The sequence below is a fragment of the Gymnogyps californianus genome, chromosome 5 (assembly GCF_018139145.2).
Source record: "Gymnogyps californianus isolate 813 chromosome 5, ASM1813914v2, whole genome shotgun sequence".
Taxonomy (NCBI): domain Eukaryota; kingdom Metazoa; phylum Chordata; class Aves; order Accipitriformes; family Cathartidae; genus Gymnogyps; species Gymnogyps californianus.
In genome coordinates, this window is record NC_059475.1 from 65,143,305 (window position 1) to 65,210,146 (window position 66,842).

At 40.4% G+C, this 66,842-nt stretch overlaps 1 protein-coding gene across 2 annotated transcripts; it reads right to left on the reverse strand.

Moving 5' to 3' along the window:
• Nucleotides 1-19,275: 19,275 nt before the first annotated feature.
• PPM1A (protein phosphatase, Mg2+/Mn2+ dependent 1A) lies at nt 19,276-48,998 on the reverse strand. Of its 2 annotated transcripts, none has more exons than XM_050898453.1 (6): nt 48,894-48,998; nt 33,433-34,284; nt 31,496-31,613; nt 26,349-26,457; nt 23,678-23,735; nt 19,276-21,276 (listed from the first exon to the last, which is right to left on the reverse strand). In XM_050898453.1, the coding sequence occupies exons 2-6, from the start codon at nt 34,264-34,266 to the stop codon at nt 21,247-21,249; spliced, it is 1,149 nt and encodes a 382-aa protein (XP_050754410.1). In that variant the 5' UTR covers nt 34,267-34,284; nt 48,894-48,998; the 3' UTR covers nt 19,276-21,246. The 2 variants fall into 2 exon arrangements, with proteins under 2 accessions (XP_050754410.1, XP_050754411.1); XM_050898454.1 differs by lacking the exon at nt 48,894-48,998 and adding an exon at nt 37,150-37,203.
• Between the last annotated feature and the right edge of the window lie 17,844 nt (nt 48,999-66,842).

The window sequence follows — 66,842 nt, forward strand, 5'->3', positions numbered from 1 at the left end:
CTCCAAGGGAGTCCCATGTTCAGTCATCCCCCATCTAACATTAGATTTGATGGAGGCCTCGGGACAGTCAGAACGAGAGGAACTGTTCAGACAAAACTTCCTTGGTTTGTGTGCAGAAGATGTCATGCAGATACAGATGCTCCCAGTAACTCTGCACTGCCTGCCTGGGATGATGAAAGGAACTTCTGTCGCTTGCTAAATGGATTCTGCCAGCACTTCTGAAGCCCTAACACTACTCGCATTTAAAGGAAGTTAAAAGTATTACGTGTTACCTCTTTGGGAAACTTTTTGTAGATTAACTTCTGGGAACAGCCACCTTAATCCCCTGTCCGGTCACTAGAGACACGAGACCTGTGATTGCCACTGCTACTGCTGAGGATGACACCTTGAAGAGAACGGCCAAGGCAAGAGGGATGGACTACCATTGAGGTAGACACTAGATCTCAGAAACAGGTGGGATTTTGCTTGCAGGTTACAGGATGCCAGCTCTGAGCACACCACGTAAAACCAGCTTTTTAAGAGAATGCATGAAGGACCTTTAGACTCTCTTCTCTCCAGATTTCCGGACATGTATTTGTACTGGCCTAAAATAAATGTAACACAGAGGAAGGGAGAACGGCTTGCTGCATATGCCATAATACAGATCAAGTCAAGCGAAAAAGCCAGTGTTGGTGGCACATGAAAAATTAGCTCCCTGAAGCAAAGTAGGCAATGACTTATTTATGCTGGCTGGAAAAACTGCTTGTTCTATACACTTGTTCTTCTCCTACCTATAGCTCTTCCCAAGTAAGGCTAACTAGCCTGGTGATTTTGTATATCAGATCTTTTTATTAGACACAACAATGTCTGTAGATGCTGGCTAATGTAACGTGTGAATTAAAGCACTTGGCAGTGAATGATGGGTTAAGACATGTAACTCCATCCCCAATTATCCTCATTCTGATAAAGGGAGGAAAAGCAGTGATGAAATAATTGTGTACGTAAAGAAAGGTTGTAAGGTCATGTTCTGATCCATATTTAGCAGTGTTAAATTGCGAAATAGCACAATGAAGTCTGCTTACATTCAACAGAAAACTGGAGAAAAGTGTTTGCCCTCATGTCCAACCTCAGGGACCTGAGATGGGTTGTATAGAAGAAGATAAAGAACTCGGTTCTTGTGTCTGTATCAATACCAGGAGCTGGCCCAGCAGTGAGTTGAGACTGAGATTAAAACAGCTGAACTGCTTTTAGCATACTCAGTGAGTCTGGTTAGGACCCCTGCCGCTGTCTCTGCTTTGCCTTCTCCATGGCTGAAGACTGTCCAACAGGCAGACACGTGTGTGACCCCCACCAAATGCTTCATGGCATCACGGTGCGCAAAGACCCCATTCGAGACCCAAGGGCTGTGCAGAGGCAGGCGCAGTCCTTGCTGTGAAGACCAACTGGTTGGTTTGAAACCTGCAGAAAGGAAGCGTAGGGTAACGGGAGCGGGTGGGAAGGTGAGTGCCGTTGGATGTGCAATCTCTGTGTCCCACTAAGGGAAAGCTAGCTGAATATTGCTAAAAATCACAGCTGGAAAAATGAATTTTAAACATCTTTACGTGAACTCACCAAACTAGTGCACTGTTTGCCTTATTGGTTGGAACATCTCGCTGCTAACCAAATAATTTCTTGAGCTATTTTCTTGCTAACGTGTATAATTACTCCCAGTTCAGATAAGCCCAAAGGTAACAAAATAACATCCTTTCCACATTTTTTTAAATTTAGATTCTCCAAAGACAAGGTCTTTTAAAGGTCATATCTTGACAGAATTCCTTTTTTACCCCCTGTTGTGCTAAAATAGATCATTATTATTGACCTTGACAACAATGCCTGAAAGGTTTAGTGACAATCTATTCTGTATCAATGAGCACATAAAACTGCTTTTATGGGCTGGGTTGCTCTCCGTGCATTTGATAGCAGGCAGATCGGCTTTTCTTGACAAGGCATCGGGTGAAAAGATTTAATGTATCCATCTCAATGTGAATTGGATCGTACCCTCCTGACATGAGATCCCCAGCCGCAGGGAGAGCCGTGCTCAGTGCTGTGTTGCTGCATTAGTCACTTGTAATGGCTACACGAAGAAACAGAGCATGACAAGAGCTAAATAATATTGTGAGTGTGGAAATGTCCAGGTCTCACCAGAGTCTCTGCTTTCCCAGACTTTTTAAACATGAAAAGCAATAAAATGCTTTTAAAGGGGGCTTATTTTTCTTTTGAAACCACTCTTTTTTGAAGTATGCTTTGTAAAGGTAGATGTTGCACGATGAATAAGGCAGCCACGGGTTCTGTTAAGGATCAGACAAGAACTCTGCATTGGCTCTTTCAAGTGGCTTCAGATTTGTGGTGGTAAAGCAGCTGATCCGCTAACGTTTAACTGCTCTCCTGTTGCTGACTCTGGTTTCAAAGGGGCCAGTCCTCAGCCTGGGTATGCTCTTACACCTGCTCTGGGGCAATAGGTCCCTCTTAATTGAGTTTTTCTTTCCCTCTGAATTCTTTTCTTCACTGATGCCACGCTCCAAAATAATCAACAGAAATACAGTTTAAAGTCTGTATTTGGTGAAATTCTGGCCCAAATGAAGGCAAGGCGTATGTGCCAGTGGTGTCAGTGGGGGCAGGATTTCACTTGTTTAGTTAGAAACAGGTTTTGCCAGAATCCTGACTCTTTCCCCTTGAGTTACGGTGATTACTGGGGGAGAGGGGAAGGGGGAAGGGAGAGGGAAGAACTATAATAGATAAATAGATGAATAAAAAATCACACAGTGGGAAAATGTGCAATGACTATTGTTATTCTGGTGTTTTATATTAAAATTTGAAAAACAAGGCACATAAAGAAAAGAAGACAAGAAAGAAATTAAGAGCTTTGTTTCAGAATTTACATATCTCTGGTTTCAGGGGTTATAAATAATCTTTCCTAATGGGCTGAGTTACCTGCCATCATTAGTCTTATCTCCACCATGCCTGTTCTATCATGTTGCTCATTTCAGGGTCAAAAAATTCACCTGGAAAAGCAGCAACACACAGCAGATTTCCCCGAACCCAAGGAGGGAGACTTATTAACCAGCCCTTTCACTACTCCACCACTTGGAAGTCAACCAAAGCTTTGTGTATTTGGCCTCAGGGTGTCCTCCCTTGTATTACCATGTCTAGAAGTGGCATGAAAACATCATAACAACTCTTCATGATCTCTTCTGGAGGTGCAGGATTGTTGTCCAAGGATCAACAGCTTCTGTATCAGTCCAAAGGCAACCGGTATAGTTGAAAACAACATTTGGAAAGAAAAGGTGTAGCTCATTGCGGCACAACCCCCAGGACCGGAGAAACACTGAGTACAGGCACATCATTCTTCCCACCTGTGTGGGGGTGAGGGATGGAACTGGGATGAATGTTTGCCTGTGTGCACACACATTACTGAACACCAGGGTTTATGCAGAGACTCCTAAAAATCCCATTCTCCTGTCCTTCTCAAAAGTACAGCGTTACTCCCCCAAGAAAGGATGTTTCTGTATTTCATATTTCACCCATATGAGCTTGTTTGATTCCTGCAGTGGCAGAAGGCACAGAGAATTGCCAAAAAAAAGCTTTGATCATGGTAAGCTCAGCTGCATTATACATCTCTGTGCATGTCAAGGACCACCACCATCGCTTACAACATTAGTTTAGCGCAGCATAGTTGCTTCAGGTCTAAGAAATCCAGCTCAGATGGCTGGTAAAGCAAAGTCACTGGCGTTCAGATTCCTGCTTCAATCATTTAAAGGGTAGTTTGCAGATCAAAGGGGTCTTGGAAAAAACGAAGACACAGGTTATTTGAAATACAATCTTGGTTGGAATAAGCCACCATGGGGTTCCTTTCCTAAGGCAGCCCCTACCTCCAGGTGTTGCTCTGGGAATGAGAACAAAAGGGGGAGGTAGCAGAGGATGAACAAAACCCCCCAAAAGTCAAGGAAAGAATGAGGAGGAAAAGAGAAAAGATTAATCGTTCCATCACCAGCAGACTCCTGAGCAGGGCATTTGTTCTTCCCGCATGAAAAGTCCTTCCTTTGCCATCCAAAACAATCACCTGGCATTTAGCTTGCCTTCAGCCCTTTTCCCCCATTTCAAGCATGTAATTATTTACACCAGGTGCATTGCTTCAACCCATCTCTTATGACATCCCCATTCACAAGTAAAGGATTGTAATTTGCCAGCCTTCACTGAAGTTTCTTTGTACAAGTCTCCTACCCTGGGTGTAACGTTACATTGACAAGCGGCACGGCACAATGGAAAGGGAAATAGAATTTACCCGGTGAACAAAGGGTATTAGTGCTCCCTGCCTCTAACCCCAGGTGACTGTACAGAGCTGACTGCAGGGTCTCTGGTGACAGAAGGCTTGGGTCACATAAAAACCACGAGCAAGGCAGCAGTGCTGGCAGACAGCTACACCTGCAGCAGCCCACGGCTGCGTGCAACCACGCTGCTTTGTGCTGTTACTTCGCGTAAATGCTGCCGGTCCTACTTAAAGTTTAAATTAATGAAAGATTTTAGCTGGCAGGGTCCTCGGTGCTGATGGAGGGTATTCAACTCAAGCAGCGTTCACCCCCTTCCTTCCCAGCCGCTAACAGAAGATTGCCCCATTGCTGCTTGATTCACACTGCGTGGTCTGGCCTTTTGTGCACGGAGTTGCCCTGGACATTGCTGACGGCTGCATTCAGGATCAGGTGCGGTAATAGAAATGCTGTGAAAACTCAGGTCTCGTGGCACCCGTGACGCTGCCTCTTTGTTTCACTGAAGCTCCTGGAATTTGCCTGTTGCACCCACACAGGGCAGGACCTGCCCCTTTGTGTGCGGCCAGGAACTCTCCCCAGGCAGGGCTGACCCATGAGAGATGCCCCTGGGCTCTGCTGTAAAACAAATAAACAGCGACAACAATAATGAGGGGAAAGTGAGGAGTGGGATTATTTCGGTTTGCAGCTCCTGTCCTTTGATTTGGTTTGATGTAGCGAGTCCAGGCATGGATGAACCGGGGGATGAAGGGAGTCTGAGTGCTCCCCCCTTAGCCCTGGCTATGTAGCACACATGCCACTGCATGCGAGGCTGCTTGCAAGCACAATCCCTTTTCACCCATCTAAATCAAAGGTGTTTCCTGTCTTTCCCTCCCAGAAAAATCCCAAGGTCACGGACCACACAGAGATGCAAATAAAACTACTGAGACAATGATGCCAGGTAAACACTGTCTCTCCCATCGCTTCTGATTGCTTCTCTTCCCTGAAAAGTGGCTGAAATAAGCTAGACGAGTCCGGGATGCTAGAGGGGAGAAATTCCTGCTTGTTCAACTTCAGCCTACATCCCCCAGCCTCTGTTGTCTCATCTAGACCTACAGAGTGGAGGCAGTGGGAGCCCCGGTCGCTTCTTTTCAGAAGCAATTCTGGTTCCCAATGAATATGCAGTATACTCTGGCCATGCCTTCCTTCTTGTGATCCTGCCCCAAATTTGCCCTTTTAAAAATGGCAGTCCACTGCTCCTAGTCTGACCTCCAACCAGGAGGCCAGAGGCCAGAGAAAGGTGCACCAGGGAAGGGTCACCACACCATGACTCACACATCACACCTGAAAAAGTGGTGTACCCCAGGGGTCAATATAGGGGCTAATACTGTTTAACATCTTCATTACTGACCTGGGTGACGGAAAAGAGTGCACCCTCACCAAGTTTGCAAGTGGTATAAAATTTGGAGGAGTGGTTGAAACACCAGAGGATTGTGCTGCCGTTCAGAGGGAACCTCGACAGGATGGAGAAGCAGGTCAACAGCAGTCTCATGAAGTTCAAGGAAAGGCAATGCAAAGTCCTGCACAGGGGAGAAATAACCCTGTGCATCAGCACAGGCTGGGGGCCGACCAGCTGGAACGCAGCTTTGCACAGAAGTACCTGTGGGTCCTGTTGGACACCAAGTTGACCATGGGCCAGGACCGTGCCCTCATGGCACAGAAGGCCAACAGCCTCCTGGGCTGCCTTAGGCAGAGCATTGCTGGCAGGTCAAGGGAGGTGCCATCCATGAAAGCCCCATTAGAGTACGGGGAAATCTGTCTTGGACAGGTAGCCTTGCTGGGACATTTGCAGCAGTGGTAGCCCTGCCTCAGCAGAGCGCTCTCGGCTCTGCTGCTGTACACACTGTACAGACGCTTGAAGATTTCCAGTCCTACCACAAAACCTCAGCCCTGCTGACAGCTGCATGGCCATTAAACCAGAGGTTACAGGCAGCACTGTAGGAGAGATTCCCAGCGGGGAAAGGAAGGGTTGGGTGTGCTCCTGCACATATAAAAATTCCTTTTTTATAATTTTTCCATTTCTTTCGCTTTCTAATCCATTGCCAGACGCACAAAGAAAATTCAGGGGAGGGCAGGAGTACAGAAGTCGCTTCCTCTGAACATCCCTAAAGCAGCAGCTTACAACAGACTTGGAGAACAACGTGCTGCTGGCTGCACTGGCAGACAGCTTTGCTGAACTCAGCACAACCTTCTGCTAAAGCCCCTTCTGCTGTCTGACTTACCCTGCTAGAGCACTGCTCCTTCTGACATGAGCGTGCCCGTTGCTTGCTGTGAAATACGCTACAGAGGCACCTTTCTGCTCTTCCTGCAGATGCTTCTGACTCATGCTGATCTACCAAAGATTAGGGAATCCAGCTTTTGAAGTGCTCTGGAACATGTGCTTTAAAAGAAAATAAATTAATTGAAGCAACATTGGTCCGAGCCCTATCAAGGCAGAAATCAGACAGAGGCAGGAAGAATGTCCTTGAGCCTTTTTTTCATGGCTTCCTCTGACCCGCAGGCTGGAGGAGGAAGTGGGCAGATGTTTCAAATGGAGACATTACATCACTGGGTTGTTATATCCTCCATCTGTATGAACTGTAAGACATAAGTGGGGCCAAGCATAATCATTCCTAAAGAAATTAAGGTATGAGCAAGGCACGTGCACAGCCCCAAGGTGTAGCTTGCAATATGGGAGAAGTTTGACTTCCCTCTGGGGCAAGTGAAGATCCGTCCCTCCTTCCTATCACCTCCACCTTCTCCCTATAAACCTGCAGTTACCTGTAGAGCTCCCAGGACACCTGGCCATGCCCAGGACCATCTGTGCACTCACTGAGACTGGTGTTAGTGAGTTAAAACCAGGAGCACTGGAAAATAATTTTCTTGAGGGACACTTCTCTTCTAGGGCATTTGAAATAACAGCCTCAGCCTTGCTGTTTGACGCAGTAGGTATTTCTCCCATGGACAAGTTATTTTAAATTGGAAAGAAATAGCACAAAAAAGTAATAAAATCTGCCTATCTCCAAATTGGACTTGATCCCAAGCAGTGCAGGAAATGGCCCACCAGTGGGATGAAGATCCTATTCAATATGCAAGCCCTCACCAGGCTTTTGCTTGCCTGTTTCTCCATGGCTTCCTCAGGTCATCCCACAAGTACCCTTTGAGGTTTTCCTCAGCTACTTGTCATGGTTTAACCCCAGCCAGCAACTAAGCACCACGCAGCCGCCTCCCCCTCCCAGTGGGACTGGGAGGAGGATCAGAAAAAAAGGTAAAACTTGTGGGTTGAGATAAGAACAGTTTGATAACTAAAGTAAAATAAAATACTAACTAACAATAATAATAATATAATAATAATTGTAATGAAAAGGAATATAACAAAGAGAAATAAAACCCAAGAAAAGACAAGTGATGCACAATGCAATTGCTCACCACCCGCTGACCGATGCCCCAGCAGTGATCTGCCCCTCCCTGCCAACTCCCCCCAGTTTATATACTGGGCATGACATTCTATGGTATGGAATATCCCTTTGGCTAGTTCAGGTCAGCTGCCCCGGCTGTGCTCCCTCCCAGCTTCTTGCACACCTGCTTGCTGGCAGAGCATGGGAAACTGAAAAATCCTTAACTTAAGATAAGTGCTACTTAGCAACAACTAAAACATCAGATGTTATCAACATTATTCTCACACTAAATCCAAAACCCAGCGCTGTACCAGCTACTAAGAAGAAAATTAACTCTATCCCAGCTGAAAACAAGACACTGCTGAAAAGAAGAGCACAGAAATGGGTAAGAGGCTGCACTGCAGCGTTCTTGGAGTTTTCAGGTTCACTTGGGTCCCAGACAGGACAACAGCATGTCTGTTTTTCCCACCCCACCACCTCTCACTGCCTGACTCTCCCAGAAGAGGAAGCGCTGTTTTACAGCCGAAGAGCAGAATCAGAGATATCCTCCCCGCGGAAAAGCTTTGAGAACCCTAGGGGAAGGCTTTTGCTCAGTAAGAAGCATCGCAGACCGCAGGTGTAGGTTTAGCATATTGCAACATCCTGATTTTTGGAGCACACTGCAAACGCAAGTTTTTTATCAGAGACTACAGATTTAGCCTGTAGATAAATAGGAGACCACCAGCTTTTGATTTTCTATTAACTTTTTATTAGTTCTATTTGATTTTCTATAAACTTTCTATTAATTTTTCTATTTTGATTTTCTATTCCATTTCCTCTCCTATTTTTTCATCATTCTGCATTATAATCAGTTGAGATGAATAGACAGTTCTGGCCTCTTCCCATTCGTTACATGGGATTGTTTTGTTTTTCATTAACTTGTTTCTCTCTTTGCTGCTTTTTGTTCTGGAAAGCATACCCTGTCTGCAAACAGAAAGAGAAGGCAAGTGCAGCATTTTGACCCTCAAATTTTTGTCCAGATTTCTACTGCTGAGATGTCTGGACCTTGTCTTCATACCGGCCGCATTTTCTACTGCTCAGTTCTGCAGCAGCCAGACTTAGGGGCGACAGCCCAGATCCAGCATTCACCACTAACCAGGAGAAAGAGGCCATCCTATTCTAGGACGTCTCCCTGAGAACAGGCAGACAATTATTTGAAGCACAGGAGGAAAGAGGGTGAGAAAACTTCACTAGCAACAGCCTATTTTACAAGCATTTACAAGTCTCATTTATAAAAAGGAGATTACTGCAGGAAAATTCAGTGTTCACAGCTGGCTGGAAAAATCCCTCAAATATAGTTTCCTTTGACTCTCCCTTCTGCAACAGTTGGGACTCGGTCTGAAATTCAAATTAACTTTCATACCCAGCCTACAATTCCATTTTGTGCCCCAAAGCAAAATTTCCTGCATAATTGTGTGTATTTAGGTCAGTTCTCCATTGTTTGCTTCTGCAAAGAAAATCGCTGATTTGCTAGTGGAGAAAATTCCTAATACAGTTTTCAAAAGCACTTTTGCAATTAGAGATTGTGCTTCTAAATGAGCCTGGAACATAGGCATGTATTTGCTTGGATAATGTCTTGAGACTTTTTATGTCTGTTTTTGACAGCAGGGTGACTCCATTTAAACACAGACCATATTTGACATTTATACAGGAATAAGCTGGTTTGCCAAACTATATTTTAAAAAGTACTTTTCATACTATTTTCATACTTCTATTAAATATTAACCATAAATATGCAATATGTGCAAATATTAATCTAAGTAATTAACATTTACTTTAGAGAAATAACACTTATCATCTTTTCCTGTTCTAAGGTTCTTTTCACTGCAAATTTTCCCTACACTTCATCTGTGTGAATTTCTTTCGTTTCTAAATTTCTGCTGTGAGAAGTACTCCGTTAGTATCTTCTGTTTATGTTTGACTGTAAAGCACCAGCCACATGCATGGACAGATCTGTATAAACATTTTAACTCATGCAGGTATCAAATTAAAACAAAACATTCTGAGTGTAATGAATAAGAAAGCTCTTTTGAATGCTCAGTTAATTGGCTTAGACCAGGGATCTACGCAAAGTGATGCCTTTATCTCCGTATCTTGCAACGAAGCAAGGAGCACGACTCAAAACGTATGTTTTCTCTACGTCTTAGAGACCCACGGTCTGGTCTTGTGGCTTCATAAATATTTTTGTGAATGTGCTGCCAGAACAGCTCCAAACAGTTTGAACACATCATGCAAAGGCCCCATCAGGGCTGTAATTCAGGGCAATGACACCAAAGGTTGGACGGTGGAAAGCCAAAAGCTGATGCTACATGTAGATTTCTAGGCATTAATTAAAAAATCAAATCAAATCTCTACCACCCCATCCCCCCAGACGCTTGCGAGGGACAACAAAGCATGGCAGATCTACCTCAGGATGCTGGGAAAGAGGGGAAAAAAGAATCAGGTCAAAGCACATAATATACAAATCCTTGGGATGCCGTAGGGCACAGTATGCAATGACCTCAGACTGTTTTGAAAATCGATTACAGAAGGCCTTCAGCTGAATGGAGTCAATGACCCTATCTATGCATGGCAAAAGGAAAACAGCTACATCTTCTCTGAGCTCATATGCACGAGGGTTCCTGGCCCAAGATCCTCACGGTGGCTAGCAAAAGGAGACCTATGGAAACCGCCCCTCCCAGCTGTTCTCCTTCAGACCAGGAGAGGAAAACATTGGCTTTCTTTTCATAAAGATTTGATTTCCATGAGACCAAAATAGACAAACCCCAGTTTTCCTCCTCCCCTTTGAAAAAACATCACCAGCTGTGCTAGGGGTCATGATGTAATAGACAAAGAACGTGTGTAATTCAGGAACTACAACTGCCTAATGAAATATATGTCAAAAGAGACAGCTGGCCTGAAGGCTTCGGCTGCCCAGTGTCTTTGTCTTAAGGTTTTCTCTAGCTAGAAGTACAGGAGAATTAGGACTGGTGAAATGGGGTGAGCTTTATCTGGAATATCCTATTGCCAATGTCTCCTTTTTTGCACTTAAGCTTGCACCCTTCAGGATTTGTAACTACTGCCCAGTTAAAGCTGTTCTGCTTAGACAGTGTAAGCCATAACCAACGCATGAGAACAAAGGGTTTTGCTCCCAGGGAGCAGAGCATTCAAACACAGGAGAGAAACATTGAGCATGATTTGGGTAGCAAAGAAGTGGCAACATTAAGACTCATGATGCTCCAACAGACATAGAAAAATGAGTTGTCTTGTGTTACTACTTGGGAGAGACTCTGCTTCTGATAGCTGTTTCCATCATCCTCATTAGAGCAGGAGAACTAGTAAAGTTCTTGGCTCAGTGACATGCATCGAGTCTGCTCTCTCCATCAGTGCTTAAAGCACAAAAGATATTTATGCTAACCATATAAAAACATTTTTAAACCGATAAAGATGAAGGAATTGTATCAGAAATAGTGTGGCCAGCAGGACTAGGGAAGCGATCATCCCCCTGTACTTGGCACTGATGAGGCTGCACCTTGAATACTGTGTTCATTTTTGGGCCCCTCACTACAAGAAGGACATTGAGGTGCTGGAGTGCGTCCAAAGAAGAGCAGCAAAGCGGGTGAAGGGTCTAGAGAAGAAGAAGTCTTCTGAGGAGCGGCTGAGGGAACTGGGGTTGTTTAGCCTGGAGAACAGGAGGCTGAGGGGAACCTTCTTGCTCTCTACAACTACCTGAAAGGAGGTCATGGTGAGGTGGGTGACGGTCTCTTTTCGCAGGTCACAAGTGATAGGACGAGAGGGAACGGCCTCAAGTCACACCAGGGGAGGTTTAGCTTGGATATTAGGAAAAAATTCTTCATTGAAAGGGTTGTCAAGCATTGGAACAGGCTGCCCAGGGAAGTGGTGGAGTCACCATCCCTGGACGTATTTAAAAGATGTGTAGACGTGGTGCTTCGGGACATGGTTTAGTGGTGGAGTTGGCAGTGCTAGGTTAACAGTTGGACTTGATGATCTTAAAGGTCTTTTCCAACCTAAATGATTCTATGATTCTATGAATTGGGAATAAGGGTGGAGACCACTACTTCTAAAAAACTTGTAAATTGGAGCATGGGGATTACATCGCTTAAAAACATACACTTTTCAAACATGGAGAACGGGATACACCAGCACCAGTTCACTAGACTAAACACACTTTCCAGGCAACAGTGCAAAAACCTTTTGAAGTCAAGCAATACTGAAGTCAAAAAAATAAAAAAAGGGTCAAAACTAGCTCCATTCATTTTCTTTGCCTTAGCTAACGTAGTCGGTATAATTGTGTCTTCCTTTGTTTCTCTTTCTTCTTCCAGAAAAACCCATAGCAACGGTACAGGAAATGAATTGCGGGTTCAGTGCCACAAAAACATATGAATGGGCTTACTTTTAAGCACGCAAGCAGCTCACTGGCTTCAGCTGGGACTGAATGTTCAGCATATGCTGCAGGGCTCTGCCAACACGGGACCTACCGAGTGGAAATGGACTAAACGTCTACGTGCGGTCAGATAGGCTGAGACAAGGTATTCACACTACAGCATGAATTAGCTGCCTGTAGAGATGGTAGAAAGAGTTTAGCTTTTTAGCAGTGCACCTAAAAGCCTCAAACCCTATTAGACCCATAGCTCTGATGACATCCAAATTTATTATTACACGTCAAGATTAAAAAAACCATTTACATTAACCAACAATGCTATTCAGAGGTATATTATTCTTTGGCTTTGAGAAAAAATACACTAAAATGTAAATTTCCAAATAGATGGGATAAACCATTCTTTTTATAAACTTTGAGCTAGAAAACAAAGGGATATACTTTGTCTCCCATGTTTGCTCCATTAATGTGAACAAAGGCTAACAGTCAATCATATCGTAGCAATTTCAGTTTTTTAATCCACAGAAAATATTCCCTCGTTTTGCTAGACAACTCAGTAGTTCCGATTTTTAATCCTTAAAGGGATGGGGCTGAATCTTTAGAAAAGAAAGTTTGCTCCAGGTCACAGGTGATAGCAGAATACCCTCCTGCCCTCTCCCCTTGTTTAATTTGTATAGTCCATGTCAGAATCCTACCAGCTCTCTGTCTATAAAGATTTCCAGGGAAGATAAATGTGAACCGATAACATATAGGCTCATTTTCCCTCCAAATCATACAGGCTAAAACCAGTGTAAAGAGTTATTGTAGCCTTTAGCATCCTTAAATTCTTAGAAATTATATTACAAAAGTCTATCCTGTATTTTACAGTACTGAATCAGGGCAGAAGATACAAATATATGTTGCTCCTGTGTGACTTGGTTTTCCAAAAGTTGGGCATCCTAATCAATCCCTAGCTCTCTTGAAAACCCCAGTCCAGGCAGCCTCTGGGGAACACCATGGCTGGAGCCAAGTGCACGCTACTTTATCTTGGAATTTCAACGTGCAAGGGGAAAAACAGTGAAAAGGGGGATTTTTATTACTGTAACTAATCAAAATAAGCACTCAATATTCCATTTTAATATAACTAGCTTGAATCAGAAAACTGAAGGAGGCCTGGTAAGTTTGTAAATTAGCGACAATGAAACAGATGTGAAAACGGTTTATAGCATACCACTCAAATACACACACACGATGTAATTGCCTGTTTTATTTAGTGGAATCACTTGTAGATTAGAAATATTTCCAATTCCCATTTACTCCAATGCAAGCCTCCACCATCGACAGGCATAATGCAGTTTGTTCAACTGATTCCAAACCAAAAAAAAAAAAAAAGAAAAGAAAAAAAAAAGAAAAAAAAGTACAATCTCAAAAGTTAAGTTAGAAACTAAGTTCACACATTTTCTTTGGGACCAGGAATCTGTACATAGTACAAAATATACATTTATTGAACTTTCTGTAAACACACAGTTTGAATTGTGTAAAACTGTAAATAGTGGGTGAACTACGTGGAGAATAATTTATTATATATTGTTATACATTCTACTTAAGGAAAATAGTTATGCTCTTGTATATTACTCTGTTAAATTTATAAATTCCATAATGAAGCTGTGTAATCTGCAAACATGCTTTTCAAGCTTAAATCTCTCCATTCGTAACACACATTTATACAGGTCATCAATGAAAAAAGTTACACTTTCCACAAAATAGATATAAAGAGGTCATGAATTTTCTAAAAAGACAGGCACAGCATGTCACTACAAACGAGACTCTTATGATACGATGTGGAGTCAATTCTGTGAGAAGACAGGTGAAAACTCTCTAATTCAGCATGTTTGTACGTGGTCTTAGTAACAAGACAGATGCTAGAAACCAAAATCTCTGCTTTGAAAGATTTATAAAGCAGCCAGTTCTGGAAATCAAACCTCATACTTTTCAAATATCCAGTATTCCCTGGCTAGGAGAATCTAGGCTTTTGCCTCGTATTAACCCTTCGTCACTAGTAATTTAGTTTTCCGAGGAGTGAACTACGCGGCACAATTTGCCAAGAACATTTGCATAATTCAGCACTTACTCCAAAAACTAGATTCCTGGCACCAAAGAGTTAGATCTGGTTAATAAATACAACTTAACTCTTGGCACTCAAGGTCATTGTGAATCACACCATCAGCAATAAAACGTATGCTAGGAAATCCCAACTTCCAGCATCAAACGGTTGCACGGCATTAACCTGCAGGACGCGTGGTAACAGGTACTGCAGCGTCTCACGTACTGGGGACTCTGTTGTATAATGCCCAATTTCCAATTTAAGAGTCTGGAAATTTCAAATTGCAGCAGACTTGCCAGTCTAGCATCAAACACTCAGCAAGAATAAAACGCTCCCCTAAAAACACTGACAAAGATCCTTTAAGTAGGTCCATCTCTGGACATGGAAATAATGCTATGTAAATTCTGCACGTTTATTCCTAGATTTTTAGGTTCTCATTGTTTTTCCATCCCAGGTAACTCATTTTGGGTTTCATCTTTTTATTTGTTCTTTACAGCTAAAAGCACTACATCAAAGACCGAACCTCTTAAACTGTGCCCTTCTGAAGTTCTGAAAGAAAAAAATGCTGACTTACATGTTTAAAGAATTATGAAATTATCTCCAATTAATCTAACATTTTGCTTTAACGTTACCACCTTCTTCCCTTTGGCTTTGAAAAGCTTTTCCAAAACCAAAACTGAATAAAGATTACATTTCTTTTTCATTCCGCGAAAAGTGGGACAGTTAAGGCTCCAACAATACATGTGCAAACTCTCTATATTGTGAGTGAAGCTCCATCAACGTCAGCAGGATGTAAAGTTAAGTACGTGCCTGATTTTCCCAAGACTATCTTAATTTAATTTTCCCCTGTAGTTTGAACAAAAATACTGTGCTTCAGCCTGAAATCCCAACAGTGAAAATGAAATCAGCTACTCAGTACTTCCATTGCTCAGACTGGGTTGAATTCGGTAGTGCAAGTGAAATTAAACTCTGGACCTTAGTCTATAGGCATTGATGGAAGCAAAAGTATATAATGTTTTATGACCCGCCAGTCTCAGTTTTCTCATTTTTCTTCTCAAAGATATTTCTCAAAAGAAACAACAATGGCACCTCCTTCAACTCGGGAGGCTTACTCACAATACGTATGGAGAGCCCTGTCTACTTTAGCTGTAAAAAAACCACGCTCCCACCAGCTCTTCAGAGCCATACAGTTAATGGAAGCAAAAAAGAATTTCAGTTTTGGCTCAATGTTATTGAGCGAGCTGAGAAGTGCAGATGTAGTGCTCTTAAAGGAAAATGTTACTATCTGACACCGCAGCCACCCTTGCAAATAAATGGCTGGTTACACAGTAGTAAGGACCATTGGTTTTATTTTTCTTTTTTGGGGGGGGAAAAAAAGATGATGTCTAGTGATATTTTAAAAAGCATTTGGGCAGGAATCAGTACAAGTTAAGTGTAAAAACCTGGCTAGGCATAAAACAATATATACTCTAGAAACCCGATCTGTCATCCCACCTCTACTGAAGTTTGGACACTTTCAGAATAGAACTACTTCATTAATTCTGTAAGAGGCATTTTTAAAGTTAAGCCCACTTTCCCAAATTTTGTGGTAGCAAAAGTTAGGGATTTTGTTGTTGTTGTTGCATTTAAAGCAAGCCTCCCTCAAAACCCTTTCCTAAGACGCCGTTAGCACTCCTGTTCTCTTATCTTGGAAGCAAAGACTTTAGAAGAGTGCCTGCATGAGGGAGGGAAAAAAAATCTGGTTTACTGCTACTCAAAAAGAACATCAAATAAGAACACAGATAAAGCAAGGAATATGCATAGAGCCTAGGTCACTATAGGTCAACAACTCTGACACAATCAGGAGATTCGAGCTCCAGACATTTTTTTTCATGTATTAAGTCAATAGTAGAAATATTTGTAGACTTTTCTGGAAACACATTTTCAGTGGGAGATAATGTAAACTCAGCTTTTAGCATATGGTATATTCTTTTTTCCTACTTGAAAGCATTTAGTGGTCCACGAGAATAAAGACAAGCTTTAAGTTTTCCTACAGCTTCCTGAACTTCTGCGAACAAATACCACGGCTCAGGTCACTGCTACCTCATTTACAAAGCAACATTATTAAGCAAAATAAGGCTACAGAGTGCTTCAGAAGGTGCACACCTGGGTCTGCAGAGACCTGCAGACCGTGCAAGCACTCCACAGAGAGCTCAGAAAGAGCTCACCAAAAGATGGGATTCTCTGATCAGTATTTCACAGACAGGTCAGTCAAAAGTACTTAGCCCCAGATGGTTACTTTTAAATTTTGCTCCATTTTTACAGCTTATAGCAGGAATCACATTCATTTTATGCACTACAGCATCCTAGAAATTCACATGTGGAGCCTCTTTTTGCCACTTAAAGAGTTAAAAAACCTATCCAGCCAAGTAAAGACTTTACACCCTGTATTGGTATGTAAAGGCTCGGGTTATGATCATCTCAGACACACGTAGCGGTAGGAACACAGAGCTATACTAGTTATCTAGGAGACATTTTCACACCTCATGAAGCTTGGCACAGCGTAACAATTCCATTTTCTATAGAAAAATGTCAGGTACAGCTCTACACAGGTTTGCTGTTTCTGAACCTACGCAAGGTACATCAGGTTTGTATTAAAATACTGTATTTGCCGAACGATGAGGAAAAGGGTAACATTTTACTAAATATTAGCCTGTTTCAGACACCGTGAAGTTTAAATATTAAGAAATTTAAATATACCAAGTCACTTGCGCAATTCAAGAAGGTGCAGGTAGAGATGAAGGTGAACATCTCAGCATGATGAAATCCTGATGTACACTGAAATAAGGTAAACAATCATATCATTAACCTAATTGTGGCAGGCATGCTGTCTATCCCACAGGAGAGAGCGACACATGTCTAGAGAAAGCGAACAGGAAATAAGTTTGTCAGCATGGAACTCATACACAAGGCGACATTAAAACCAAAGTCTCATGATTCCAGTTTTAAGGAAAAGAGTATTTACCAAAGCAGAATGTTTGTCTTAAGTATAGAGTGGAGAAAGATCTGCAAAGGCTTCGATACTCCCTACCCAGGTCAATCATTTATCTGCGTTCAGGGTGTGGTTTCCCAAATTGTGGCAGAAGGAGTGGTGCAACCATTCCTTTGCTCTCAGTCCTGTCTCCCCACTCTGCATCTTGCCCTAGTACCAGCATCCCATAGCTGGATTATCAACCTACCCAGCTGAAAAGTACAGATTTTTCTTTCTCCTAACTGCACGGCCACATAAGCATGATTGCCGCCACAAAAAGGGCAGTAGGGGCAAACTTACAGCAATAGTTTAGTCTTGATATAAGTTGATCATGAAACTATATTCTTAGTTCATAAATTACTAAAAAATGAAATGCAATAGGAAGTCTATCCTATCCCAGTGCATCAAATTAAGATGGGATTCTTATCAGGGAATCAATTGAAGTGAAAACTGTTCCCTAATTTTGTTAAATCACCTTTTTAAGTTTCCAATTCTTGAACTGAGCAGAACGGCTTAGATTTTAACCTACGTAGTTGAGACAGTACCAGCTTTGCAATAAACAATTTAATGGACGCTGAAGTCAGTTTATCATAAGTACATGTTAAAATCATTAGCTTTGGCACCTGCATGAACTATCAAGGTAAGTGCTACCCTTACTCATCTGCTGCTTAATATTCATCAGGCACCTTGCTACTATGACACAATTACCGCAATTACAGCAATTCAGCGTAGTTTAATGACAAGCAGATGAAATGTCTCTCTCCGACTCTGACTTCTGCCGGAAGATTAAGATGAATGATGGCCATGCATCAAGGTCTTTGTGGTGCTGCTTCCTGGCTAGGTAAGAGCAAGCCAGCTGAAAGGCCCTGGCTTCATAACTTACACAGGACCTGCAGATTTCCGCCCCACCATGCGTACCTGGGACTCTACCGATACAACGGATTTACAAAGCCTTGCAAATCTAGGACCCTACTTGATGTAATTGCATTTAGTTAATCCAACACTGGTTTTAAAACACATTTTAGAAGCCTCTGTCTTGAACATATTTCAATGCTGAATTAGTGAGAATTATTTGAAACAGTTGTCTATAAAGCAGTACAGGTATTCTCCCAGAACGATCAGTGAAACATTTAATCTGACTATAACAAAACTCACAGAAACTGAAGCCAGTGAAGCTGTCAAATGTAGAAGGAAAACAAAGTTGCATGGCATACGAAGCAAAGTAGCTTTACAAATGTAATTTCCTTTTAAAAACAAGCAAATTGGGACCATCCTATTTGAACATGTATTTAAAAATACATCTTTTAACATCACACAATTTTCATTTTTGTCACACAGGAATCTTCTTCCAAGAGGGAAATAAATAACCACACAATACTTCAAAAAAAAAAAAAATTGCTGCCTTGCCCCTGAGGTGCTAATGTTTTTAGCATTTAAAAAAAGTTTCTGGTGCAAGAAGGAGATGCACAAAGGTGCAAAAGTGCCTTTTTCTTTTCAGAGCAGTGAAAAGTACAGCTTGCCTCTTTTCTAGGATGCTTTATATACTTCATATATTTTGTAATCAAAATCTGTATCTAAAATGGCAGTGTTTATGCATACGTAATAGATTCAGTGCTCTGACCTCATCAAAACGCTGAACATAGGCAGGAGAGAGAAAGGCCTGAAACGGGCTTTCTTCCACTACCCTCAAACCTAGTTACATCGCCTGTAGCAATAGCAGAATTATTTTCTTTCTAACCTTTAGGAGACCTCATAAGAAGAGGCTTCAAATATATCATTTGTCACTGAGACAGTTAGATTATGGTCTGAAGTATGGCTTTTCACACCACGGTTTTGCTTCTGATTTTTAAAGTTTAAAACTCAAAGGTTCCACAGTCCAGTTCAAGGTTTTGCAGTTTCCAAAACTAAACTTTAGTCTCTATGAAAAAGTACAGAACTTTATCTGCCTAGTCCTAAATTAAGTTTAGCTTTTTGCACTAATACGCCATGTATTATTAAATATGCTTGTTAATTAGGTGCCTGTGAAGCTATAACTTAACATTATTATAGTTTTGCACTCTACAACAAAATTCGACATTTTAAGCATTTATTCATAGGTAGGTAAGGAACTGGTTCTTTAAGCAAAAATTGCTATAAATTTATAAATACAAATAGTGCTTATGTTTTCTTCATTCATGCTTGAACAGATTACAAACTGAATACAATGAAGTTACGTTTAAGCACCCCACATAGACAAGAGGGATAAAAGAAAAGTTTGCTGGTATATACTATACTTAGTTCCAAGACACTATAAGTTACTTTTTCACTGTTCAGTGTTCCCTAACTCTGCATTAGTTTTAAGGCTATATATACAAATATGTATATTTCAAAGTTAGGGAAAGACAAATATAGCAAAATGCATTGTACTACACTTTCCTATCAAAAAGTAATTATACATCAAGTTTTGATTCTGTTTAACTGCAGTAAATGTTACAATCTACTTGTTTTACTGATTTTCCTTTTGGGGAATCTGCCTACTAAATGAGTAAACTACATATTAAATACAATATTCTCAACCAAAAAGACAATACAAGGTGCACAAAACAGCAGTTTTGCAAACACGACTGACTTGAAAACTTAATTTTTGTATGCTCAGTGGGAGAAAGCTAAGCTTAAATCAAATTAGTTTATTATCTTATAAAATTTTAAATGAGAATTTTAAACAACGAACAGTTAAATATTGTCAACATGCTATATCTCAAATCACAAGTACTGTTTAACCACTAGTCTCTCATTCTAAGTAAGTGGGTCAATTAAAAACACACACCATAAAATGTTAAAGATTGTCAGGCTTTGACAAATGTATTTTTATCAAACAGTAGGCAAATTCAAACCAATGCACATCTTCAGTGGGGAGAAAAAAAAAAACACCACCAAAAAGCCTGAAAAACCCCACACTCGTAAAAAATAGGGTAATGGATTAATCCCACATCATCCTCTAGCATATGGCTATGTCTTGGGCAATAATCAAAATCCTTCCCATTTTAAAAATGGGCTACCAATTAATAAAAATATTCTTCCACATGTAAAATATCATTTACAATGGCACTGACATTTTAAAAGGCAGGAAAAAAGGAATTACACATTTATGGATAAATTTCTTGTTTGTTAAATCAAGCTTTATTGATAAAATGGAATTCAAAGTATTTTACTTGGAACAGCAGCAGACCCAGCCAATCAGGATTGTAAAAATGCTGCAGACTCCTACTGTATGTAGAAAGCTGCCTGTTCGTGCTCAGTGATTAGTAGTTTCAGGTAAGGGTTAATGAAAAAAGAGGTGCAAAGAATCAAGGCATTCTAATCCCAAGGTTTGTACGCGTATGAACACGATACTATTAATAGGGCATGATTTAACTCCCACTGAAGTCAAAATCAGAACTCCCTTTAACTCAATGTGAGAGCAGGAGTGCATCCAAGAAAACGATATACGTTTGTTGAAGAATGTGCACTACTTAGTTATTTTTCCATTGCCAAGCAAATTCACACACTGTGATCTCTGGTAAGTTGCCCACAAGTTCAGCTTTCATATAATACAAAAAGTTATCTTTACAGTTTTGTGCACCTCTTGAGCACCTAGCTGGCTAGGCTGCTGCTCCTTGCAATCCAAAACCACAACATGAATTTCAAGGGATATATATTGTTGCATCACACAAGCCAAACATTTCTTCTAACCTTTATAGTGATTTAAAGCAGTTCATAATTAAATATGAGCATTTTGTACAAAGACAATTGCACTTTACAAAAACAAAATCATACAACATAAATTGCTGGAGTCTGATTTACAACATGAATTATGGTTTGAAATCACGTTTACAGAAGTCTGTTTTACAAAAAAGATCAGTTCCTGGGCTAGATGTCGTACTGCTGTAGTCACTCTCACCAACACATCATATTCCCTTCGTTAATTAAGGTTGAGGATGGATGTTAAGAAGGGTCACTGAGGTTGGGCTGCACTTTCATTTGAAGGATGAAACGTGAACTCCACAGCTAGATGAGCAGCTTTACCACATATCATCAGTTGAGGCAGAATCCTTAAAGAAAAAAGAAGGAACCCTTTAAAGTCTGGAGTGCCCATAGTTACAGTAGTTTCTGGATAATCCAGACTGAAAAGGGTAAAGACTTAAATCATTTTAGGAGTCTGTTTTCTCTCCCCTTTCAGAAATAGCATTTAAGAAGTTATCTAAAACCCACATATGCTTAATTAATGAAGCATTAGTACCAAGACATTTCAAAATCTGACCAAGTGTTTTATAACAGCCTTATCGATCTTCCAAATAATATTCTAGGAACATTATTCAAAAGCATTCTCAGAGTAGTTAGAAGCAATACAAAATGGATACACTTACTACACAGGTACATTAAAAGAGCAGGATGTGCCTTATGCCATTTGTTATTATCATTACCATCTTTTGTGTTTTCAGCCCTCCCTCGCTGCATAGGAAGGTACGGTCATCAACTGACACCCTGTTATAATTCAGATCAATTTTAACACTTATAATTTAAGGTTAGAGAAGCGTAGTTTGGGCAGCTGCAGGAAACCCTAATTTTGGATGGTAATAAAACCGCAAGGAGAAAAAAATGTATATAAGAAAAAAATTGGAAGCAGAGACATGCCGTGCTTTAAATCATAACCGCATGGCCACGCTACATGGCATTACAACCATGCATCCAATACCTGAGTATCCCTAAAATTCGGTCCATTTACACCCACAGGCAACGGTGGATTTTGTGTAACTACCACACCCCTGAAAAATGTTTAACCGATTCCTGCTATCAGTTAAAAAAAAATCCTAGTACAAGTTGAATATTTGATTCTAGTAAGTGTTTTTTAATCCATTTGCCTTTGCATCACGTCTGTTTCCTTCTCCCTTGCTTAGATTGTTCTATATTCAGCTTTCTCTAACTGCCTCATCAGTTGGGTACATAGGTTAACACCACGACTAAGAAGTGGGACCACAGCTCGGTAGCTGAAGCAACAGCTAAGTCAGCAGCAGAGGCATCAGAGCAAACTGCTTCTGTACAGCAATCTTCGGTTGTTTCAGCATTACCTGCTACCTTCCCCTAAGTAATTAAGGGCCATGATGGGCTTTAACAACAGTGTATGCTGGTGCTTCCACAGCTACACTTCCCTATCATTACTAAGACTGCAGGAGGTAGAAATATTACTCCTCTTTAAAAGCACTGCCTTACTGATTCGTTTGAGAGAAAAGAGGCTAATTAAGTCTCCAGCAATGCCACATATGCCAATTTCTTAGCACTAAAAGTTCTGCACCCTTCATTCAAACTTGCACACAGAATTCATTACAAACCATAAAGAAGAACAGTTGGCACGGAGGTGTTGTTAAAAAAAAAAAACAAAATCACTAAAATTACCCTTTGCAAAAGTACCACCTCCAGTTTTTTCTTCAAGACCAGAAGTAGCAAAGGAGAGCAATTATATGAAAGACCAAAATGGTTGTGTTTGTTTCAAGTGCAAGGATGAAGAATAAAAGCAGTAGTGAGTAAAAAAGTAGGAGCTGCATGCCAACTATTTAGTATGCAAATTTCTGTATCCAAGTTGCCAACATAATCACAAAACAATGAAGTTTGTGTACTGTACATTTGTAGAACAGTAACATACTATAGAATGTATTTTGAAGGTAAAGCAACCTCTTTCAGCCACCATTTAGGAATTTATATGCTAAAGATATAATGAGAACTGCCAAATAAACTAGCACCCAGTTGTAAAGCCAACGCACTATTCTTTATGTCTGGATGCATTTCACTTACGTCACATCTAAGCATGTAAGTAATTTTTGCTGATAGGTAAAGGATCAATGTAACTACTTTATGAAGTACAGCACTTTTGGTGACAGAATGTTGTTTCCAGTGATGTAACTACAATTGGGATCACTGTTCATAGAGTTTCAGGGTTTTTTCCCCCACTGACAGTGGATTCATGTCACTCTGATCACTGACATGTAAGAACCTAAACTGTATGCTTGCTGTAAGATGCTCTATGCTTAAGAATAAAAGTGCTTATGCAGTCCATTTGGAAAATTAATATATCCTTAAAGCTGACAGTTACAAATCTGTTTAACCTACAAGTATAGCCTTTTTCTTCTTGGTATTTGGGGGAAAACGTCTCCCACAAGAGGGAAAAAAAATATACATGACTCTCTACCATGTGGCAGGAAAGCATTTGGAAAACCAGGCCCAAGTCAAATAATGAAATTCCAGAGGACAAACGAATCAACCATACTGGAGTTTTGAGACTATGATCAGCAGAAGGCAGCAGAAAACAATTACAAAACATAGTCCAAAGAGCACAACATTGCCGTTGTTTCTTTGGGGGAAGGGGTCTTTTAACAAGAACTAGCAGTATGTTTCTTCACAAAACTGCTAAAATAATTGGGGTGGGGGGAAAGATAATGTAAGAGAAAGGATACTTACAGTATCATCATTCCTGTAGGGGTTCAGTCTGTTATAAACGGCTTCAATCACACTCCGTCTAGAGCAAAAAAAACCCACAAGATTTTAAGGTTGTGTCTTTTTTTTAAAATTCAAATTCCCTAAGTACAATTTTAAATTAAAATGAAAACTTTAAAAGGTTTTAAATACACAGAACCAAGTTTACCGCAAGTTAGCACTAAGTGTTATTAAACATTGAACACAGCTACTGTATCCTTTAAAACCTTTAGGTTCAAGAAAAACAAGGCTGAATACCACTCAGAGTTCAGCAGGAGAAGAGCACAATCTGACTTTCAGAAGAGGCTGAGATGCTACTTGGTGCTATGTCTCTTGACTTTGAAAAAGGGTATCAGAAAACTTGATGGACATTGAATGCCCTGGTCATTTGTGTGTCTGATGAACACTGCAGTAGTATTTCTGCATATTTCTAGTAGTATTTCTAATACACTTCATGTATTAGGGCATTTTCATGGGGAGTAGTGTTTATTTTCTGGATGCAGAAAAATTGCATTCTGAAGTACATTTTTGTTCGTGTTACATTCTGAAATGTACTTTCCACGTGCAAACCTGGAAAAATTATTTCTGAAGCAATACTCTTTTACAGTATATGTCCAATACTCTCTTGCAACTTTTCTCAAAAAAATTTAAACTGCAAATAGCAGTTCTATGTATCCTATCTTCAGACTGAGAAGAATTTTATCTGGTAAAAAAATGTTTAAAAATTAACTCAAGCATCTTGACAGTTTCCTCCTTTGAAAAAAAATTTGCTTAGCATATTTAAGGTAGCTTGTAATTAACTGTCATCTCTGGGATTCTCGGCTTTTCTAATATTGATAGAAATATTGATAGAAAATATATTGATAAAATATTAACAGAAAAATTGCAAACAACATGTAAACAAGCACCATGATTTATTTATTTATTTTTACACAGGGCGAAAAGGTTTTCTTGAAAACTGATACTCAAAAAAACCCCAAACAATGTGAAGCTGAAGGAAGAGGAAGCCTTTGCCTTATCCAGCATATAAGGAAACAACTTTGGAGGGGGAGCAGGCAGGAAAGAGGGGAATAAAAGACAGGAATTATAGATTGGACTTTAAAAGCAACTTTCTTCCAGATCCCCTTCTGCAGAACCAAGTATGAAGTAGCAGACCACAACTGCGATACAAAACAAACTTCAAAGAACAACGTTTTAACTGCTCATGAATGCATGCAGAGCAATCACAAAGGAGTGCATTAGAAGAAAAAAGCAGACAATAGGCTTTATAATCATCCCGTAACACTGAAAAGTCAGGAACTACCATGCAGCAGTATAAACATCATAGTGAATCTAGCAAATGATTATAGGGCACGGAAGAGGCTGAATTTAAAGCAATAAAAACAAGCAATTACACGTAAAGTACATTGTACGTATGAACTGGAAAGTTTCCCTTATCTTTCAAGAAATAGGTATCTTTGATTCTAAATAAAGGCAGGTTTCTTGAAAACCATTATTTTCCTTCCAAATCGGCAGTAGTGCTGTGAGTTACGCTAACATCCAATTAAATCCATACTTCTATCAATCCCTATTCAAACTAGCATCACTAAGACACAAAATCCCACAGAAGTCAGTCACTTCAGCACTTCCTCACAACCACGATGCTACCGCTACCCAAAGGAGACTGAGAAAAATCAATTTTTACGCCATGTTTCATGAGTAACTGACTCATTGATACCTCAAGACTAGAGCAACACATCCTAAATAGATGCTGCTATTATATATAAAATTGCCATCTCTTCTCTTCCTAGTCAAACAGTTCATATAAGAACAATTTTGTTTTGTAGAAGTCATCTTTACACTTCAGTTATCATTTATTCAATTATATACCTAGAGTCTCCATGTTTTGGTGTAACAATACAAAAACCATACTTGGAAGGGTTAAAAATGTAGTCTGTACCATATGTGCCCAATCCATTTTAACACAGCACAGGTTCATGAACAATCTTTTGAACCAAAAAGCACCTGGTTTGGTGTGCAAACGAGCTAAGCGCATTGCTTCCTTAAAGACTGAACATCAATTTGAGAAGCCACAGAGCATCAACACTGAACTCTTCAAGGACAAAGCCAGCCTACATAAAGCTGTAAATTTAACTTCCCACTTTTCTTTTTTGATAGACTTCTATCTAGTTTTCAGATTTGTCACAAGCAGAGAGATACAAAAGCAAACTTTTAAGCAATTACAACATTGCTTTAGCTACAGACAAGAAAAGAAAGCTGCCAAGCAAAACATCGTATGCGTATCACTTCTTGTCGAAGTGTAGAACTACACACCCAAGTAACTACTAGTCAGTGCATTATTTTTGCATCTTCAAATGTAACCTCCCACCCAGAAAACCCAGTTAATTACAAAAAACAGACACGCTCAGGCCACCCTTAAAAAACCCTCAGTCCTTCCCAAAACTACAGTTTGACATTTAATTTTAGTAGTGATTCATAGTTAACTCTGTTCTCGTGCTTGTCCTTTTCATTCAGAACAACTGAGTAATAAAAACTGGAGAACAGATCATCACCTTTTGTCCTGTACCCTTCTTCCCTCCCCCCCACTTTTAAGAGTGGCCTTACAGTTACATTTCGATTTAAATCAAAAACCACATTTACACTGATGTGAACTCACTTGCTTGCCAATTCACCCCCTGGCGGGAGGTTTGGGATGCTCTCAGTTGCTAACGTACGCATCACGTGGACTAAGTCTGGGACTCCTTCACCCTGCTTCTTTATGATCTCTGGGAATCAGAAGTACTTTTTTTGTAAGTGCAGTCCAAATTTAACTTAAAAAGATTGAAACACTCAGTTTTATAAAAAGGCAGCTTAACTTCTGTTAATATATATAAAAAAATGACAGACCATATTCAACATGGTAATTGTTAACTTTGGTTCCATAGGAAAAAGAAGCTGTAACAGATTTGACAAAGAGATACTGCTAACTGTTAACATGCACACTGGTTTCAGAAATACACAGCTACCTAATAAAAGTGGGAAAAAATTCTTTAATGGCTTTCCTGCTATACATTAGATATAATAGAAGATGTAATATCTTCCCAACAAAATGCCCTGGGCATAAGGTAGATATTAACATCAGCTTTATCACTGCAACAGAAGATAAAAGATTATTGCCATCATAGAAAGTGTAATATTTTCAAGAAACAAAAGGTTAGACATATTAAAAATAACTCCCATGGCTGTATGTATATTAGCCAATACTTGTACCTCACTGCATTACAGCAACATGCAAGTTTCAAGAACTATTACATACAAATTAAAAGCCAGGGACATCACATCTAAGAGACAGCTCCATCCTCAACTCACTTAGGGGATATATGAATATTGGGCAGTTATTTAAAGCTGATTCACTCCAGCTTCTGGGTGAATAAAATCTGTACTGTAGCCACAGTCACATTTGCTAAGAAATTAATTCTTTAACTTTATTCTTAGGCCTGTTCCCCCCCCCCCCCCAAGTCATAAGTAGACAATTTCATTTGAACTCAAGAGATTTCAGACCACACCACCCCTTAAGAGTCACTCTTTCAATAGGGATTTTATGAAATTTAAAGAACAAGCACATTTTTTTTAAATGCATCTCATCAGTTTCTCTGTAAACATGAGCTCCTAAAAATTATAAGAGATATGAATTATTAAGACTTGGCATTGTTGATCTTCAAGTGAATACTGCAGCACACATACAATAAAGTGTACATGCGTGCATATATACACACATGCACGTATGTACACGCACACTATTCCTCATGTAATAAAGCATTTACACAGCTTGAAGAATAGTTGGAATTCATCAGTACCACTTTTGAAAAATACTCTAACATTCAGTTTTTGCCCTAAATGATAATTCCAGAAGATCATACGAAGTTTCCATTTTATAATTTAATTAGTGAGACAGGACACATTAAAAGCTTTTAAAACCAACATGTATCCAGTCCTTTTTAGTTAAAAAATTAAAAACAACAATTGTGAATTACTTTTTGTGCATGTAATAGTTTTTCAGGGCTGTGTGTGTTTACAAAAAGCATCAGCTCTATTTTGCAGTCAGGCTGTGTAAATTATTTGCAAGGTACAGTGGAAACACTGTCTAGCCCTCAACCAGTGTCAAACTCTGCAACACAAAGCTTTAAGCTGTTTACTTCAAAACCTACATTTTAAATACATGACACCACACACCATAGACACCTCAAAAACTTGCCATTTCCTCAAAATCTATAGCCAAAATTCATTTTACCATCTAGTATTTAGTAAATAAATAATCTAACACTCTTAAATCTGAATAAGAAGCAAAGATCTCAGATTTGGTTTGCCAAGTTCCTTTATTGTGCAATTTTGAACATCTAGTATATTCTACATTGTGCTAGTGCTAAAGTTCTGCTGTACAAAAATAAGGACTTTATAGTTTACCTATACTACACAGTTTCACAACCTGTAACTGCAGTACATTTAACATACAATCTCCACTAAATGAATACATTTATATTTTGATAAAACTATAGATACAGACTGAATGAACACTGAAGACACAACAAATGGAGTCGGTCTGCTAGCTGTGTTTAATTTATTGGAATTATCTTCTTTCAATACATCTTACAACCCTCCCCCCAACCTTTCATTTACTTTTAAACCTTCTACACATTTTCATGGCATCAAGTACTGGAAAAATGTACTTACAACCCTAAAATAAAGGATTCAAAACATATCTGCTTTTTCATATTCTGAATGGGAATTCCACACAAAGTTTAAAAAAAAGCCAGAGCTTTGATTTTGTGAAAATATGGGAAGGAACATATAACAGCTAACTTAAAGTTATTTATCTCTATATAGGTATAAATATTGCAAGGATTATCTATTATGGAATGTTTTTATGTAAAAAACTGAGAACAGGAAAAAAGCTTAGACAAGTTTCTTTTTAGAGTTAACACATCAATAACACATATTAGTGCAAATAGCAGCAACACATTTTGGAATGACTGATTACTTCCACCATTAAGTTCACATAGTATTTTAGGAGTAACACTGATTTATTGCAAGTAATGGCACAAAGATGCTTCTCTACACTTGCTTCTTCTTCCATTACTATTTATTGTAGCTATGAATCTGGACCACAAACACATCAAGATTAGTAAAAGGAGAGCCCTAGGTGGCATGGTAAGTAGAAAGCTCTCTATGTTTTTTAAAATCTGAATCACCTCTCCTTATTCAAGATGACCATCAATACTAAGTCCTATTCAGTCTTAAAATTTGCACTACTAAACAGTATAAAGATATATTCCGGGCTGAGGGAATAGAAGTACAACCAGAAAAAAAATGCACATTAGTAAGCATCAAATCTCATTACTTATTGGACTATGCTGAGTACTGAAGTGCATAAAAATACATAATATGCATTTTCACCAAGTTTCCATTTTAATGAATTTTAACTTTAAATTGATATCACAGATTAGTAAGATCATTCTAAAAGTACTCTTTGTATTTTCTAGTTCCTTCAGCTGAAAATTAGGCTTTTAAAGTTAAGCACTGCCATTCTTAAAGTATCCTAGGATAACAGCAAGATTATTCACTGTAGTGTTCAAAGTTTCAGATGCTGTAGCAGTCCTACCTTACTAGCCAATACTGCATTACCCATTTATACCAGGAAACACTTTTAACTGCACAAGAATTAAGTTAAATGTAACAAAGTTAATCAACTCCTGTTCTTGAAGTTCTGCTTTAGTTCAGCCTCTCAACTTCCCTCATGAGTAAGACCTAAAAGGCCAAATTCTACATGCAGCTGATACCAATCACTGCTGGGTTGAATAGTGTCTACTACATATTCATTAATTTAAATAATATCTTTGTGCAACAATAGACAAAAGATTGAGAACTCTAAAAAAGAAGCAAAGACCCTTGAGGGGAAGTACAATGTATTTCCTCAAGTTGCTCAGACATCATCCCATTAAATTAGTATTAAAGTGCTTTATAACTACATACAGAATCCTTCTGCCTCTATGCAAGTACCATACTTTGCTCATTCCTGCAATTTTGTATTTGTGTAACTGCAAAGTACTGCCAGCCAAATTCATTGTATGTACCATAATCACGTGTGGTTCCAGTGTTTAGGTTCTTCATTTACAAAATGAAGTGTCTGTACAAAAACGTCAGCTTTCCTCACCGTGATATTCCTGGGGTACAATGAGGCCAGCTGAAGATGCAGCCTTGACTTGAACATATTTTCATATTCTAGGTCATGGGTTTGTCTGAACTCAGACAAAATATCTAAGATACGAAGGCAATACTTGCCCAAATTAGGAGAGTTAGCATGCTGTAAATTAATGTGTGAATTTACAGCATACTTGTTCTTCACCAATTCTGTGAGTGGGCATACATAGTACGCTCTTCAAATGCCTGGTGCAAAACTGCTCACTGCTTTGAAATGGAGAAAACCATCTGACACTTAACTCATGCAGTGTTACCATGCACTTGGATATTCCTGCTACGCTGTCAAAAAGATTCACACTATTGCTTACTGTGCACCAACTTCTCCTACTAGGCAAGTGTTAGATTAAAACACAGAAATGTCTGTCTGGACATTTGTTCAAGGGCAGAACAGATGTCGTTTGCCAAGACCTTGCAAATGAGGCCTTTGAGAAAGGTGAGACTTTCTGAAGGAGCACCTACACAGGTAGTGAGTGCTTTAAAATTGCACATTAATTTGTCCGAATCCTGAATTCCCATGTAGGCAAGTTATCTGCAAAATTTCTGAAGCTGCACTGTGTTATCTTCATGCAAGTTAAGGAGCAAAATGTGCACATATGTTCCTCTAACTTACTAATCACTGATACCGTAGTTGTGAAGAACTCTGCATATCATGCCCTGTGTTCTACTAAGAATTCTTGGAGTATATACACATAACTAGACTTGTAACATATAGGTCTAGAGGAGTCCACTTCAAAAACAGACTTAACCTATGCAAATAATGCATACATCATGTCTTATGTTTCAGAAACAAACTCCAAGCTGTGGTCATTTTTAAATACCAAAAGGCACTATAAATCCAGTTTTAACAAGAAATCTTTTAACTCAAATTGATTTCAAGCATCATTTTTAGTTAGGTGACCCAAAATGCCTAAGACTTGCAGTTTCACTTTAAAGTTTAAGAACTCCCGAAATACAAACTTAAAGCAAAATTCTGAGGTTATTATCAGAGTAAGATGAGCTCCCAGCTTTTTTTCATCATGAATGCTTAAAGATTAGCTTTGACAAATTTCTGACGTACTTTCAAATAAATAGATATGTTAGCAGGTGCCTTAAAGATGACAGTAATCAAGCTGTAACCCTACCATAACTGGATAATAAAATATTATGGCTAACTAATTTGTACATAACTATATGGGAAAATGGCACTCAAATTACCATCTTCACAGACACTTTGCAAGATATTCTGATTATTTCATTTAACTCCATATAACAGGAACCAGGATTTACTGGTCGGAAGTTAGCGCTGTCAACGGACTCATGAAGAACACTGAGCACAAATGAATTATTTCTCTGCCTTTCTGAATAATTTTCAGGGCTATAGGCTGCTGCACTTTCATAGCAGATTTTTTCAGGACATACAGCAGGACTATATGAGTGCCTTTTTCAGAGATGTACACTAGATGGCCAATGGCACTTGAAGGTCTATTAAAAAGCCTGTATGTGTGAAGAGTTTAATTGTTGGAAGGGGAAGGGGGCCAGGGAGTCTGTTTAGAAACAAAGTTACTTATTTTTTTTTAAATGATCCACCTTCTACTCTGCTTTCCAGGTACTTGTCCAACTCTGCCTCTCTTTTCACCGCCTCTGGCAATACCTTTGGTGCATTCGGAAAACAGATCAATATCACACTCATGTTGTCTCGACTTCCCTGGTGGAAAAGAAAAAATGATTTGAGAAGGTATACACACCAGGCTAAATACACATCAAAGCATTTTACACACAAAAATTCACAAATCATACGGTATCAGAATACAACTTTTACTACTATGGATTAATATTATCATTAGCCTTAATTTCCCTCCACCCCCTTACAGAATTCCAGAAGTCTGCCCGTTCATTCAGTACAACTTTTAAGTCACTTTGTTCTTTCCTCTTTTATGGTCTGAAGACTGCATGGAGCCAATTACAGACAGCCCATTGTCTTTTAAAAACTGACATTACTTATGAGTGATGTGTAATAACAAAGTCGTGTTCCATCTTGTTTTAAGTACTATCCAATCATTTTGGGAAAACAGCTGAATATTAGATGAGTAAACAAAATCATTACTGCTTAAAAGCACTAAGTAGGGAGGTGTTGAATTCAGACAGCGCTTCCACCTAAAAACACAGCTATTAGAGGTTTTTTTCCCCTTTTCTTTTAAAACAAGAAAAGTTACAAGTGAGAGAATCTGTTAAAAGACCAGCTGGAAGGGGCCCAGGCCTTTACAAAAGCATTCTTTGAAATGGAAACATTTAAAACTCCAACTAAACAGAACCCTAATACTTGAATACATTAAAATACAAACACATTCTGCTTACGAGAAGTAACTAGTTTACTTTCAATACCCCTGTGCTCTGGTCTACAAACATGTATCCATACGCTTAACTTTTAACACCAATTAAATCCACTGAAGTCAGCAAAATCAAGAACTAGCCAATGTTTAAAACAAGAGTATATGGGTGTATGGGGAGGTGCTGACAGTTGGCTACTGCAAAGCTTACAGCACCCACAAGTCACTGTTCCTTCCCTGGTATTTGTTTTCAGGATTACCAGAGAAAAATTGTGAACAAAAATATATGCATTATCAATCTGCCGAAGTGTTGGAAAGCAATTACGTTTTTCCAAAAGGGAAACAACGACCTTGTTAGCCATGTGGCAGGAGCGGAGATGCTGTCTTGTCTCTTTAGTATCAAAAATATTGGCTTTTTTACATTATGACTTATAGCTTGCCTTTGGAAAATTAAGTGTCAAGCTATGAAACTCAATACTTCAAATCTCTTCTGTAACTGCACCATCCTGCAACTTATTAATACAAAGTAGAAGTTATTGTAGACAAAATTACATAGATTTGTTAAACAAAACAGTCCCATCATCTTTGAATTGAGCTAGTTTCAGAGCTGTATCACACAACACTGAATAAGAAATACAGTAATTAAACCAGAATAAAAACTAACTTAGGAAGTCAAGTCTTCATATAGTCAAGAAGAAATTTTAAACTGCAAAACATGAAGTCAAGGTTCATTCATTCTGCATTTATCTTGGTGTAATTATGACAGTAATGTTACTACTATGTGTCCAAGAAAGGAGGGGAAGATTAGGAAGGGAAAGAATATTCTCTAGCCTGATTAAGTCTTAAGAGTTAAGATTTTGTAAAGTATGCTGTGAAACAGAAAAGGGCATTGTCCTTGGCTTGCCCATAAATTCCCATCAGCTTCTAGTTTCCCAGCGATCACAACATATCTGTACATGATTTTAAACTCTTCATTAACCAAAACCATCCAGAAAGCCATACTGTTTCTGTTGTGTGTTCGTTCCCCCTCTATCACCATTTGTGAATTACCATGTGCGAATCATGGTAATTACTGTCAAAGTCATGTTAACATTAAGCATTGGATACTTATAGACTGGAATCAAAACTTATTCTTAACTTGTTCATAAACTTCTAATAGTGAAAACACAGTAAACTTCTTCTCTCAAGGCTGGCTACCTTGTACAAGCAGGTGTCAACTATCTCATTGCAAACTTTCTCAAGGTCATCAGTGACTTCAAGTCTGGATCTTACAAAGTCACACAGCTCTTCATTTCCCATAACATCCCAGATACCGTCACAAGCCAGTATGATGAATTGATCATCTTCTTCTGATCTCTCGATTTCATAAACTTCAGGCTCAGGTGAGACTAGCTGTTCTGTAGGACCTTTCCCATGGACACATTTGTAATCAAAGTCCCCAAGTGCCCTTGAAACAGCAAGAGAGCCATTCACACGCTGAATCATTACAGAGCCACCTGCATTCTGTATACGCTCTTTCTCCAGTGGATTACTTGGTTTGTGATCCTGTGTGAAGAAGTGAACCTTCCTGTTTCTACAAAGTAAACCTCTCGAGTCTCCACAGTTGATGAAGTACGTATGTTGGGGAGAAATCATGACACCCACAGCTGTTGACCCACTTCTGTCTGCGCCATGTTTCTTCTCGGAGATGACTCTCATGTGTTCATCAATTTGCAGAAAACCTGTTCTGATGCCGCTCTTTACACTTTCCACAGATGGTGGCCCATCTGGCCCTTTAAAATCCTGGTTGCTCGTGATGTGATCTAATAAATGCTCACAGCAGTACTTGGCAACCTGTGATCCAGCGTGCCCATCATATACAGCAAAAAACGACCATCCATCAAGTCCATTTGGCAAACCAATCACAGCCGTATGTGCATCCTCCATTTCAACTCGCCAGCCTTGCATACTACTCAGACCATAACGAAGCCCATTCCCTTGCCCCTGGGCATTATGCTTCTCCATCTTTGGCTTGTCTAAAAATGCTCCCATGATGACTTTTCTTCAGTTCTAAAAAGAAAAAAAGGATTATTAAGATATTTCTTAAACATCTCTTGTTTAAACATCCTATTGGAAACTAATAGCCCAAATAACGTTAAGATGACAAAAATACACAGATATAAAGCTGACTTCTGTGTTTCCCTCAAGTCGAATTTGCATTGCTTTCATCTAATTTAAACAAGGACACTGCTACTAGCTGAACTGCACTCTTCATATTTTTTTTAAGTATTTTCAGCTGTTTCACTTGAAGAATTTATATTCCACTATCATTCATGGTTCTGACAAAAACCTCTAGTATAGGTATGTATGAAATTAGTTTGAAAGAGGACTTGTTAACTGGTACACATCTGAATAGCTATGTTCCCTGCAATTACCGAGCCAATGAAAGAGTTCAATGTTTCCAGGACACTGGCACTCCCTAGATCCCTACCTGCTGGCCACAAAGTCCTGCTCACACTCTGCTTTTCCAATGGTGATGGGGAAACAAAAGCAAACTGATTAGGTTTTCTTTTGGGGGAGGAGGTTTGAGGTTTTTTGGTTGGTTGGTGGTGTTTTGTTTTGTTTTTTTAAACAGATAAAGTGATCTGAATGATCAAGATGCTGCCAGAGTCTGCATAAAGGAACAGGCAACACTGGATAACTAGGAGCAGGACTCAGAAGGAACAAAGCAGCTATCCCTTTAGGCAGCAGCCAGCCATTAGTTTGGCTCAGCCATCTTGTGAAAGCTCATCCTTAGATTTTTCAGTTAAATTACGCAGCAAGCTTCTCAGATGTCTGTGCTGCAGATTTACTTAAAACCTTAATGTATTCATGCTTCACTGAAAGACAACTGCCTCTGACAAGTCTAAGGAAATCTGTTTGGAAATAAAATGACACGTATTGTAAATTCATGCTTCCTTGTTCAAGCCAGACCAATATACTGCACACCCTACCGTCCTCCACCTCCCATCACTGGGATGTGATGCAGCAAATATTCATGCTTAAGAGAATAAGAATTATATTTGCAGGCAGTGTAAACTGACTGGTTTATCTTCATGACTTTCACACCCTAACCATCCAACCCACCCTTCTAATCCACATCAGTTTATTTGTGCATTCATTATTTAAAAAAATCATACAAAATAGGTCACGCATTTTACATACTTGCAAATTCTGTGCTGGGAAGCATCAAAGAGTGTGCAAATCACTGTTATACAAGGTAATGGAACAAGACTACAAGCTTTTCTATTGTGGACAGTGGACAAAAATTAACTAAGAGTCTCTGAAACAGATTTTACCTGAGGCCCCAACTAAGCAGCTGCACTAGCAGAAAAGTTAGTACAATAGGGGTTTTAGAAGGTTTTAACTTGTATGTGGAATATATTTGATCAGTTTTCTAAGTGATCACATCACTTTTTGATAACATGGTTTACTGCAATACAGTTCCAGCTATAAGTGACACTATATAGCCAACAAAGCTTTTCACATTGTCTCTTCCAGCCACGATCAACCTTTCTAAAACATCTGTATGTTTTAGATTAAACAGTCAAGAAATGTTTATATTTGATCTCACCACAACAGTGATTCAAATGTGAGGCACAGGGACTGGATATACACTCTTTGGCTCACATGCTTTGTTAACAAAAACAAAAGCCACACATACTTCAGCTGTATGGAGACAGATGTCAGCAGCAGTACACCTCTGCTTCGTCTCACCCCAATCCCTGCTCTTAAGTTCTGTCTCTTCTCAAGCGAACACAAAATACTGATGCCCACGCAAACCGTAACTAGCCAACAAAATATAGTGTACACTGGTCTTGTATCCTAAGCACATGCATGAGGTTCACATTACTGCAGTTGCTAGGAAAAAGATACGACTTAGACTTTTTTATCTTCACGTGCAATTCTAGTGAAGTCAGAGTGATCAAAATAATTACAGAATGCTGCCATAAATCAAATGGGGAATTATTTTGCAGAATAATAGACTTTTCATTCATTCCATGATAGCAGCAGAGCTTAAACTAATGCCTAACACTTTATTGTCAAAGAGATCATAAAACAGAATGCAGACATTCAATTATTTCACCTTAATTTAGAGCTCAAAAAGCAGAAACTGCCCTGGCAAATACCACATTTTTGTGAAGTATTTTACATTATTACTGTGTTTAAAACAAAACAAAACAGAAAAGCATTAAGAACAGGATAGAGTTAAACTGACCACAAGCACTGTCAAATTTGGACTAAAAAAAGGCAGTTTTCCTTCTAATCTCTCACATTACTAGGTATACAATATTCAGAGTTGTGCTTTGTAAGCTGTTTGTCCCTCTCGGTAGTTTGTCACGTAAACCACAATTAAAAATACATACACACAGGTCGTATGCAGTTACAGCAACTCATACAGAACTGCTAGCACACTTCAAAAATTAACAAATCCACTCTCCATTTAAAATCAAGTTGCCTTATTCCTCCCCAGAAGGTAAACTGAAAGCTGTTGTTATTCTAAATTAAGGCTCGTAGGTGAGACATTGACACATGATTTTTTTAAGGGTGCGAGCTACCCACCACAGATGTGAATACAACCAGACAGAAGGATAACCACAATGTGGTCACATAACTTCTACTTAGGAAATTATTCACAGCCCATAGCATAAAGTAGTCACCTTCTGAAAACTGCAGTAACAGACTGCAGTTGCCCTCCTTGCAACACTCTAGCTAATCATACTTCCACCAGAATGCCAGTCTAAACCTGTAGGAGAGTAGGCCAGGTTTTCAAAATCCTCACTGTATCTGAAGGGAAAGCATAGTTTACTTGTGGATAGGATGAACATGCCAAGCCTCTACTACTTCCAGAACTTCAATTTTTCTTCAGAAAAATTTCAGTTTAATATGACCAACCTGTGAATTCTTACGAATTGGAGGCTATCTGCGACTTCTCCCTCCACATCCTTACATGTGGCTAAAACCTGAAGAATTTAAAGTCTTAGTTATCTAAAAAAAAAATAAAAAAAATCTTAGTTTTAAAAGAAGGGGGACACACACAAAAAGGCTGACATAAGAAAGCCATGCCTCCTGCCTACTAAAAATACCTTTTAGACCTGTTTTTGAGTCCATATCTACGGAAACATCTTTCACGCATCCGTGTCTACCTAAATCACTAGTACATTCTTCATTCTTTCATGGGGTGGTTTGTGCACTATACTGATTAAGTTGGAATGACACCTTTAGTTAAGCATATAACCCTATATGCAAATCAGATTAACCTATAGCAGTGCAAGTGCCCAAGTTACAGCATGACTGTTTTATGTAATAACACTAAAGAGAGAAGTCAGACCCAGAACAATCTGCATGCATGATGTGCAATAAAGCCACAGATTCTGAACATGGTTTAACTTTGCCCTCTCATATTTCTTTAGTCATCTTCCTAAACAGGAGTCCTCATCTTATGACCCTTATTCTCCAAGTAATTTTACTACCCTTCCCCTTGCCCTTCTTAACCCAGCCACACATTTCTGCAACCACATTGGAAAACTGTAATCTCACAGCGGGAGACAGAACCAGTCCTCTACTCTGGAAGCCTCAACTTTCAGGATGCTTGAACAATGCACATACATACTAAAGGTGACAGATGTTCTTCCTATTAAAGCCAAAGTAAGAGAAAATGCACTTTAATAATGAAGTTTAGTGGCAAATGTATATCACAGTTTTTTTTCTTAGAGGACAAGTCTGAACAGTGCTATAGCAGTGGTGCCCTGTAAAAAGATCAGAGGTGCAACATTTTCTTCAGAAATGGTAACTCTAAAATATTATCTGGCACTGTAACTGCCACAACGATTACTCAAGCAAACCTCAATTTTAACCTATGATTCTTGGTTCACCATCTCCATATCAGTGACTTCCATTAGTTTCTCCTAAAAGAGAAGAGCTTTCTGCAGTCAAAGTTCCTGGGTTTTGGCTCTGAAGAATAGAGAGGCTTCTGAACTAAACTAAAAGTGAAAACGGACCACTATGCATAAAAACAAATATACAGGGGATGCATCTATGAGTGCATCTAAACCATGACTTCTGAAATGCTGATTCTGTGGAGGTCAAACTGAAGGACAGCCTCCACAGCAAGTGCACGAAAAACTCAAGTTGCAGTCTGCAGGCAGAAAAGCAAGAATACTGTACAGGGCCTAGAAAAATCAACACAAGTAACAAGATCTTGGATAAAACACAAGAGTGCCAAAATTCAAAGGACTGCAGCATTAGAAACAAAACTGAAATAATGAATGGAGCATGCTGAAGAGTCAGTAGCTAAACTCCTTGAAAATAGATGCAACTGGAGAACAGAGTGGCAAAGAAAAGGAGGGTAATTAGTATACCAGACCATGGACAACCAAGGACAACCACAGATACATCACTGGAATGCATGAAATCTCTTTGCCCCTTCATTTGTCCCTCAAATTGTGCTATCCAGACAGCACAACTATAACACTTTCTGATACACACAAAAATAAATTTTACTGTTTTGCTATTTTCTTATTCATTTTCTTGAAGGTTCAAATGAAGGTAAGTCTTAAATTGTTCACAAAGGACAGTTAATGCAACTCCATGTACCCCTATAAAAAGACAATTTATTTTTCCAAGGAATTCAGACACGGATTTGATCGTCTTGTCCAAGAAAACCAATCACCCCCATGTGAAACTTGTACTTTAACAATATGTAATTTAATAATCCTTTTTAAACAATGTTTGAGTTGTATTCCTTCCACTAGGATAAGCTGCTTATGTGAACCACAGTGAAGTCACAGGCACTTGTTCAAACTAAGCTGAGAAATGTCCCCATACTCCAATTTCCTGGAACAATTCTCCAAGTGACATTACGCCCCGTGTGTTGTAATGAGCACCATAAAGAAAGATTACAACCTTTACTTGAACTACAGGACAGAGAGCAAGTCACCAAATTATACAGACTGCTACTGAATAGAAAAAGGACATTTAATCACTCCAACTCCAATCTGATCCGTGCTACTTTTCCCCCTGCCTGAAGCAGGCTGGGTGCAGTAACCAGTCAGCACGTAATTGTGCAAATGTGGAAACATTTTCAGAAGTTAGCGCCTGTTGAATGAAAAACTGACAGTAAATACTGGACGCCCCAAATCAATTAATGTTAACAAACAACATGTCAGAGATCATCCCAGGGATCGGAAGAATGGCTAAAATAAAACAGAACACGCAGATGAGGAGACATAATTACACCACAGTCATGGGCTGAATGAAGTCATGAAAAAGCTTCTTGCCAATGAAACTACTTAAAAACTATTGGAGGCTATATGACTGAATTCTGGCACTCACGGTTCAACAACATCAATAAAGTACTGAAAATTACAGCTGATGTTTCTGAATGTGTACTTTCAGACACAGGAATACATGGCCAACTAGGAGATGCAAATTGCCTATGAAAAAGAAGTAAAAGAAATAAAATAGAGAAATGGGGCTATTTTAATAAACATGGACTAACACACAATTTTCCCACCAGAATACTTGCTTATTGGAGATGCAACTGTAGTGTGCGTTGTATTTCAGTAAGACAATTGCAAAGAGAAGAACGTAAGAAGCAGCTACCCATAGGGGTAAGAAAGTTTGTAATAGCATTACCAATTTTTTGTTTTAGGACAGATGTAGGAGCTATGGCATGTGGCATACAAAGGGAACAGGAAAAGGTAGACAGCTGGAAACATTAGTTTAAAGAAAGTAAAGAGAAATATCAAGGCTCTCAGAAACAGGCCTTCAGACAGGGAAGAACGTCTATACATGGATGCAAGTGAGAGACAGGGCAAAAAAACCCCAAAGGTAAGCAAGTTAATGACTCTGTGTGTACAAGGGAAAGTATGAATTGTTTCAACCTTTCCCCACTTACCCTCCCTCTCTGCCTGTAATTAATACGCAACAGTGATTACAATTACAACTTCATACCACAGCAGAAGCACTGAATCACTGCTCCTCTGATACAGACACCTACGAGCTCTGACCTCTTGACAGCTCGTCCACAGGCACTGCCATTTCACTGAGCTAAGTTGTTTTGTGAGTTGTTTTGTTTTTTAAACATAACTTCTCTTCTGCTCAAAATCCTTTCTCCTTGCTAGGAGCTGACAGCCTTTCTCAATGCCTCTCCATACTAAGCAGCAAAATATTTTATCCCACTTGTTTTCCTATGTCAATTTATTTTTCGTGTGTGTGTACAGCGGGGTAGGCAGGATTTAGGAGAGGATTGCTAAAGCCTCCAGAAATCTTCTGGAACACAGAAGGTAACCATTTCTAAGTTAACACCCTCCCTCCAACAACATGTTTCAGCTGCTTCTTAAAACATCTTTTTCTGCTCCTACCTACCTTTCCTGCAGACAACTAAACCTGTTCCAAGGTTAAACTAGGAGCTGCTATTCTCGATATGAATGTACGTTGGCTGAGGTTCAAACTCTCTCCAAAGGAGATGTATGTAATCTGATTTTTGAAAAAGCAAGCCCTGGACATTGAAAAAGATAATTCATCTCTCTAACAAATTGTTCCTGCAGAAATTTGAAAGATAGTGATGTAGTTTCAAGATTTCTTTATGAGTTGTTTTCATTTTGCTCTATGGTCAGTTACTGAAGAAAATAACTTCTTTTCAGAATCACTAGGGGCACTGCTGGGAATAGAAAAATCACTACATTGATTTTGAGAGGAGATATAACTTGCATCCACAAATACCAGTCACTCATCAGGATCCTAACATGACTGGCACCCTCAGAACACAATTAAGGTAGTATTTCTTGGCCCAGACAGAATTCTTGCTTCTTTCTAAATATTTGTACTACAAATTAGAGGTGGGAAAGCATAAGAAAAAAACCCTACTAGGCAGCAGTATCAAAGTACAAGCAGCCCAATCACTATGAAAAACTGTGTAGACAACAAAAATGGCATTAACAAGTACTATGAAAATCAATGAGGTAGCTCTGCATAAATTCATATGCTGCTGTCTGAACAGTGTGAGAATGAAAAAGCTAAGGTCCTTGCTTGAAAGCATTAATAAGCAGAAAACATGCCCATGCTGGTGTTTAGTTCAGCACCTTTCTGGTTATACTTCATTTTCCAAGGATTTCTTACTTAAAAGTGTTGGAAGATAAACAAAAGACACCCATTTTAGACACAGAGATTAGACAACTGCTTTGTTAATAGCACACAAACTCCTGCAGACTCCAGCCAAAATTCAAAGCCCCATTGAAGCAAGCACTGTAAAAAGGAACTGGAAGATCCAAGGAAGCTGCAGTCTATGTAGACAGAAGTTGGGAGAAAGAAAGGCCTTGCTTCATTTTATATATCAATGAGATGCATTAAGAATCACATTTTTTGAAAGAGCAAGGCAAACAAGTGAAAATAAGAATTCCAACCAAACTGCTCATGTCAGAAAGAGTACACAGTGCTATGCAGCTACTCCAACAGAACTACATGCAGCAATACAGTTTCACCAGAAAGAAAATATGGGTGAAAAGTAAACAGAAAAAGACAACACAGAAGAATAGAGATATAGTAAGTCATAAAAGTTGAATTACAATTTTTTCCAGTATTTGTAATACCAAGAGTGCTCTGCCACTGTCATCCACCATCATAACAGAACATTACCCCACTCCTAGACATCGTGGGCCTAATCAACAATTCTTACTTGAGTACAAGCCACTGAAAGTCCAAGAATTGAACAAATCTGAACATATCAAATGCTTCAAGTAACAGCTAAAAACCCCCTGTTCCTTAAATTTCTTTTTTTTGATCTCTCATTTACAGCTTGAAGCCTCAGCATCTTCATTCACTGCTAGTATTATCAATCAAACAATACCTGCCATAAAAAAAAAAGTTGAAGATTCATAGATGAATGTTTTCTTTAGTGGAAGAACCACACTATTCCACTGCTATTTCTGTGTCAGAAAGAAAAAAAAAAAAAACAAACCAACCAACCAAAAAGCATTTGCTTTTTTAGCAAGTTCAGCTAAACCTATTCAGAAAAATCAAGACAGAATTGGAGTCCTAGCCTGTCCTGCCACTACCCAACAGAGGAAAGTGAAGTTATTGGGTAAAAAGCCCCTAGACCAGAATGACTTATTAGAATGACCAGGACTGTTCAGGTTGTTCAAAAGCCACTGGAGTGAAGTCAAGCTACTGCCAATTTGTCTTTGTCAGTGTTTTAGTTGAAGTGTTAAAATAAACTAGGAAAAAGATGCTACATGGAAAAAGGTCCCAATGGGATTATTCGCTGAGACTCCAAAAACAAAGGGAAGCTTGAATAACAATAATTAAAAAAACCCAACAGAACACCAAGTGCATTAATTGACCCATTCCTGAAATATAGCAAAAAAATTATACTCAGACACTCTCTCTCTCTCATCTGTGGTGATAAAGTTCAGGAAACTGCCACTTTTTTTACAGTTAACATAATTTGGTATTGTTGCCTGTGATAATGTGTACAAATTCTTATAGAATCCCACCATCCTTCTGTCATACTCTTTCACTGATAACCTCACCACAAACATCGTTAATACAGTCCTATATACCTTAAAGAAAACTGAACACATGGAATCATCACACTATCTCCTCTAATTTTTAGTCTTTGTGTCTCCAGTTGCTCACCAAGGTCATGCTCTTTTTTTAAAATAATTATTTAAAGCTTTCAAACTTCAGATCTTCCTAACTTCAACAATAAGCATCAGCCACCTATTTCTGATTTGTCTTATGAGTAATTTATTTATCAATATAGAAGAATAAAACCCAAGTAAAAATAAAGTTTATACAGATAGTGCTTGGGAGTAAAATAAAAATAAACTATTTAGAGAAAACACAACCAGTATGCATGCGCCTAATGATTAGAAGATGACATTTACGTGAAGGCCCCAAAACTTCCTGTTTAGCCAAGTACTCAATATTATGAAATAATTCAAAGTAAGATATATAAGCAATTTCCCAGACCCTTCATTTTACATGAAAATATTCATGGGGTTCTAATCTCAGCAACATTACCACTATTCTGGTGAGGATATAGAAAAAGCAGCATACAGGAGACTTAAAACCTGATGACTACACATGGGAATAAAACGGGAATAAAATAGGAAATGTTCTGAAGTGTACAGCTGTAACCTGGCTTTGCTTGCAAGGAAATTACATCAAAACTATGCCAGAAGCACATTAAGACCTGGAAGTCAAATCCTCAAAGCTTAGGAAAAGCTGGAGTTTGTTCATTTGTACATACACAGAGCTTTTATTTACAAAGCTATTTTGCCCTCACATCCCCAGCATTCCTATCTCATTAAAAGAACAAGGATAGAGGATGACTGCTGCGATAAAGTAGATTTTTCCCCCAAGACATAAAAATACAAAAAAAGAAACCAAGGGAAAAATCCCATTGTTATAGCCTTTTATGCAGACAGTAACTTTCAGGACAGAAGGCTTTCCCCTGATGGTCACACTGATTACCAAGTTCACTTCTATCACTACCAGTGCAGAGTTGACAGATTTGCCTATGATGAACAAGGCAGTAAGGTGCTCTCCTGAGACCAAACTTGAGTTCATTGCAGCTCTAAATATTCTGGTCACCGAATGAGGACATTGTCAAATTCACCTGTTCTGCAAAATACAAGCAGTGCTAATGCCAGCATTTCCTATGCTTACAGGGCCTCATTCTGCAGCTTCAGAATGGTTCTTCATAGCGAGAAGCAGCACTAGATTTTTAAGAAGGGTCTGTCCAAATACTTACTATAATTGACTGGGGGAACCAGAAAACTATTTACTGATAGAAACTGATTCTTTCTTCATTACATGTTCCTACAATTTAATACTAACCACTCACATGCCCACATTTTTTCGCATTCTGCCAAACCCCTTGCCAAAGATTGGGTTTTACCTAACTTAGCGGACAGCTGGAGAATTCCTTAAACTCATCTCCAAACACAAAGAGCTTAGGCACAGTTTACACAGTTCTCGTGGCTATTGCATCTTAGAGTATTTCGTAAGTAAAAAATACAACGGAATTTTATGCACAAATAGCTATGATATATGGACAAGAACAATACAGACTACCATTCAAATTCCAGATCAAAAGTACAGTTTGGCAGTTAAAATTAGTTGTATGCATAGATACAGAAAATCCTTCAAGTTACAGCTGAGACCCAAACATGAAAGCACTCTTCATCCTCTAGGTCACAATCCCGCAAGGCATTTAAGCATGAGAGCAACATCATACATCTGAGTAGTCCCACATAATTCAGTTGCATGTGGCGTATCAGTGTAAACACACTGAAGTGCTTTGCTTTATTTAAACTGCAGCTATCAGAATACAAGTCATGTTACACTTGAGTTTCTTGGGTTTGTAAACTATTATCTTGGAAGACTTCAGAGACCTTTTTATCTATTAAAATATTCTCACCTGAACTGAGAACTAAGATGTTAGCAAAATAGAGGCTAATGTACTTTTCCCTCTATGTGTAAACTGCTAGCATTTCTCTACGTTTCAATACTGAAACCTGATTAGCCACTTTTGTTTTTTCCTTTGTATCACTCTTAGATGCTCTTTTGCTAGTATACTGCTATAAAGTTTACACTCTGAACAGTAGAAGTGTACTTCATTGGCACTATCTGTAGATGAAGGAATTTTTTATTCTGTTGTTTTAGTCACATAAAAACACCTTTTTAGAAGAGCTGTTAAAAAAATCTGAGCAACTGTTTCACATATTTATAAACACACTCTGTTTTGTAGACTTCAGTAGCAAGCTGAAATATCCATTAGTTAATTTTATTGGTACGCGAAAACAAAAAACCTAAAATGAACACCCAGTAAAACAAAGGCTTGTTCAGTTTAAACAAAACTTTTAAAAAAAAAAAAGATTGAGACTTGACAGACATCTGTAACTTAGTATGTGGTTTAACACAGAGCAGAGTTTAGCAGATTGAAACACAGAAAAGCAGACCTTACAGCATTGGTTTAACACCAGTAACACTCAGCCAGATACCACCTCTATCCAGGAACAAAAATCAGTCTACTCACTCCCCCATGGTACCACACTTGCTTTCTTCTCCTGCCCCAATTACAATTTCCTTGGTCTAAACATTCTTCCTAGTCTTAAGATTTAAATTATTTACTCTAGCAATATTAAATCTTAATAAATCCTAAATTGTTCCTTCACAGACAGATAGCAACAGAAGCAACATAAAGGAGCTACAAGGAGACAATAATGTCTCCACTGCCATCCACACATCATGGCTCAAATACACAAATCCTTCTTAAACAACATTTTAATGCACTGGCTAATGGAATATACATAAAATGCCATAAAAATCAGATTTTATGTACATTCCCTGGATCTTCTAAATATCCTAAGAACACCGGCATTTTTTCAGGGATTACATATTGTTTACACAGACTTTATACTTTGCAATTTACCATTCTTTCCATGAAGAGCATTGTAGTTAGGCATGTTTAAATTTTACAGAAGTTTATTTCTTATCCTAGTATTTTTAACTGAAATTTGGATCATGTGACTAAAACTACAGAGATCAGTAAGAAGTCAGCAACAAAGTAGTATCCAAAAAGAGCTTAATTTTCAAAAGAACAAATGAGACTACAGACTGCATCATTTAAAAACAGCTACAGATGATACACCAATGTTTCAAAAAAATGTAAAAGTGAGGTATGATTTATGAGAAAAGAGGAGGAAAAATTACAAATGGCCACATGCAATAGTAAGAATAAATGTTGTTTGGCTCAGGTGTAGCTATGCTAAGCCACTATTGTCTTGATTTCAAACACCGTTACTATTCAAGTCTTTAAAATGAGTTGCAGGTTTGCAGAGACAAAATGAATACAATTGTTTTACAGTACTTCTCATTCCAAAACTTGCTTATTTAATAGCACAACCTGCGTTATTCAATCACTTAATTGCAATGCAGTTCTGCTTAGCCAATTACATAAAAAAGTATTTTTACATCAGAATAGACTTGAACTTGTAAAAATTAAGTCAATAGTAATGTCAGTATTTTAGTAAGAAATACTTTATTGTTAAATGACTTATATTTAGGTCATCTTGTGAAAGCAGCTGCTTTATATTCCCTAGTTCCACTAAAAAGGAAAAGTGCAATAAGATCTCTTATTGACAGCTGCATTCAAAAACATACCAGTTACATAAGTTTGCAAATTACACTGTGCCAGAGTTAAATATCTAAGCATTTTAATGACAGTTCTTAAAATGCTATCTCAGCAAGAATGACTCAACTTCACTGCATAAGCTGCACTTCAGATAAGAAGCAACTAGCTTGATTTTACAGAAAAAACTTTTTTGTATTCTGCTTTAATTCAAATCTCACTAAGTGAGTTCTGCTTGTTTAGACCTGCAAGCTTCACCAGTCATTTGGCACTTCCATCTCTCCTTCTCAGTTTCAACAAAAGTATCTGAAGCTTACCTATAGACAGTTAAGTAAATACTTGGAAAACAGGTATAGTTTTCTACTGTACCTCAAGGGGAGAGATTTACCAGACAACCACCAACCAAAGGAGATACCTATAAACCAGAGCTAGGTCTTGTCTGTATATGAGAAAAAACACGGCTATGCCAGAAAAGCGTGAGAGTACAGACCAGCTCTCTTCAGTACAAGCTACATTTATCAGAGGGTTTTATTAGATATCTATGTCTGTGAGGAAAACACTAATAACTGGCGTGATGCATCAGCAAGCCTTTTACTCTTAGCCAAGTCTCATATACAAAAGGTAGACCCAGAAAGGCCTGGAAGAGAAAACTTTAGGAGCAGCTGTCCCTACCCCAGGGAAAAATGCTGGTACACCTATCAAAACTACCTTCCTTCAACACCTTTCCTTTGATTGCTACTTTGATTGGATAGGTAAAATGTTAAACTTCCCTGACCCGTGTTTTTTCCCCCCATACCGTGTCGCTGATGTTATTAATAGAAAAACTATGAATAGTAACAGAAGGGAAGCTATCAGAGAAGAAATGTGGGTAGAATTTGCACAATTCTTGGTCATTTGGCAATTCACACAGGGTCCTGAGTAACAGCACCCGTCTTGCTTTCATTTCACTAGTGCTTCACAAATCCTGCTTCAGCCACCTAACCACTGAAACAGTACATGTGCAGGCTTAGGAAAGTGCTACACAGGCTCGTATTTGGAAAGTCATTTTCTAGAATCACAAGAGTTAGAACTTCTACTTTATAAAATGATTCTACTTACTCTGATGTTAAACATCACAATCTAAGGAAAACATTATCATCTACCTTCAAACCTACTGCCTTCTGCTTAAAAAAAAAAAAATAGAAAATCCCTTTGTATCACATACAGGACTTTAAACCTTAAGGTTACCACACAGGCCATCTCAATGACCAGCACCTTCTCATTTGACAAAAGGTACAACTCAAAAAAAATTAGTTCCTCACAAGTACTACTGTAAGCTTAAACATTAGTCTTGCAACAACAAAATTTTGCCATACACATGGCAACACTAAAATATTTTAATTGTACTAAATAAATACATATACATGTCGAACAGATGTCTACAAAATCAATTCTTTCCAAACTATTAACCTGCAGCCAGTCTTAAAGCTGTATCATATCTACTACAACACAAGCTAATGTAATGAAAAGGTTAGACACCCGCTCAGTACCTCTGGCGTATAACATGCAAGCCCAATTATCCAGTACATCACTGGGCAACTTTTTAATCGAGGAGAGGGTTTTCTTCTATCTACTTTTAACATGCACGCTATGACAGATCACAGATCATCAGCGTAACCTTTGCGCACGACATTGTTTTCAAAGGCAGCGAAATCTCTCTCAAACTTTAAAGGCCTGAAAGGCGTTGGCAAGGGAAAACCGCCCGCTGCATAATAATGTCACTATTTGGGGAGTGCTTGATGCTCCGACCCTCGCTAGGGTGGAGTGCTTTATAAATAGATGCGTTTTTTTTTTTTTTCCCAGTGCCGTGCCCCAAGCGTTTGGGTGGCGATGGGAGAGGAGGCTGTTTATAGCCATTATTAAATGAACTCTGAATCGGCCAAGGGGGGGGGGGGGGGGGGGGGGGGGGGTAAGAAAAGGAAAGCTGCTGCTACCTAAGCCAGGCCCCAAACCCTCTGCTCACCCTCCTCCTCCCTTTCTTTCCCCATGCCCAGCCCCAAGGGGCTGCCGTGCCACCCCCCACCCTTTTGCAAAGGCGCCTGCAATGCAGGGGCTGCGCAGCCGAGCCCCGCGGCCAGGCCACCTTCAGCCCTGGGCAGAGGGGGGTGGGGGTGGGGGGGTGTCCTGGCAGCAGCATCCCGAGCAGGCTCGCACCCGCGCCGCCCCCCTTCCCATTTCCCTCCCTCCTGCCGCCCCGACCTGGTACCAGCTGCTGCCGCCGGGGATGGCGCCTCGCTCCTCACCCTGGCTACGGGAGGAAAGACCCCCCACACGGGCCCTCCCCTCTCCCGCAGAGCCGAGAGGGAGAGCAGCCCCCGCGCAGGCCACCTCCGCTTGTTTACAGGCCCCGAGGCCCAAGCAGCAGTGGACGCGGCCCTCCAGCGCCCCGGCGTAGCCCGGCCCCGCCGCCACCCCCTCAGCCCGGCCCGCCGGAGGCCCCGCACTGCGCAGCGCCACTTACCCCCCCGGCCGCGGCGGACGGCGCCGGCTGTGGCGGGCAGGGCCGCGCTCCCGAAGGTGCGTGGGGGCAGGGAGGCCGGGGGCAGGCGGGGACGTCCGCGGTGGGGCCGGCGGCGGGCGGGCGGGCCGGGGAGAAGGGGAAGGAGGAGGAGGAGGAGGAGGAGGAGGAGGAGGAGGAGGGGGGGGGGGGGCACCCGGCTGGCGGCCTCGCCTCAGTTCATTCACAGGCGGCGGCTGTCGAGGGCGGCTCTGTGCCCAGGGGGAGCCCAGCGCTCATCTCGCCTCCGCTCCTCTCCCCCCTCCTCCTCGCTCGCCGCCGCCGCCGCCGGCCCCCCCCCCTCCCCGGCCCCCTCCCGCCCGCCCGAGCTCCGCGCCCACTCGCGCAGCGCCGCGGAGCGTCGTCCGGCCCCCCCGCCTCTCGCGCAGACACACGCACACACACCCCACACACACGCACTGCACCGCCGCCGCCGCCTCCTCCTCCTCCGCCTCCCCTCTGCGCAGGCGCGCCGGGCGCCGCCGCCGCGCGCGCCTGCCTGCCGCCGCTCCCCTCCCCCGCCGCGGCCACCGCGCGCACGCCGCGGGGGGGGTAGGCGGGAGCGTGTGCGCGCGCGCGCGCCCCCTCGCCCTTTCCCTTCTCGCCGGGGGCGCGTGCGCACGCGCCGTCCGTCCGTTCCAACCACCCCCCCCCCCGTTAAAAAAAAAAAACCACAAACAAAAACCATCAAAAGGCGACAAACGCCACTTTTCAGGGCAAAAACCCGCCTCTGGCGTAGCGGGCGGGATACCCGGATGTTGGGGCTGGGAGACCTGCAACGGCGGGGGGGGGGAACGGACGGAGCGAGGCCGCTAAAGGTATTACATCACCCTCCGTCCCGTGTCCCGTACCCCCCCCCCCGCCCCGAGCTGGGCCGCACTGAGCATGCGCGGAGCGCGTGGGAGAGGCACGAGCTCGGGGGGGGGCGAAGACGTCATCGGCACCGCCCCCTTGCCTGAGGGGAGAGGCCGGGGAGAGTGTTGGCGGTTCCTGCGCCGGGTCCCGGTCCCGGTCCCGGTCCCGGGGCAGCAGAAGCTCACGCTCGCTGCTCGCCTGAGGCCGCGGGAGCTGGCAGCGGGAGCTGGCAGCGGGCCCAGGCCGAGGCCCTGGCGGGATCAGCCGCAGCGTCGTGCCTCGCCTCCCTGAGGAGGCGACGGGCGCGGGGAGCAGCGCCTCTTGCTCCTCGGCGGGAACGGGCTGAGGAAAAGCCACCCTGCTCCTGTCCCGTCCCCAAAGCCGCGGGCAGGCGCACGGCCGCAGGGACACGCTGGGATATCCTCTTACCCGCCTAAACCGGAGCCCTGCAGGCTTCCCCGCCGAACCGCTGGCAAAATCAGCAGCGGATTACCAGTAATGAACGCATAATGGGCTTAATAATCCCATGATTTTCAGCTACCCTTTGATGAAGGCTGGCCTGTTGACAAAAGGGACGGGAGTATGTTCAGGGAGCGACTCCCCCCGCCAGTCTGCAGGGAACAAATTTAGAGGACAAGCTATTAGACAAACCTCTGCTTTGTCTAACGGGGAGGCGAATGTGGCGGGGCTGTGGGGGAGGATGCTCGGGGAGGCTGCGGTGGGAGCGGGGCCTGGCTGGGAGAGGGATGACTCTCGGGGAGGGGGGGGAACGCTCCGTGCGGCTAATTCCAGCGAGCCAGGGTTAAATCACGGGGCTGGGGATTTTTGAGGTGGAGTGGATGCGAGAAGGAGTGCTTTTAAGGGGAGGGTTAGGGATGCATAGTAGTTTTGAGGCTGTGAGGAAGGAATTGACTACAGGGGGAGAGATACTGAAGAAGGCTAGGGAAAGGTGAGGTGGGTACTTAGCTAAAGAATCAGGAAGGTTGTCCCCTTTAGATAGTTTCCATCTTTAACAGCAGGTCAGAGCAAACAGCCATATGTTAAGGTTTCCCTAAACTGAATGTTTGGAAAGCCCTCAAATTGCTGGTTATGTTCCCCTAGCCATTGTAGATAACAATCAGTGCAGCTTCATCCCGAGCGTGCCAACGACTGAAGGCAGTTAATTGAGGGCTCTTGCACAGATAAGACCTACAAAACCAGCAAAGCCCTACCCGGAGATAGCTAAAAAAGCTGTAACAAATAGAACAAAACGGCATCGTTGTAGCGCTTTCCTGTAATAGATAAACTGACTGTGTTTCAGTGTGATTACAAAATCTCCAGTTTCTATTGCTGACTGTGACCGAATGGTATGTTTGGACCCGATCTCACTGTATTCATCCTAATCGTGTTTGTTAGCATGATACTGAACACCACTCAGCAGTGCTCAATGTTGTGTTAACTGTTTCAGGCCCTTCAATTGTAGTTAAACGCAGCAAAATTTGTTAGTGGAAACAAACCTTTAAGGAGATTTAAATGTAAAATATTCTGAAAATATGTTGCGGGGGAGCAGAGTATATGCAGCGTATTTCACAATGAAAGGGAGACTCTGGAAGGTCATGGAGTAATTCCCATAATCTTCATCAATGCAATTTTGAATTTCCTCTGGGTATCCAAAGACAATTGGTTACAATTATGATGCAGTTCAGATTTTTAAAACTGCATTTTTTTCTCCTCCCCCCCCGCCCCCCCCCAAACTTCCACAATGTACAGACAAGGTAGAGGTTATGCAGAATTGTTCCTGCCGGCATGTGCCATGCTTATTTAACCTCTACACTTAAACATAAATTTAATTTTTCATCCTCCTTTTCCACTTTAATAAATCTCTCCTAACACTTTGAATTGTATACAATTGTGGATCTCGTTTAGATTCTGTTACCTACAGATGTGGTTTTGTGTGCATTTTTTTTTAAATAAAAGTGGACAAAAACATGGCCCAGCTTTTTTTTGTGATGCCCTAGTTTTAAGCTGCAGGAATGTAATGACAGCAGAGAGTTTGCTGCTGTCATTTTCTATTTATATGTTTTTCTTGGGAAATTGGATGGAGTCAAATTACCACAGTATTTTCTTAAAGTGTAACTTTTATTTAGTTTGCTAGTTTTGTCTGGCCTGTTGCACTGACAATGGCAATAAATATTTACAAGAAATTCAAACATCACATTGAATTAGGATGAAACAGCTGTGTGTAACATATGCCTCGACTATGCATCTTTGTAGCTGATGAGACTACATCTCCCAGCATACAACTCTTTATTTTCTCTTCAGCGGTAGATCAAGATGGGATACAGATGATTGGGGCCTGCAGTCACTAGAGTAATTAGCACCACGGTCAAGGAGGCAGTAACAAGAACCATATCGAAACTCTTTCAACACTGCATCATAAACCATAACTGAATTATTAAGAAGAATCATATTTTACTGTTTGGAACAAGAAATTTCTATTAGCATAATAAGGCATATTTAAAATGACATGCTGTTCCACAGTATATTTTTAGACTATTATTTTTAGAGATTTTTTTTCTGCTTCCTGTTACAGCTTTAAAAAACTCTTTAGATGGATTGTATTTGCCAAGAGTATTTCTAAAAAAAATCTATGTATCTAAATAAATAGATATTTACCACCTATGCACACTTGGTTATTGCAAGCAGGAGGATGATTTTGTCCAATGCAATCATTAAAACTGTCAGTTTAGAAAATTCCACACTTTCCCTGATGAAGCTATTCCCAATGACATAATTTCCCATAAAAAGAGAATATGGGACTGCAGTTGCTACTGGGATCACATGGCAATTTAACTGCAGTTTGGAAACAGTTTCTATCGTAATGGCCATATTCTATATGAATCTGTTGTAATCTCTGCGTGTTGGTATTGCCCAATGCTCCTTTTAACTCTTTCAGTTTTAATACCAGTTGGTTAAACTTCTTTTATGACAAGGTATATCATGAGGTATTGGAATTTTGTCTGTATGTTCCTTAAACGGGGGACATTCAGTACAAATATTAAATATTGTGTTGCATGATATAGATTTCTTGATCCCTAAGTGAAAAAGCTGTACTTCTTTCAGTGTCTCACATGTAGTTTATTCAAAAGGTCAGAAAAAGCAGAGCGTTTTGGTTTCAGCTTCCCTTACTTATTGTCCCTGTTTCTCCTCTCTTAATTTGTCTGCCATGAATACCTGATGTGGGTGGGAAATAATATATTTGAAGTTACTCTGCAGTCTAAAAAGCTGGTAGACTGTGGGGTTTTGTTTTGTTTGGAATAGGGTTTTTATCACCTAATAATACTCATCTAAATATTAGACGTATAATCAAGCTGTTGCCCAGGCTGTCTTGGTTCAGTGGAAGGAGACAGGCACCTTCAGATGATCATTACGCCCATGCTCACGTTGGTGTCTAAAGCAGGTTGGGCGAGTTGCCTTCTGAAGGTGGCTTTTTCTCTCTTATAGTTTCTGTGACTACAGAAGAAGCTGAGATGACCACCTAGACTAGACCTTTAATTTTTAGATGGCTAAAATTAATTAATTACCTGTGGTGCTTCGAGGTTATCTAATAGAAATCTTCATATTAATGATGTGTGTGGCCTGTAATAGCGTGATCATGAACTTGCCAGAACTTTATACTTGGCTTGTGAAGTACCGATGCCCTGCCCCATCTCTTCTCCAGTGGGCTGTACCTATTTTTGGAATCTAAAAGCCAGCTGGATGACTATGCTGCAGGCTTTACGTCTTCTTGGTACTATTCCTGCAACACCCTGGTGTGATGACATCTGTAGGTATCTGCTAAGGCAGCTGTGCCATTGGGAACTCCATAAAACGCCAGTACTGTAGCTATGATTAATAATCACATGTTTAAATCATCAAAAGCGCACACCTAGGGTGTATCCTGTATCCAAACGGAATTTATCTGAAAGATGTCACAAAGACTTTAGTCTTTTGAAGAACATCATATGCAGACGTCCCGCATTCTTGAAATGCAGCAGTTCTGATATAATTCGCTTTCTGCTAGAGTCTTGAAAAGTGCTACGCAAACTGCCACCCTTTGGCCCCTCTGAGACGAGACTTACGCTCTCCTGACAGCTTTTTAAAACAACATTCAAACAGTTAGGACATTTGTTAAAAAACAAATGCCAGTAATTTTCAGTCTACAAAATTAGGTACAAAATCATTAGGGCATCACAATGTGGTTTTCTTATGCTAGCTGTAAGCGAAAGCAAGCAATGCTCAGTCATGAGTTTTATTTTTCCAGTGAGAATTTGCTGATGGAAGTAACCTGCAATTCAGGAAAATCAGCAAAAGCAAAGCACAGTAAAGACCAAAATATCAATAGAGGGAAAATCCTTTTATGCTGAAAATTAATATAAAGCTTTATTCTAGAATATTGTTATTATTTTTGTCCCTCCATTTTTCTTCTACTTTTTTCTATGTGAAATATGGGAGAAGCATGGCACCTCCCAATTTCTTCAAAAGTCCAAAGTAAGATGACAAAAATTCAGGCAGCTCAGGAAGATAAATGCAGTTTGTCAAGGTTTTCAGATCTCATCTGCAAATCACCTGCATTTCACATGGTTCCTTCTATCTGTAGCAAAATGTCACTGAAGACCTGGTGGCCAGGAAAATTTGCTTTTCACGTGAAATGGGGAAAATAAAAAAGAATGTCAATATAGTCTACAAGCATTTTAAAGAAAATGAAAAATGAGGGAAAAAAGAGAACCATTTAAATATTGATCCCCCCCCCCCCCTTTAGAATCTCAGCTGCCTCAGTAGTTGAAATGGAAAAGTCTTGCTAGAAAGCCTGTGTGTCCTGAAGCTGCTATATAAAAAGGGACAAACCAGACATGTTTGATGTCTGCAGAAGTGCTGGCATGGCACGCCAGGGTGTGCCAATTCATTTTGGCCCCTGTGCCATCTACCAGATTCACGATGGTGTGACGTAAATGGTCTCATTGGGACCATCCGCATTACTCTTCAGTGCAGAAACCACGAATCAGCTTAAAGCAACACTGGTAGAAAACATAAGTTGATTTGAAGTATTCTAAAGGCTGGGTTGAATTCACACATGACAGGACTCCAGGACAGATACCTTTCTAAGGTTCTTTCCAACCGGAGGGGGATACACTTTGTTGAATCTTCATCTGTCAGTGGTGAACGCTTACAACGTCTTTGTGTTCAGTTGCTGAAAGTTTAATTTTCTTGGCAAGAACTTCTTTTGCTATAAGACAAGCTGTGAAGTAGAGAACAACCAGAATATTTTATCAGCTAGGCTTTAGCCTATTCCGTTCATTAGATGGTTGCTGTTTTAAAAATGCGAGGGTATACGTAAATTGCTGTTTTCATTTGCTATTAGTAGTCCGTGCATGAAGGCCTGTATCCTCACTGAAGTCAGACACAAAGCTTCCATTGACCTCAGCGTTGCAGGATCAAACCCTTAGTCATTAGCACGTTGTAAAAACGGCTGTTATCCCAGCCAATTTTAATGGGCCTGCCTACAATTGTCAGTTGTTTAACCTAAAAATTAGCTTAGCAATCACAGCTAAAATTACATGTCAGACTGTTGATGCATAAGAATACTTCATACTGAGTCATCAAGAGTCTTATGATGCTCTTAGAGTTTTATAATTATTAACATTCAAGCAAGAGATTCTGAAATTCGATAAAGACTGGAATTTCCAGATGTGAAGGAGGTTAGTTCTGATGAGAGGATAAGATTTATATTCTGTAAACTCCGTTTTTTGTGTTACTATTCCTTTTCTTCTTTAAATAGCTGGATCTAGCCGCCTTCTTTGTACAACCAAACACAACTTACTTTTTGCTACATTCATTCGTATAAATCTGTTGAATCTGTTGTCTCCTTTAACGAGCCTGTTAGCTGGGACACAGCTGAGGAGATGATTTTTTTGTGTGAATTAAACAGTTAAACTAAAAGCAACATGTCAGAATCAAATAGCCAAGGTGTGGAGATACTTGAAATCTGAACATTGCTTAGTATTTTGCAAAATTGGTTTTCCACAGTACCAAGGATTCTGGAGAGTCCAGGATTTAAAGGATAATCCTGTTCTGGAGCTGGATTTTGCCACTTATGCCTTTTTTAGTTGACAACATAACTGAAGTTTAAATTTAGTTTCATTACATAGGTGCTGATGTGGTATGACTGTAAGAAGTAAAGACATTGTTTCATGTTTGCTGGCATAAGGGACATGATAAAAATGGATATGAGATCACAAGCTATATGTGATCGTTTTCATAGGAAAGCAAAACAAGTAGTAATTTGGATTTTTAGCATTTTTATGACAACACTTTCCCCCTCCCCCCCCCCAACAATGTTGCGTTTCTTTGGGGGTGAGGCAGAACAAAATATTAGCAAAGCAATAAGGGCCATTATGAAAAGAAACTGCTTGTTGTGCAGTTCAAGCCCAGAGTTTCAGGAGAAGGAGGAACCTATCAGGAAAGGAAAATTTCATATTGCAGGTCACGTTAGCATAAGTTCTTTTGTAGACCATTTAAGTGCAAGTAACGTGGTGCAGCTTAATATCAGAGTATTACTCCAAACATGGATGCTACTTGGAGATAATCCAAGTCTCCACCCTAAACAGAAAGGTATCCTTCCTTCTCAGGAAATTTCAGTTAATCCAGTGGATTAGGCGTCCAACTACTTCTTGAGAGATTTGGGAATGTGATTTCTTTTAAGGATTTGAAATATGGTTTTCTTGCTTGTTTTCATTCATTGTAGTATATCGCTCACGTATTTATTAAGATAAATCTATGTTTCCATTACATTTGTGTATGTAAAGGCATACATTACATTTTTACAAACACACTTCTTTTTTGCATTTTTTAACCTTTATAGGAATAATCAAAATAATTGGCTAGTACTTGACATTTATTGTGTCATATTCTAATTATTCCCTTGTGTTGTTTTACTCTGTTTTATGTCCAAAATAAATAATATAATCCCTTGTAAGAGACAAGATAAGGAAGAGGAAGAAAGCTTGTCTTACAAAGATGAGAAAAATTATGAGGTGAAAAAGGGAAAGCATTGGCCATGTTAATTCACAGCAGCCTGCTGAAAACAGGATTGGAATCATTAGCTCACTGTACAGAGGTCACAAGATTGCCATTCTATGACATAAATTTCAATTAATATAGACAGTGTCTCAACATGAAAGTAGCAGTTGACCTGAGCTGAACCCAAGTTAGATGAGAGGCTCATTACCAATAACAGTTAGCAAATAGGAATTTTCCTACAAGTGCAAATTGAAGAGCAAAGTTACATGCCTTCAGAGCACTGAGCAAAAACGTCATTCTGCTGCTAACTCTCTAGGTAGAACTTGTGAATACTCAAAGATAGTGGTTGTGGAATGCTTCATTCTCATCTCGCTGCAAAAGCAACCTACTGAGAAACCTACAGTAAAGAACACCACCACCCTGATGCAATTTCTAGTGTTGTCTACAAAAATGAAGTTTAGGATCTTTTCTGAACACGAGTCCTAAAAGTGTTGAAGTTGATCCAACGCCTTTCAAGTTAAACTCAAGATTCCCACTGACTTCAGCGAGTCTGGATTGGGTTTAAATTTCTTACTTGCTCGGGGAAGCATTAGTACTGTCAAAATGACTTTCATCAGTTTAAGCTGGATTAATGATACAGTAGTCATTTATCATAAAATCATAGAATAATTTTGGTTGGAGGGGACTTCTGGAGGTCATCTAGTTCAACCCCTGGCTCAACGCAGGTCCAACGAGATGGGGTTGCTCAAGTCTTTGTCCAGCTGAGTTTTGAATATCTTTGAGGATGGAAATTCCATCTCTCTGGGCACCCGTTTCTGTGTTTCCAATCAGAATTTCCTGTGTTGCAATTTGTGTCCGTCATCTCTTGTCTCATCACTACGTACCTCTGAAATTGTCTGCAGTTGAAGACAGCAATAAAATCTCCCCTTATCCTTCTCTTCTTATAGCTGAACAAAGTTGGTTCTCACAAAGTCTCTCTTCATCTTGGTGGCCCTCCACTGCACTTTCTCCAGTATGTTGAAGAATTTACTTACCCAGGAAAGGTAACAGGAGGCTGCTTACATAGCTTTGATTTAAATGCTTGTGGCTAGTATCTTGCCTGTTGCTGTGACATATAAAACACTTTCTAACATCATTAAAAAACTCAGCTATGCAAAATAAAACGTTACTATCTTTTGCGACTCTCCTGAACCTCTCTGGGTTGACACCCGTGCTATCACACACAGCTGATGGATCCTCAACAAAGCACCCAGTTGCTTTCACAGCGGCTTAATGTCAAGTAAAAGTTGACTTTAGAAAGTGGAATAGGTGAAATGCTCATCAAATCACGTACACATCTTGGATTTGCGTTCCTGTAGATTTTAAACAAAACTTCTTTCTGCATACCATCCTATGCACCTCAGAAGAGGAACAGGGCCACCTTCCTGACAGACCCACATCTGCCTGATCCTGGGCAGCGCAGGAAACTTTTTTAGATGTTGGTAGTAGTTAGAGCAGTCTTAACTACTTTTTCTTGGTTTTGGTTACCAGAAAGGGACTGTTGGAGTATCAGGTTCACCAAACTTACCCTCTCCCAACACCAGCATGTCCTATCCGTCAGCTGATTAAGAAAGCACTATGCTCTCATTTACTTCTCTGACACCTATGGATTTTCCCAGATCAGCTCTCTGTTTCATTGTGTTGCTGGAATGGAAGCTAGTATTTAGCCACTGTATCTCCTCACCTCTTTACCTCCTTAAAATACGTACTTTCTAAGCAGGACTACTGCCTATGACTTGTTAACTGAGATACACAGAAAAAAAGCCATCCCCAGTAGCGTATGCTTCTAGAGCTCCTTACATAATATCTTCATTAAAATGCCAGTCACTGGGTTCTGCTAAGAGCCAGGTCAGACTGTGATCAGCTTTTTAGGCCATGTTCACTTTTGGACTTTTTGCCTGAGAAATTCCACAGGTTCACATGCTTGATTATGCAATTATTTTCTTGAATTCATTAAAAAACTCCCCCCATGCTCAGTTTACAGCCCCAAAGCTGATCTTCCTCATAATTTATATTCTGATAGCAAAAGGTTTAGAAACAGAAATCTGGATTTTTCTCTTTAAAATGTTGGTTGTTAATGAAAATTCTCTGATATTTTGTGTTTTGCTTTGGGAAGACCAGCAGAGGGTGCCTGAGCTAGAGAGCAAACCCTGTCCCAGATTTATGCTGGAATTGTTAACAATATGAGTGTCAAAAAAGAAATAAACTTTAATTCATTTCTCTATTAAAACCAAAGAGGAATACATTAATGAAAATGATGGGAAACTAACTGTCTTAGGAAAACTGCACTATTAAGAGGCTGTCAAAAAAGTAGTACTAATAATTAAGGAAAAAAATAATTTGGGGATTAGGAAAAGAATTTTAGTTATCTGATTCTGTCATTGGCTAACAGCTACTAAAGGAGTGGTTCCCTGAAGTATCTTTTCATGGGCTTTGGGAGACATTCCCTCCATAAGCTACTCCATAAGCTACCTCTGTGTAAGGAGACGGAGGAAGAGAAAATCTTTCAGTGAGGGATTCAGAGCAGGTTCCTAATTTATGTTCCCTGGCCACCCCCACGATGGAGTTTGTTTCTGCTGACTATAGCGGGTGTTCAGGGAGACGAAGCTCTGCAGAATCAGCCTTTTGGACACCACCTTCTTTTCCTTCTCCTGTCCCTCACTAAATATTAAATGTTGCAAGAGAGGAAGTTTCCACTAGTTCCCTGTATGAGTAGTCTTTTCAGTACTAGTACAATGAGAGAGCCCACGCACTAAGAAACCTTTCTAGATTCATCACAACAGGTTTAAATTGAATAAATATTGGTTTATATTTCTATATATGTATTTGGAAAATTCCAGATGTGGAAACGGGGCACAAATCTTTCCATTGACTTTGGTGACCTTGAAACCCAGCCCAGGATGATAGATGCAGAACAGGGATCTAAGAATCAGAATGTAAATATCAGTGATAATGTCTGCCTCTTCTTCACCATCAGAAGAGGTTTGTTCTATATCAAGAAAGCAAGAAAGCTTTTTTCTTAAAGAAAAACATGGAATACTTGCTTTCCCTCACTTATCCAGATATGATATATTCATATGACATGGTATGTTCAGATATGTTCTAGTCTTACCTATAGCTATTCCTCTGAGGAGGAGTCCTTCATATATTTGTACCTTGACGACTTCTAATATTTCATTTGAATAATCATGAAGAACTACATAGTACTAATGTCACACAAGCAAAATGGCATTATCATCTGTCCTGGTTTCGGCTGGGATAGAGTTAATTTTCTTCTTAGTAGCTGGAACAGTGCTGTGTTTTGGATTTAGTGTGAGAATAATGTTGATAACACTCTGATGTTTTAGTTGTTGCTAAGTAGCGCTTATCTTAAGCCAAGGATTTTTCAGTTTCCCATGCTCTGCCAGCAAGCAGGTGTGCAAGAAGCTGGGAGGGAGCACAGCCGGGGCAGCTGACCTGAACTAGCCAAAGAGATATTCCATACCATAGAATGTCATGCTCAGTATATAAACTGGGGGGAGTTGGCCAGGAGGGGCAGATCGCTGCTCGGGCATCGGTCAGCGGGTGGTGAGCAATTGCATTGTGCATCACTTGTCTTTTCTTGGGTTTTATTTCTCTTTTGTTTGTTATATTCCTTTTCATTACTATTATTATTATTATTATTATATTTTATTTTACTTTAGTTATTAAACTGTTCTTATCTCAACCCACGGGTTTTACCTTTTTTTTCCCGATCCTCCTCCCCATCCCACCGGGAGGGGGAGGGGTGAGCAGCTGCGTGGTGCTTAGTTGCTGGCTGGGGTTAAACCACGACACCGTCAAATGGAGTTTTGTTAAATTCACCTGAACATGTTCTGTATTTCTGTTATTTATATAAACACAGGTGATTAGTCATACCCCTTAATGTAAACTAAAGAAAGTGTGTTATGAAAAGGAAATGGATAATACAACTTAAGGACTCTGGGTTCCATCACTGTCCCATCATACTAAACAAATCTTCATATAAATGGCCCATCTCCTGCAGAAAAGGTTGGAGTTTTTCTGGATTTCTCTTTTTATTATTTCTCTGAGTAAAAGTGCTTTTAATGTCAATAAACAGGAAGCGAAGTCAAAGTAGCGTGGTCTAGAGGAATGAGCAGAGCTCAGGCAGGCAGTCCTGAATGAAATTCACCCTTATGTGAAGGGCACATCTGGAACACTTAAGTCACATTCAAATATCCAGTTAGGTCAGTGAGGGAGACTTGATGTGCAGGAGCTCTTTGTCTGGAGGCAAACGTTGTCCTTTAAAAAGTAACATACCCCTTTTAAACAGATACAGTTAATGTAGGTGTCAGTAAAAGCAGGCGGAGCACTTTGCAAAGAAAAGCAAAGCCAAGCAGTGTCTAATCAAATTGAAAAGTCATGGATGTGAAATTTGGAAGAAGGGCAGGGCCCAGTGTAGCTGCAGGTGACTGGGATCGCTGCAGAGTTTTACAGCATCAAACACAAGTGTCACACTGGTAGAGGGTAGAAAATGGCTCTCGCTTCTTATATTGAGGACGTCCTTCCCAGGGGACGCCACAAAAACTCACTGACCAACGACCAGGAGTCATCATCTTCTGTGTCTGAAGATGCTTCCTATATTTGTCCTAGCTGTCTGAATAAGAATTGTCTTGCCATTATGTATTTTTATATTACTATTTTATATTTTTCTGTGATGTTCTGTTGTTATCAGATGTTTTTCTGTATTTTTTTTTTCTGAGGGAGGAAACAGTGAGGTGTAGGGAGGGGAGAGGAGGAAAGAATGATTTACTCACAGTTACACCACTTTAACTTAGGGTTTGCTTGACTAAACAGTTGCAAAGACTTGAGTAATCATCTTTGCTATGTCTTTGCTACTAAGTAAAACAACCTGTGGACTTTCTAATCCTGAGACCAACTGGCCTGATCTGGCTTGTGCCTGTAGCTGATGCTCCTCAGATATACCCCACATTCCTTGGAACAGTGTTTGTGGGCAAAGCCATGCCATGAACCATGGTAACAGTTTAAAAGTATGGATGATCAGGTGCCAGTGTATGACTCCATGCCTTGGCCCTGTTTGACTTACTGGTATAGATATAGCTTACTCTGGCAAAAAAGTGATTTCTCTGGTTTACCTTCTATTGCTTGGGAACAGGTTGTGCTCAACTGTAATGCAGTGGCCAGGAAGGCAGCACCAGCAGTTTTATTTACTGTTTTAAAAATGGATAGAAGACACAGTAGTTCAACTTGCCCTAATTAGAACTAGACTTCAAATTTATGGGAGCGCACACGCAAAACCTTAACTAAACAGACTGAAATGAAATGGATGCAAGGCGTAAGTAAAATTAAGGAGAGATTTAAAGGAAGAAAAGATGGAAGTTATTTCCTTCAAGTCTCTCTTTAAGTGGCCTGAGTAAGGAGGCAAGCAGAAGGGGCTATGTGTGGAAAAACATGAAGATGGAACAACATGCTAAAAGCTGAAATGAGAGGAGATTAGGGTAGCTAGGAATGCAGAGGCTTAAGTGCACAAAAACTCAGAGACTTGAACTCCAGAAGGTAATTCTGATGCAGAAAGCAGACAGCTTGTGCTCTTTGTAAGCAATAGGAAAAATTTCACTGACATAGCGACAGCAGAATTGTACCTCCAATCAGCGTTGGATCAAAATGATTCCCGCATTTAAAAGGCTCAAATGGATGTTCCTTAGCTAGGATAAATTTTTAAGTTTTCAGTAAATGTTATTACAAAAGAGACAACATTTTCTTAAATAATAATTTGCTGTTACACCAGATATAAAATGAAAACTATAGAAAGAAGGTATATATCCACTGTCTGGTCAGACAGATTTAATGTGAGAAGTATTTTTGGCACTCTGTTACACTTACGTTGGACTGTCTTTGCCTGGATGTGTGTTTGTTTGTCTCCTCTTCTAGCAACACTAAACCATATGGCATAGGTAACATTGTGAAGCAGATAGCACGGAATCATGGCCTTACTTCACTTGCACTCATTTTATGATGGATTCTCCCTAAAATTTTGTTTTCCTAAACAAAGCAAAGAGCTTTTCTCCTTAGAAGCTGTTCTGTTTTGCTCACAGTGGAAGAGGAAATACAGGAAAAGGGAACATAGTGCTGCTCTACTTATTGCTATTCATTTTAATGCTCTTGTACCCGCATAAATAATTTAGTGAAGTAAGAGCATTTTTCAAATCTATGTTTTACACAGACACTGAAATAATCTCAGATAATTGCACTGGAGCTTTATTTACTCTAACGTGAATCAAAGAAATTGCATCACAGTACTGTGGAAAATATTCACGCCCATGCTCTCACAGTATTATTACCAGGGCTGGCATCAAGTCACCTGAGGCCCCCTTGTGAACATTCAAAGAGGAAGCACTTCACCCATAAATCTGTGAAAATTTACTCATTTTATAGAATCATAGAATCATATAATGGTTTGAGTTGGAAGGGACCTTAAAGATCATCTAGTCCAACCCTCCTGCCGTGGGCAGGGACATCTTTCACTAGACCAGGTTGCTCAAAGGCCCGTCCAGCCTGACCTTGAACACTTCCGATGATGGGGCATCCACAAATTCTCTGGGCAACCTGTTCCAGTGTCTCACCACCCTCATAGTAAAAAATTTCTTCCTTATACCCAAACTAAATCTACCCTGTTTCAGTTTAAAACCGTTGCCCCTTGTCCTGTCACTACAGGCCCTGGTAAAAAGTCTGTCTCCATGTTTCTTATAAGCCCCCTTTATATGTTAAAAGGCCACAATAAGGTCTTGCCAGCACCTTCTCTTCTCCAGGCTGAACAACGGCAACTCTCTCAGCCTTTCGTCATAGGAGAGGTGTTCCAGCCCTCTGACCATTTTTACGGCCCTCCTCTGAACTGCTCTGACAGGTCCATGTCTTTTTTGTGCTGGGGGCCCCATAGCTGGACACAGTACTTCAGGTGGGGTCTCACCAGAGCAGAGTAGAGGGGGAGAATGTGGGCTGCAAGTGCACACTGCCGGCTCACGTCCAATTTTTCATCCACCAGTATCCCCAAGTCTTTCTCGGCAGGACAGACCTCAATCCATTCACCCCCAGTTCCACTGTGCCATTGCACTTTTGCACAAGGTCTTCTCAATACTGCACAACTGGAGGGGGAAAAAAAAAAATAGAAACAGCAATCTAATAGAACATTTATTTCTGCCTTATTGCTTTGGAGACAGAAGGCAGCTTATCTTGCTTTTATTTACATTAAGCATGTCAATATAATTTGTGTAACTCTTAAGAATAAGGCATGTTATCATGTTATGTGCTGAGTTTAATTGATCTGTTATCTGCCGCCACAGAGTCAACACGGGGAACCTCAGCAAGGTTCACAGCAGGGTATGGAGCAAGACTGTGACCTCCCACACTGGTAACTATTTCTCATGTTGTTTTCAGAGCCTTGTACTTCACCTTTACATTGGCTCTTGCACTTCACAGCCGCAGTTAAGTACTTTGTATAGATATCAGAATACGTTTACTGAACTCCAAGTGCTGTCTGCATCAATCACAGGACAAAGTGCTACAGAACTGTCATTCATTCTGTTGATGTTCAGGTTGACTTTGGCTGACTTTTAAAAACTGTTAGCAGTAATGGCCTCTTCAGAAAGTGAAAATTAGCTTCTTGTGGAACTAAGTTCAGGCATTAGAAGGAGAAATATTTTTGGTTTTCCTTGGGAATTCAGATGTCGGTCAAATCCAAGGGCTTCGTTATGATGTGATCCTTTAAGAGATATTTCACTTTGCTTTGGTACTTTGTCAACAGCTCTTCTCTAAGTAGTTGCTGGCTCTGAAGCAACAAAAAGAGCGTATGTTACTGTCAACACTCAAAGTTGTACTTCCAGCAAGGAAAGTCAGAGCACTTCTGGCCATCAAGGTTAGACTGGAAGTGGCAACCCTGGACTCCCAATCTTTTGCCAATTGCTTTGGGGTTGAGAAGAAATCTCACAGTCTGGCATGATTTGGATGGTTTACAGCAGCCATATGTAAAAGCTGCAGCCTGTGGTAGCTTTACTGCTTTTTAGCTGGTGGGGATCTCAAAAATCCTTTTAATAGACTCGGGTGTGTATAATTAAGATAGTTCCTTAAGTATATTTATCTATCATTAAGATAATACTAACGAGATGAGCATATTTACTTTTTATAAGTTGGAAAACAGCAAGAATGGACATTACCTTGTAAAGGACCTTGTAACTTTTTCCAATGCTCTCCTTCCTATGCTCAGTCTGACACTGAGCATGCCTTCATGCACCGAGCAGGCACTTCATCCCTGTCTTCGTAATCTTGGGGATAGGCAGTAAAATCCCCACTGATGGCGACTGTGCAGCTGTACAAATGCACAAGAACTCCATAACTGAACCTTTTTTTTTTTAACAGGAGAAATCTATTTCACTCAGTTTTGTTGTAAAAGAAGGGTTGAAGCACAGAGTTAACAAGATAAATTCTCACCACTCACCAATCACAGGATGCTGGGACCTCGTGAGCTTCTCCTACGCATCCTGTCTGTGCTCAGCCCGAGTTGCTGTATACCTGTCTCTTTGGGGATAGCTGTGAAAATCCCCACTGTGAATATACTGTGCAGGTGCAGTGTACATCCTCTTCCAACTTTATACTGCCTGTTCTGTGGTGTTGTGGTGCAAAGCTCCATGATCGTGTGTGCACCACCTGCACTTAGCACAAGGAGGAAATAAGACCCAGAAAATACTTTAAATTACTTGCTATTTATTTATATTTTGTATAGCATTAAGGTTCCATTATGCTATGCATTGCACTAACACAAAATACATAGTTCTCAACTCAGTAAAACAGGAGAAAACAGGGAAATATAAAGAACAGCTGTAACCTATAGCTGTGTAACTGTGAACGGTCATAGTTCCTGTGATAGTCTTCCTTCATAACCTCCAAAGGTCTGTTTCTATTCTAACCCACCACAACCATTTAATTAACAATGATTGGCGGTGTATTTTTATTTTTCTGTCACCTTTCCCTTGTCGTATGGATTAGGCTCTGACCCATTTTTCAGCTTTCAGCAAATTTAAAGGTAGACCATGGCTGTGTTTTGCCTCAGAAAGCTGTAATGCAAATTTTGTGGCAATTCAGGAGTTGATTCATGAATCCTTCGGTCATCGGTGGAGCTGGGACAGACCAGGCAGCTGTGTGCGGTAAACTCGGCCATCCTGTTTTAAGTCTTCTGATAGGTGAGGGGCCTTAGCCCGTGAGATTTTGGGAACAGGCTATGTGTCCCCTTCTGAACAGCTACGCAGCCTGTCCTACAGAAGCTCTGCACGCATTTGTCTCAAGTGTCTGGCAAGGAGGCAGGAATTGTAATTACGAGTTCCCCTTTTATATCTGTACCTCCTGCTGTGAAAGACTTTGAGACATCAAGGTAGTAAGAATGGAATTTTTCACCTCTGCACATAAGCACTAGCAAATCTATGGTGAAGAGCTGTAGATGAGAGTGATGTGATGTGCAAAAATGCCGCAGTCTCTGCGTTTTTAGCACTTGGTATCCAGCACCAGGAATTTCAGAGCCCAAGGTTTAAACTCAAGGTCTGAAATATTGGCCAGAGCGGCTGTATGTGACAACTGCGTTCGCCTTGGCAGGCGGTGCAGCAGGAGCCACGTCCAAGGGTGGCCTTACTGCAGGAACCTGGGCAGGGAAGGTCTCTACACTGTGAAACGAGCCGCTGCCTCCTGCAAAAGGGATGCAGTATGGTCTGTGACAATGGCCGGGGGTGGCTGCAGCTGGGCTGGGAGCCGCCGGGGAGCTCCAGGGGGGAGAGGAATCGCCGGTGTCTCCAAGGGGCAGCCGTGAGGCTCTCCGCCGGAAGACGGGCACTGCTTTTTGATTTCGAAACACCCGTTTTTAATCTCTAAACACCGAAGCCAAACAGCGCTAGACACCCGCCCAACGCCCGAGGACGTGCAGCGGCCAGCGTTGTTTAC

Coding starts and splice junctions, on each gene's coding strand:
- PPM1A (XM_050898453.1), bottom strand. CDS start 34,266: ATGGGAGCATTTTTAGACAAGCCAAAGATGGAGAAGCATAATGCCCAG. Junction 26,458..31,495: donor CCTGGAAAGCAGAGTAGAAG/GTGGATCATTTA, acceptor TCTGATTCCCAG/AGATCATAAAGAAGCAGGGT. Junction 21,277..23,677: donor CCTACAGGAATGATGATACT/GTAAGTATCCTT, acceptor TTTTTCTTTAAG/GATTCTGCCTCAACTGATGA.